The 70,888-nt window shown below is 50.4% G+C and overlaps 1 protein-coding gene across 6 annotated transcripts; it reads right to left on the bottom strand.

Annotated features, from left to right (window-relative positions):
- Positions 1 to 26,697: 26,697 nt before the first annotated feature.
- AKAP1 (A-kinase anchoring protein 1) lies at positions 26,698 to 58,561 on the bottom strand. 6 transcript variants are annotated; one of them, XM_039241141.1, is made up of 12 exons: positions 46,197 to 46,375; positions 44,821 to 44,890; positions 38,016 to 39,642; positions 35,437 to 35,570; positions 33,757 to 33,883; positions 33,079 to 33,206; positions 31,180 to 31,357; positions 29,674 to 29,824; positions 29,142 to 29,209; positions 27,705 to 27,778; positions 27,414 to 27,476; positions 26,698 to 26,876 (listed from the first exon to the last, which is right to left on the bottom strand). In XM_039241141.1, the coding sequence occupies exons 3-12, from the start codon at positions 39,616 to 39,618 to the stop codon at positions 26,802 to 26,804; spliced, it is 2,601 nt and encodes an 866-aa protein (XP_039097072.1). In that variant the 5' UTR covers positions 39,619 to 39,642; positions 44,821 to 44,890; positions 46,197 to 46,375; the 3' UTR covers positions 26,698 to 26,801. The 6 variants fall into 6 exon arrangements, with proteins under 6 accessions (XP_039097072.1, XP_039097071.1, XP_039097070.1 ...); XM_039241140.1 differs by lacking the exons at positions 44,821 to 44,890; positions 46,197 to 46,375 and adding an exon at positions 58,498 to 58,561; XM_039241139.1 differs by lacking the exons at positions 44,821 to 44,890; positions 46,197 to 46,375 and adding an exon at positions 51,541 to 51,730.
- Between the last annotated feature and the right edge of the window lie 12,327 nt (positions 58,562 to 70,888).

Here is a 70,888-nt window from a genome sequence, read left to right as displayed (position 1 = left end):
CTTATGTCTTACCTTCCTCATCGGCCCATCTGTTGCCTCTTGGGATAAGCTTTCTTGGCTCCCATGGCTTCAGTCCTCACCCTTGAACTTGGGAATAACAGCAAAGCCCAACCACGCCCACTCCCGGCCTTGGCCTGCTGTGGCTGCTGGCTCAGCTGTTCCTGGGAAGTGGGGGCCATGGCCCCCTGCCTCAGAGCCTCCGTGGCCTGCGTGGTTCAAGAGGAACTTCTGGGAGGAGCAGGCTAGGCAGCAGGAGGGGGTGAAGACCCTGACACCGAAGCTGTTCCCCTTCGCTGGGTCAGTGGTAGGGGGCTCCACTGGGCTGTTGCCCTCCCACGTGAGTGAGCCCCACACAGGGCTGGCACCTGGCTCCTCCCACCCACCCGAGGAGACAAATAGAGGGACAATCATCTTTGAAACTGGAAAGCGTGGGGCGCCTGGGTGGCTTAGTCGGTTAAGCGTCCGACTTTCGCTTGGGTCATGATCCTGCGGTTCATGGGTTCGAGCCCCGCATCGGGCTCTGTGCTCACTGCCAGCTCAGAGCCTGGAGCCTGTTTCAGAGTCTGTGAATCCCTCTCTCTCTGACCCTCCCCTGCTCGCTCTCTCTCGCTCTCTCTCTCTCTCTCTCTCTCTTAGAAATAAATAAAACATTAAAAATTAAAAAAAAAAAAAGAAACTGGAAAGCGTTTCAAACACTTTCTATCACTTTACTGTGTTAGCTCCTTTCACAGACTCTAAGATAATCACACCTGGCAGAAATGACCGGCTGCTCCATGGGTGTGGGGCAGGGAGGGGGTGGGAGTGGGAGGTAGGGTAGAACAGGAGCCCACCCCCCACCCCGCACACCACCCTGATGACTCTAGACCCCTCCTAACCCAACCTAGCTGAAAGTCAGGGTCAGGGGCCTTGCCCACATCAGGCCACTGCAAACCAAAGCAAGACATTGACCTTTCCATAGTGCGCATTTGATAGCACTGAAGCTGGGGTGAGCGGGAGGGGGCAGGGGCCCCGAGTGGGGCCAGGCATCACCTGTTTTAAGCACGTTCCAACTATAAAAACTTACAGGGATGTCTGGGTCTCAGTCGGTTAAGCATCCAACTTCAGCTCAGGTCATGATCTCATGGTCTGTGGGTTCGAGCCCTGCGTTGAGCTATGTGCTGACAGCTCAGAGCCTGGAGAGCCTGCTTCAGATTCTGTGTCTCCTTCTCTCTGCCCCTCCCCTGCTCACTCTCTGTCTCTCTCTGTCTCTCAAAAATAAATAAAAATGTTTTTAAAAAATTAAATAATAAAGACATATATATATGTATAACTTACCAGTTTACATACAAGAAAAGATAGGGTCACATTTTCCAATAGCCTCCCCCAAAGACCTCCTTTTAGGTCCTTTTTTTTTTTTTTTTTTTAAAGTCAGGTCTCCTGGTAAATAATGTACTTCAATTTACAAGGCATCCTCTTGTGCTTAGTCTTTTAGAAAGAGTGATGCCTGTTCCGGGAAGTAGCGTCCCCATGCACACGTGTGCACATGTGTGTGCACACCAGCCTGCACGTGCATGCGTAAAGCTTATAGTAACACAGGCTCCACTTTTCGCTTCCCTGTCGTGCTGGGCAGTCTGGTTCCAGTCCTGCGGTGGCACTCACTAGCTAGGTGACCCTGCATGAGTTCCTTGTCTCTCTGCTCTGCCTTTTTTCCTCTTGTACGCAGAGTGGTGAAGATGAGCGATAATGAATATTAACGAGGTGCCTGACACAGGGTAACAGTTTAATAATAGCAAATTTGCAAGGTTGTTAGAACGGCCAGAGTGAATGTACGTAGTGTGTAGGAGCTGCCCCAAAAATGTCCCCTGAGAGGAGCTGAGGACCCTGAGTTAGACACTGAGACTCCGGAGTGAGAAGCTGAAACTCGGAGTCTTTCCCCTACCCCCTCCGACCTGGCTCTCTCTTTGTTTGGCTGTCTTTTTCATGACCTCTTTGACAGAATGGTGGAATGGGGAGTTTCCCCCACGCACACCATTGCTCGGTGGCCAAAGGATGGTGACCGAAGGCTGAGGTACGGCAGTGTAATGGTTAATGTCATGTGTCAACCCAATGGGGCTGAGGGATGCCCAGATAGCCCACTACGTCTGGGTGTGTCCATGAGGGTGTTTCTGGAAGAGATGTAGCATTTGCAGCAGTAGGCTGAGTAAGGATCACCCGCTCCATTACAGGCGGGCATCATCCAAACCACTGGTGGCCAATAAAACAAGTCCGAGGAAGAGTGGATTTGCTCTCTTCACCTGAGCTAGGACACCTGTCTGCTGCCCTCAGACATGGGCTTTGGTCCTTGGGCCTCCAGACCCTCCAAATATCACATTCACAGGGTAACGCTAGAAGAGCCAAAGGAAGATGACAGGCATCCTCCATCTTCAGATGTATATTCCATATGCCCACGCACTGCAGGGAGAGTGAGAACTGGTACATCCGCTTCAGAAAACTGTAGGGCAGAGCCTTCCAAAGCTGGACATGAGCACACCCGATCCAAGGGAAGTGAGGACGTACAGGCAACAAAAAGATGAGCGTGCGAATATCGTCTCGGTCTGTTCCAGCTGCCACAACAGAAGCACCAGAGACTGAGTGGGTTATAAACAGTAGAAATTTATTTCTGACTGTTCTGGAGGCTGGGAAGACCAATGTGAAGGTGCTGGCAGATTCTGTGCCTGGTGAGAACCTGTCTCCTAGTTCATAGATGGCCGTCTTCTCACGATGTCCTCACACAGTGGAGGGGACAAGGGAGCCCTCTAGGGCCTCTTTTATAAGGGTGCTCATCCCATTCATGAGGGCTCCAGCGTCATGACCTAACCTCATCCCGAAAGCCCTCCCCCCAATGCCATCACAGAGGGGGTTAGGTTTCAACATAGAATTCTGGGGGGACACATTCAGTCTCTTGTAAATGTTCCAAACAGTTTCTTCATAATAGCCCCAAACTGGAAATAAGCCAAATGCTCATCAGAGAGAATGAGTAAATGAATGGCACATATTCATACAGTAGAATTCTACGCAACAAGAAAAAGAGTGAACCATTGCTACATGCAAAGCCATGGATGATTTGGGACATTACGTTTGGTGAAAGAAGACAGACTCAAAAAAGTATACACTGTATTATTCCATTTGTATGAAATTCAAGAGCAGTCGGGGCAGGTGGGTGGCTCAGTCAGTTAAGCATCCAACTTCAGCTCAGGTCATGATCTCACAGTTCATGGGCTCAAGGCCTGCATTGGACTCTGTGCTGACAGCTGGGAGCCTGGAGCCTGCTACAGACTCTGTGTCTCCCTCTCTCTGTGCCCCTCCTCCACTCTCAAAAATAAATAAGCATTAAAAAGACAACAGAAGAGGCAAAACCAACCTCTGGTGATAGAAGTCGTTAACAGTGGTTACCTCTTGGGGGTGTTGACTTCAAAGGGGCATGTGAGGACCTTCCGAGTGCTATGCCTGTCCTGATCTGGGTGGTGGTACAGGGTTGTGGACACATGTGAAAAATCATCAAGCCGTACCTGTGACTAGTACACTTTACACATACTTTACTGTATGTGTGTCAGATCTCAATAAAAATGAAAAAAAAAGATTATATTCTTTTACCAGATTCCACTGTGTGTGTGAACTACAAATGAATGAATCAATCCAGTTACTGTCTTGGTAAAGCACACTTATTTTTCATGCGAATGGCCTTAATTTTAAACATGTACGCATTCAAAATACACCATGATTTTTGCCACCTGTTTTGACATTGCTTCGTTGTTTAATAAACCAAAGTTGAAAGAACAGCAGCAAAGGTCTGACCCTCTCGCAGCTTTTGGGAGGCCCCATCATGGACACAACCACAGGACGAGTAAAGTCTGTCTGAGCCCCCAATACACAGCCTGGAGACGCATGGGGTTTGGCCAAGTGCCCACACGGAGGCACCGATGAGGTAGGCGGAAGGCCTCAGGGTGTCCATCTGGGCACTGAGCACTTTCTGGGAGGCTTCGCAAAGCCCAATCTGTGCTGGTCCTTCCTACAGCTTTCAGGGCACCCTAAGCCATGCCTCTGTGAGAACACAGCCTGGGAAAGAGGCCCAGGGGCCAGAAAATGCCAGTAAACTGCCCCCAAGCAGGTAGTCCAGGTTGACTTCCTGGGCGTGTTTTGCTTGCCATCACTCAGGACCCCACAATCGGTGAATATGCTCTGTCACTGTCTTAAAATTCTTTTTTTTTTTTTTCAAATTTGAGAGAGAGAAAATGAACATGAGCCAGGCAAAGGGAAAGGGACAGAGAGAGGGAGCGAATCTCAAGCAGGTTCTATGCCCAGCGTGGAACCCAACAGAGCTCGATCCCATGACTGCAAGATCATGACCTGAGCTGAGATCAACAGTCAGATGCTCAACCAACTGAGCCACCCGGGTGCCCCTTGAAACTCTTAATAATTGTCAGACAAGGGGCCCTGCATCGTCATCCCCCTGCAGCCCTGTTCGACGGCCAGTCCTAGAAGTAACAGAGTCTGGTGCTAACAACCCAGTGCCCAGCATTAGGGTCCAGTCCCCACTCTGCCCCTTGCTGGCTGGGGTCCCTGGACCATGCTGCTTAACATTTGTGCCTCGGCTCCTCGTCTGTAATGTGGGGGTAACGTCAAGACTCCTTCAGGAGGTGTTAGGGGAATTAAATCAGCCTGCAGCAGCGGGCTGGCACATTACAAGTGCTTAGTAAAGAGATGTGATTGGCGTTAAGATGATTGAGGGCCGATTATTGAGGCTGCGGTCTTGCCTGGACCTGCCTCAGAAATGCCTTTTCTAAAGGCAGGAGCCAAAGAAAGAAGCTTTGGGATTAACTCTTCCAAAATAGCAAATGTTCTCTCTTCGGTATTAGGTCTAACACCAGCTGCATTATTACACCCCAGGAGAAATGTGTCCTCATCAAGTCACAAAAGCCTGGTTTCAACCCGCAGAGAGAGCAAAAAATAGTCTGAAATCCTGAAAAAGCCAATAGCATCAGGTACATGCTATCCAGTCCATCTTTGATTTGGGGGCTCACTGAAGCATGGCTGACGTGTGGTTATCTCCGGTCCTATGCGCCGCTTCTGTAAATAGACTTTTGTTTAAAAAAAAAAATTGACTGACTTGGAAAAAAGCGAAAGAAACACAAGGAGCAGCAAGAATACTTTTTCTCTATATCCTTCCCCAGGAAATTGACAGGTCTGAGAACTCAGAGGATGCTGGCCGTTCACATTAATTAACCTCTTGTAGCCTCCTTTCTGCCTCCTACACGGAAGTCTACAGCGGAGATTAGGAATGCAGATGCCCGAGTCAGGCTCCGGGGGGCATCTTCAACACCATCACTCATCAGCTGTGTGGCCTGTGACCAGTCACCGGGCCTCTCTGTGCTTCTGCCTCCCCATCTGTGAACAGGGATAAAAATAGTAATTACCTCCTGGGGTCCTTGTAAGGATGAAGCAAGATAATACATGTAAAGTATACAGAATGGTGCCTGGCACATGGCAAGTTAGCTGCAGGGCATGGGCGCAAAGCCCCCGGCCACTGTCAGGCAGAATCCTAGGAGAAGTAGCAGGGGTCCCCGTTATTGTGATTTAGGCTGCCCCGGGCCTTGGTCATATGGCTGCAGATCCCTTCTGAGGAAGCCTCCAGAAGTTAGGAGACCCATGAGGAACACAAGTGATTGTTGAAGACCTGGGGAAAACCTCAACCTGAGATCTCAACCTTTCGAGGGCAGCGGCCATGGAACTCAGAGGTATCTTCATACCAGAGCAGAAAAAGCAGACCTTAGAAGTCAGCAAGTCCACATCCCTCATCTATATAGGAGGCCCAGGGAAGGCACGTGACCTGCCCAAGGTCACATAGCAAACTCGGGGCTCAGCCAGGAGGACAGCTCGGGGTTTATGACTTGCCCCAGCCCTGCCCTGCTCGCTCCTGCCTCCAGCTCCCTCTGCCAGTGCTCTCGGCTGTCTGCACAGTCTTCCCCACCCCTCCTCCGTCTCTCGGGTGGGCATTTTGTCAGGCCGTGGGCTCATCTCATTCTTGGCCACATCCTGCCGAAGACCCATTTTTCTTACTGAATCAGGCCGCCATTAGGTCCTGAAAGCCCCATAAGTCTTCTATGGATGAGCAGATCCCTTAATCTATTATTCCACAGTCCTATTTATATATATTTATCCATATGGCTATATAAATAGGGCTTTGAGACATATACGTGGCAGGTTATTGCTGTGACATAGTTGTTCTCCCCAAGAGGAAAACAAAAATGATGTATAGCTGAGGCTCCTTTCCACGCAGAAAGCTCCTGTCTGATTTATTAAGAGTTAGGTCGCAGCCACATGCTCTGAAGGTAGAGAATCTATTGCAAAGTTATCTGAGAACAGGACACTCCGCTCCACATGCTGAAAGGCACGCTAGGGTGTGTCAGGAGCTCCAAGCGTCTTAGAGCAATTGTTCACAGACCCCAGCCACGTACCGGGCTATTGCCTAGGATTCCTTTGGTGGTGAGTTGAAGCAAAAAAGGGGGAGTTTGTTATAAGGAGACTGGGTGTCTCTGGGAACTCGGAAAGGAATGTGCCTGGGTGTGAGAACGGGCCGAGCTGGGGAGATGTATATCACATGCCTCTCTCCCTCTCCCTTCTCCTGTCTCTGCCTCACCTCTCTCCCTCCAGACTGACATCCTCCATATGGAAGAAAACATGGCGGCCAACAGCTCCCACAGTTTCGTCCTATGGCCTCCACTGACTTTGTGCTTTCTCTGGTCCCAAGTATAAGACCCCAAGAACATTGACTGGAGCTGCTGTTCCCTGCTTGGTCCCCGGGTCATACACGGGGTGCTGAGAGCCCAGAGCAACTGCTGCAGGCATCATATGGACAGACTGGGTGTGACAAGGGGCTGTTCTCAGATGAAAGTGGGGGAACTTTGCGAGGAGAAGCCGGCCGACGAAGCAACCATATTGAGTCCATTCACTGAGTGGGCCCAGAAAGGCACTTGACCTCCCTGTGCTCCAGCCCCCTTACATGTTAAGTCAGGATAACGGTGTACCCCGTAAAGGCAGAGATCTGTGGCTGTTTTGTTCCCTGATGCCTCTCCAGTGCCTAATCCATGCCTGGAACATGGTCATGTTCAATAAATACTTATTGAATAAATAAATGAGTGATAACTCCCTGGCAGGATTAATTGAGATAATAATAGGTGCTAACACCGAGAGAGCACTTACGTGCCAGGAACTGGTCTGGGCATATAATTGAATATCTGAAGTGCGCTTGGGATAGTGCGTGGTGCATGCGCGTTCACGTAAGAAGAAACTACTTGCCGCAGGTCATGCAGCTGGGAAGCAGGGCTCTGAAGCCGTCTGCTCCCCTTCCCTTCCCTGATACGCTCTGGTCCAGCCGTGGGTCAAGAGATGAAGGGAGTGCGAATAAAGCTGGCATACGGAGTGTGGGCAAGCTGAACAAATTACGTTGATTGCAGATACACTTATGGCCACTTCAAAATGTATTACATGTTAGAATATTTAATGAAATACAAAGTCCTTGTAAATCATTCATGAACTCACAGTAGCCTAGGATCAGGTAGTGTTTTCTCCGCCACTGACTACTACAGATACCACTGCTTTTATGGGGAAGGTTTGGACATTTTAATTTTGAGTACAGACATTCTGATGAGGAGAGCTCTGAGCTCAGCCTGCCTCCTCGTGTCGCAGATGCGAAAAGTCCAGCTGGGATGGGGTGGGGGTGGCAGGAAGTGACTCAGCCAGGGGCACACAGTGACTTAGGAGGGGTTGGCACAAGAACACAGTCCCAGGGGGGCGCCTGGGTGGCTTAGTCGGTTGAGCGTCCGACTTTCGCTTAGGTCATGATCTCGCGGTTCGTGGGTTCGAGCCCCGCATCGGGCTCTGTGCTGCCAGCTCAGAGCCTGGAGCCTGTTTCAGTCTGTGACTCCCTCTCTCTCTGACCCTCCCCTGCTCACGCTGTCTCTCTCTCTCTCTCTGTCTCTCTGTCTCTCTCCTAGAAATAAATAAAAAACATTAAAAAAAAAAAAAAGAACATAGTCCCAGGACCATCAAGGTTTCCCGAAGGCAAGGGTATCACACACCAGCGGGGTGGAAGGGGATGCCACCTCCTTCTGCTCTGGCAAACCGAGTACCAGTGAGCATGAGGGTCTGCAGGGAGTCACGCTGATAAGCACTTGGAGAGCCACCTGGCATTGTAGGTACGAACACTCTATGACCAGCACCTGCAGCTGATGGCCCTGGGGAAGTTCTAGACACGTGAATAAGGAGATACGTTCAAGATACTTCACTGGAGCTTTTTTTTTTTTCAATGTTTTATTTATTTCTAGGAGAGAGAGAGAGAGACAGCGTGAGCAGGGGAGGGTCAGAGGGAGAAGGAGACACAGACTCTGAAACAGGCTCCAGGCTCTGAGCTGGCAGTCAGCACAGAGCCCGACGCGGGGCTCGAACCCACGAACCGCGAGATCATGACCCAAGCGAAAGTCGGACGCTTAACCGACTAAGCCACCCAGGCGCCCCTTCACTGGAGCTTTAAACAATGGAAATTAACATAAATGATCATCAAGAGGAGAACGGCCAGGGGCGCCTGGGTGGCTCAGTCAGTTAAGCATTGGACTTTGGCTCAGGTCATGATCTCACCCTTGGTGAGTTCGAGCCCCGCGTCAGGCTCTGTGCTGACAGCTCAGAGCCTGGATCCCGCTTCAGATTCTGTCTCCCTCTCCCTCTTCCCTTCTCCTGCTCACACTCTGTGTCTCTCTCTCTCAAATAAATAAATATTAAACTTTTTTTGAAAAGCAAAAAAATAAAATTTTTTTAAAAAGAGAAGAAAGGACAGGCTGAAGTATTCAAGGACTTCCTATGCAGCAGTTTTTAGAAAGAATAATCCAGTTACATCCATTCATAGAAATAAACCTTGTGGCTGGAAGTATGACAACCTGGGCTAGTCCTGGGGTTGCAAACCCCTAGTCCCTTCTCCTGGCCAGACCTCGGTTTCTTCACCTGCAAAATGGGAATTTGTAATTCAGCCGGTGTTTTTCAAACTGCCTGGCAAAGCCATAGAGGTGCTTCCTGGGTTCTGCAAACATCTTTCTTTCTTTTTTTTTTTTTTAATGTTTTATTTATTTCTTAGGAGAGAGAGAGAGAGACAGCGTGAGCAGGGGAGGGTCAGAGAGAGAGGGAGTCACAGACCGAAACAGGCTCCAGGCTCTGAGCTGTCAGTCAGCACAGAGCCCGACGCGGGGCTCGAACCCACGAACCGCGAGATCATGACCTAAGCGAAAGTCGGACGCTTAACCGACTAAGCCACCCAGGCGCCCCTGCAAACATCTTTCAAAAATAGTTTTAACTTTTAAAAAACTGTAGGGACAGCACACACACTCCAGCGTGCTTCGTATAAAACATTAACCCATTCGAGACTGGCACCCCACCGATGCCACACGTATTCTACAGAACTCAGAACGAGCTCTCTGCCTTCTCAGTTTAATTAGAGCACATCCTGAGACCGCAAGGCAAGCAGCTGTCAAAATCTGTTGCCATTTTCAATCGCTTAGCTGAGTCGAGATTGCTTTCAATATTGTGCAACCAAAGCAAAACATAGGGATGATTTGTATGTTTTGCGAGATGATCGTTGTTGCCCGTAATGTCAAATGTGTCGATTTTGTTTACTTGTTAAGTTTTCTGTGCTAATGCAATAAACATTTTTAAGTAAACTTCCCTTTTTTTTGGTAGTTTTAGAGTCACACGAATGTTGTAAAGAGAGTCTCCCGGGCTCCTGAATCCCCTCCACCCAGTTTCAGTTTCTCCTAAGATTTGCTCTCATGTGTGATGTACGCTTGTTGAAACGGAGGCACCCACATACTTAGCAAAAGAGGTGTCACTGGTTTGTCTACTAATGTCCTTTTGCTGTTCCAGGATCCAGTCAACCCAGGATACCACCCTGCAATTAGTCCAACTTCCATTTTCCTCAATCCCAGTTTCCTCATTTTATAAATAAATGTTATAAATGCAAACCCGCAGGTTTATAGTGACAAAATGCCACTTGTATCTATTTTGCAGACTGAAATGGTAGGAAGGTTTGTGGGGGGTGGGGAAGGAAGGAAACAAAGCTCGTAGAGACTCCGCAGGGACCGACAGCCCAGTCTGTTGTGCAGAGCAGGTCTGTTAGGACTCGCTGAGGAGAGCCAGGTGCCCTCAGCTCTCAGCGTGGAAGTTTCACGCCCGTCTTGGGTTGAAATTGCATCTGACTGTTCACCCTGGGGGTGGGGGTAGGGGATGCTCTTCTTCAAGGAAATGAACCTGAGCCAGGCGTTCATTTCTACATTCTTTCTTTCGAGCTGCTGCATGCCAGCAGTACTCTAGGAGCCGGGAACACCAGTGAATAAAGTGGACAAATTCCTGCCTTCACGGAGCTTATATTCTGGCAGAGGAGACAATGACAAACGGAGAGAGAAGTAAACTGTACGGTGTGTTACGGGCGCCTGAGTGGCTCAGTCAGTTAAGCATCTGACTTTGGCTCAGGTCATGCATGATCTCATGGTTTGTGAGTTCGAGCCCTGCACCAGGCTCTGTGCTGACAGCTCAGAGCCTGGAGACTGCTTCGGATTCTGTGTCTCCCTCTTTCTCTGCCCCTCCCCTGCTCGTGCTCGCTCGCTCTCTCTCTCTCTCTCTCTCTCTCAAATAAATAAAAGTTCAAAAAAAATTTTTTTTAACTATATGGTGTGTTAGATGGTGGTGCCTAGAGAAAAAACAAGACAGGGAAGGGGGGAAATGAAAGGCCACAGGGAAAGCAAGTGCAAAGGCCCTGAGGCAGAAACACACCTGTGTGTTTGAGGAGCTGTGCAGGGGACTGAATAAGAGGGAGAGACCAGTCAGGAGGCTGGATGGAACATGAAGACCTGCCCAGGGCAGGGAAAGCCCAAAGCTTTTCAGAAATAGCTGGAGACCCTGGGGGGACAGCAAGGAGGCCCTGGCTCAGCAGCAGGGGCTGTGCATTCGTGTGTGAGCTTTTGCAGGAGTCTGACCAGTGTGCACCTCTGGGGAGGCCTGAACTAGGCCCTGCAAGAGCTGAGAGGCACAATTCTGTCTGGCGTGGAACAAACAGGTAGAGCAGGGCCAGCCTGGACGCTGTGCTCGGCGGCCTCCAGGACGGCTCCTGAACCACTCACTGAGAAGCCACGGATACAAGGACCAGCGTTAGCCTGCGCCCCACACCCAGGGCCCAGGCTGCCCTGAGGATGAGCCAATGAAGGCAGAGTCGGGGTGGGGGGGAACATGTCCCCTGGTGCTGGTGGCAGCAGGTCCTGAACTTACCAACCCCCAGAGAAATGACCCCTGCAGCCCTTGGTGCCCTTAAGGAATGAGGAAAACCCTGGTAAGAGACAGTCCCTGCAGCTCATGGCATGGGGAGGGTGAAGATGAGAGCCAAATGTCCTTGCACACGTGGCTGGACAGAAAAAGCGCGGTACATCCATTCAGTGGAACGCAGCAAAACGAGGCGAGAGGCGCCGACGCCCGCGCCAACAGGGATGAGCCTCCGACATGAGGCTGAACCAAAGAAGGCAGGTGGAGGAGTACGTATTGCGTAATTCCAGTCACATGAAACCGCGGAAAACACAAACTAATCTCCAGTGACATTTGGCCGAGTATGGGCTGCCTGGGGACGGGGTGCGGGTAGGACAGAGGGACTCGAGCAAACGTCTGGGGGTGACGGATACGCTCATTGTCTTGTCTGCGGCAGAGCGTCCACGGGTGCATCCACGTCAAATCTTACCAAGTTGCGTGCTTTAAATACGTGCAACTTACCATACACCGACGATACAGCAATAAAGTTGAAAAATGTAAATGGACTAAAAACACTCCAAATAAGAGCTAGAGATTGTCACAGTGGGAAAAATAGAAGACTTTGTCTGGTGTCCCAAGATTTTATGTCTACACTATTTTGTGGATATACTTAAATTATACACACTTAAAACATGCTTACGTGTTCTATAGTTTATGTATATCATGATTATAAACATGATTATCATACTATAATGTGTACTTCTATATGTGCCATATGTGTATCATGTGAACATATTTAGCTTTTATGTCTTTTACATTTTATCTCTTTTATGTGGTTCTTTTTTTTATTTTTTTAATGTTTATTTTATTTTTGAGAGAGAGAGAGAGAAAGCATGAGCAGGGAGGCACAGAGACACAGAATCTGAAGCAGGCTCCAGGCTCTGAGCTGTCAGCACAGAGCTCGACGTGGGGCTTGAACTTACAAACTTGAGATCATGACCTGAGCCGAAGTCGGACACTTAACCGACTGAGCCACCCAGGCGCCTATAAAAGACAATTCTAACAAACTTTATGGTGGCTCTATTGGAAAAGGTAAAAGGAAGTAATAATGTGTTAATTACTTGGGCGCTTTACAAATTATTTTCACAATTAAATAAAGTTTTCCAGTTAGGATACTTTTCTTTTAAATTTTTTAGTGTTTTATTTATTTTTGAGAGAGAGAGCAAGAGGGAGGAAGAGAGAGAGAGTTTATTTTTTAACGAGAGAGACAGAGCACAAGCAGGGGAGAGGCAGAGAGAGAGGCAGACACACAATCCAAAGCAGGCTCCAGGATTTGAGCTGCCAGCACAGAGCCCAACGTGGGGCTCGAACTCACAAACTGTGAGATCATGACCTGAGTGGAAGTCGGACACTTAACCAACTGAGCCACCTAGGCGCCCCTTCTTTTGTGATTCTATACATTTATGAATATATCTATACCTACTATATATAATGTGTTCATGTCGTATATGATGTATAATCTTGCACGTGTACATTTTATATATATATATATAGTGTGTGTGTGTGTGTGTGTGTGTGTGTGTGTGTATTTGCATAGAGAATCCCAGATGGCAGCTGCAGTCTCGTGGCTCCGTAAGGGGTAACATTGATCTGACTGCCCGGTTCCACAGATTCCCTAAGATTTCTCCCAATTCCCAGCAGCTTGAAGTTCTGGACGGCCAGCCACCCCCAGCTCTTGCCCTTGGCTCTACCCCCTGGCTGTGGCTTTCCCTGCACCCTGCCGTTAGTTCACAAACGAGACACAACACCTCCTCCCTCCACACACCCTAAGCAGCTCATATACAAGGCTGATGCCTAAGAACCGAATTTTCCATGAAGACTAAGGGATGACACGGCACTTCATGGCAAACAGCTTAAAATGACAGGGTATCATTCTTCAGGCTGTCCTGGTTGAGAAGGTGATGGGGGGGGTGAATTCCCCTCAGCCACCCCAACCCAGCCCTCCCCCGCCCCTCCATCCCTCTCTCCCCTTTGCACTCTCCCTGTTCATCCTGCCTGCCCATACTCAAATCGCCGGGCGGAACCAAAGACCACAGAGAGGTAGCCGTGGCCACTGACAGCTATTTGTCCCGCCTCTACTATGTAGACAGGGTTTTAAGTCCCCGTGGGAATGTATCCACACGCTAACCCAAAAAGCAGTCCCTGAGATTGGCAAGCCACCGCTCTTGGAGTCCCTTCTCCCCTGCTCACGGCCACATGCCCGGGAGCCGGGGGCTCCGCATCCCTGCCTTGCCCCTTCACGCTCTGAAGGGTCTTTCCTTCCTGTCCTAAACTGGGGCTCAGTGTCCCCAATCTCTCCCTCTGGGGGCTGCGTAAGTAGCAAGCCAGTCAGTACAGAGGCTGAATAAACAGTGGGTAGAAATTAACCTGATCGTTCAGGGAGAAGAACAAAGACTTTTGACTTGAGCTGGGGAGGGAATCCTAATTGCGGGGGGGAGGGGAGGGGGGGTGGCTGCAGGGCACACAAGGCGAGGGGTGTTGACAGGGGCCGAGATGCTGCTTCGTAAGCAGAAGGGCAAGCATCCTAAGGGAATGAAGGCAACACCGATGGAAAGGGGAATTTAGGCTGAAGCGGAGAGGTGGGCGAGGGCTCTCGGGGGCGGCCAGCTGGGGACACGTGCCTCTCCCCACAGCCCAGCTGGAAGGAAAGGACTTTTGGGGACAGGTGCCTGGGGGCAGGCTGTATATAATTATGGCCTGGGGATCCCTGCTGCCGTAATTACAGCTAAGGAGGCATCCCATGGCGGTTCCGGGGGATGAGCAGAGAGGAGACGGGTCGTCGGTGTGGGGTCGTCGGTGTGGAGGGAATGATGGGCCTCCTGGACCCAGAAAGAGGAGGTGGACCCCATCCTGCAAGAGCCCATAGAAGCAAGGATGCCTGGCCTGACAGACTTCTCTAGATCTTACCCTCACGCCTACCCTGTGCAGTGAGCCCAAGGCACAAATAATAACCAAATATTTATCAAGTGCATCCTAGATGCCAGGAAATTCACACTGTTTGAGGTGACCCTAGTTTACAGATGAGCAAACTGAGGCCCAGAGAGGTTAAGTAACTTCCCTGAGATCACACAGCTCTTAGCCAGTATGCCAGCCCCCTGGGCATCCATACAGGCTTTGAAACTGGGAGGTTTGGGTCTCGGTGGCACACACCCGTGGTCAGATACCTCATGTTCCAGGGCCTCAAACCCAGCAGGATACGTCTTTTGTGCCGAATGCCCTCGCACGGGAACTGCCAGACCCAGCCTGGGTCCACCTGAGGCAGGACCGGTGCCACCTGTCCACACCTCCCCGCCACGGGCATGAGCGGCCTGCTCATCGCTCTGCGCGCGTTTTCTCATTTAGCCTCCTCCTCCCCTCCTCCCCCACCTGCAGGCAGCTCTACCCGCAGGCAGGGGACCAGGCAGGGGGCATAAGGAAGGGCTCCCAACTCTGAGGCTTGAGCACCAAGAACCAGGACAAGGCAAGAGCCTTGGAATTCCCCTCTGGGCATTGCATCCTGTTAAGGGAGGTGGTGTCTGCCTGAAGGCAAACGCACTCAATCATTATACATTCAACCAACATTTCTGAGGGCCTCTGATGTTCTGCTTCCTGGTTCACCTGCTGGAGTCACAGAAATAAAAGATGGCGCGCGGTGCTCTCAGGGGACTCCACCACCAGGAGGGGATGTCGCCCCGGAGAAGGGTGTGCTCTGGGGAGGAGGGAGCCTGCATCCTGCAAGTGGGAGGCTGGGGGCGAGGGCTGGGGACTACTTCCTGGAAGAGGAAGCCTCCGCCTATTAGAAGAAGGAGAGACCCAGCAGGGGACACAGCCCTTGCAGAGGCTCAGAGGGCAGAGAGGTAGAACCTTCCAGAGTTTGGAACAGCAGTTGCTGAAAGCTGAGGGTGGCAGTGAGCCGGAGTCTCTGCAGACCCATGGGCTCTGGAAGCCTTTCTGGGCGGCATCAGGGGCCTCCCCTGAGGACGGTGGGATTGGCGGGTGCTCCTGTCCAGCCTGGAAATGGGACTTCCTCCCGGAAGTGTTTCTTTCCCTGAGAGAAATGGAAGACACCCTCTAGGCCCTCTGACTGGGTCTACCCAGGCTCCTCCACCAGGATCCAAACATGGGCCCCCACACCTTCCAGGGGGTGACCATGCCAAGGCACTTCGGACACCCCGGAAAACCACAGGACGGACACACGGTGTCCCTGTTGGCGAGTTGCACCGTGTTCTATACGTGCTCAGGTCCGGGTGTCTGTCATAAATATTCATGGCTGGAAAACCAAGGCGACTGTCGCTCCAGGCTCTGGAAGAAACCACCCACCGGAGGGCATCTGGCTTTCGTCTGCCTGCCTTTAAAGCCTGGGTCAAAGCCGAGGAAGGGCTACACCTTCTGAAACCCAGCTCCCTTAATTTGTTTAACAAAAGACATCTCCAAGCTCCGTGGCCTCTTAATTTCCGTAGATGTTAAAGTACAGAGAATTAAAGAATCAATGGACAATTAAGGAGGCACTGGCAGGTTCTGGCCAAGAGCATATTATTTATTTATTCAGCCAGCCATGCTCATTTTTAAAGCGCTAACTTTCCATTTTGTTTCTGACATCAAAAATAAATCAAACTAAACTGTACACGTCATAGCTGAAGAAAAGTATTTGCATGATGCATTGCCCCTTTGAAGGGCCAGGAGCCACCTGCAAAAGAAATTTTTGTCTGCGTCGAGAAAAAAGAAAAGATATAAATTCATTCTGGCACTTAACTCCCCTTAGGATACAGACGGGATTGAAAAGATAGAAATAAGATTTTAATTCACTAGTGGTTTTTTTCCACCAAGTCCAGAGCTTCTTTTTGAGTTCTGAGCGTCCATTTTCCTGGACTGTCTCAGAAGGGCTGGAAGGCTTTTAGTCCATTAGCACAGTGGGGCTTGGGTGAAATTTCAGAACGGGCAGAGGTAAAGAGCCATGACATAGCCTGGCCTCTGGGTTTCTGCTCCTGGATCTGACCCTCCATCTACAGTGGGGGTTACCCAATGCCCTCCATACCATCCACCCAACTGACACCATTTGACACGCTGTACCTAAAAATAAACACAAATTTGCTATTCTTGTCCCTTAACTGCTCCCTGATTCGCACAAGGCCTGTCGGAATTTGGACAATTTGGGGTTGTTTCTGTGCTGGTCGCCTTCACTCTCCGCCTCCCGCTGCACCCTCCACCCCCAATCTCAGTGCTAGCCCCTCTCGGTAAGCCCCCAATCCCACCTCCTACTTGCATCCACCCAAGCTACCCCAAGGTCGATCCTAGGACAGGGATTTCAAACCTAAATGTGCAATCAGAACCACCTGGACGGCATGTTTTAACACGTTCTGGGGGCGCCTGGGTGGCTCAGTCGGTTAAGCGTCCGACTTCGGCTCAGGTCATGATCTCGCGGTTGGTGAGTTCGAGCCCCGTGTCCGGCTCCGTGATGACAGCTAAGAGCCTGGAGCCTGCTTTGGATTCAGTGTCTCCCTTTCTCTTTCTGCCCCTCCCCCTCTTGCAGTCTGTCTCTCTCTCAAAAATAAACATTTATAACACACACAGAGTTTCTGATTCAGTGGGTCTGAGGTAGAACTTGCATTTCTGGTAAGTTCTCAGAATGAGATAACCGCTGTTCTAAGACAGCCAGTGGAGGCAGGTAGAGGGAGGGCATCTTTCCAGAAACTTGTGCTGTGGCGCCATCTAGTGGTCCAAGGCCGCAGTGGCAGCAATCCGTGCGGGGCACATTGGGAGACCCTTTCCCACACACCTCCAGAACTTCATGGCTTGAGTAGAGTGTATTCACTCTTCTTACCTCTACATTTTTGGTAAGCTTTTTATTGAAATGAAATTGTTTCCTTTCATCCTCTGAACAAACTCCGGGCAGAACTGAGATTGAAGTCTTTTGAGACCAGAAATGTCACGGTGCAAACGGACCTTCGCGCGTGTCCTCTAAATACTAACCAAAGGAGGGGCAGCTCTGACGCAGTGGCAGACAACACACCAGCCACCGAGGTCCCACAACACTTGAACTCTAATTTAACCCAAAACTTGGTCCTGAGCACTCCAGGCAGCCAAGTCAAGAAGGTAGGAAATAAAAAGTGTTTCATCTCTTCCCCATCTGAAACCAAGCAGCATACTTTTAAGAGGAAAATCGAGGGCATCTGTGGTTTAGTCGGTTAAGCGTCCAACTCTTGATTTTGGCTCAGGTCATGATCTTACGGGCCCTGAGTTCAGGCCGCAAGTCAGGCTTCGTGCTGACAGCACAGAGCCTACTTGAGATCTTTCTCTCTCTCCCTCTCTCTGCCCCTCCACCTGCTCTCTCTCAAAATAAATAATTTTTTTAGTGTTTACTTTTGAGAGAGACAGAGCATGAGTAGGGGAAGGATAGAGAGAGAGGGACACACAGAATCTGAAGCAGACTCCAGGCTCTGAGCTGACAGAGACTGATGTGGGGCCCGAACCCATAAACCATGAGATTATGACCTGAGCTGAAGTCAGATGCCTAACTGACTGAGCCACCTAGGTGCCCAGCAATGTATGTTTTTAACAAGCACTCCAGGTAAATGAAGCAAAGAGCCTGAGCCCCAACTTGAGAAACATTATCTGAAAGAGCGTGACTTCCTCTAACAGTGTTCCTCTACACAGTGCTGTCCCCACAAATGACAGGGGCCACATGTGATGCAGACATGTCCACCAGCCACCTTTTATTTTTATTTTTTAATTTTTTAATGTTTATTTATTTTTGAGAGAGACAGAGTGTGAGTGGGGGAGGGGCAGAGAGAGAAGGAGACAAAATCCAAAGCAGGCTCCAGGCTGTCAGCACAGAGCCTGACGCGGGGCTCGAACTCATAAACTGTGAGATCATGACCTGAGCCAAAGTCCTAAGCTTAACTGACTGAGCCACCCAGGTGCCCCATCAGCCACCCTTTCAAAAGCAGAAACACTGGAGTACTTGTTCTCTGTCTCTGTCTCTCTCAAAAATAAACATTAAAAAAATTTTAAAGCAGAAACGTGTGACTGATCATATCTTATTTAACCCACTATAACCACAATCTTTCATTCTTTTCCTGTAATCATGCTTTTTCTCACAAAGCATATAGTTAAGGTTTACAACACACCTCCATGCTTCAAGGGCTCGAGAGCCGCGTGTGGCCGTAGCTGTCATGTTGGCGGCACAGTTCTCGATGCATGGAAACTGTGAGCAGACAGAGACGTTCTATTCTCTGTATGCAGGCGTCAGTGACTTGAATGCCTTCCACCAGGCCCTTGCTAAGTGCTTCCCATGCTTTATGCCGGCTTTTGATGCCAGCCCTCCATCAGTGCTCTCGAGGTGGCTCTGGGAATTGGGCGCTACCACCACCACAGCCACATGTCCAGAGGGCCCAGAGGATGCCCTGGGGGAGAGTGAGCAAGAGGAGGGTCTAGGGAGAGATATTGGGGTGAGGCTGGAATCCGCCCACAGGGATGCAGTGGATTCGGAGATGGGGTGGGATTGGCCTGGAACCACGCATCTGGTTAGACAGGGCTCAAGCAGCAGAAGCGAATGGGGGATTTCTGGGAAGGCCACTGGGAAAAGCAAGAAGGAAACACTCGGAAGGGCAGCTCTGTTTTAAGAGCTCAGAGTGATCTCCCTGGAGCAGAACTCTCAGCTCCAGCAGCACATCGGAGCCACCTGGTGAGATGCTTTTTTTTTTTTTAATGTTTTATTTATTTCTAGGAGAGAGAGAGAGACAGCGTGAGCAGGGGAGGGTCAGAGAGAGAAGGAGTCACAGACTGAAACAGGCTCCAGGCTCTGAGCTGGCAGTCAGCACAGAGCCCAATGCGGGGCTCGAACCCACGAACCGCGAGATCATGACCTAAGCGAAAGTCGGACGCTTAACCGACTAAGCCACCCAGGCGCCCCTGAGATGCTTTTTTTTAAAAGATTTTATTTTTTTAAATTACTTATTTAAGTAATCTTTACACCCAGCATGGGGCTCAAACTCGGGACCCTGAGATCAAGAGTCATCTCTACCGCTGAGCTGGTCAGGTCCCCCCCGGTGAGCTTTTGGAAATCTCAGTGTGCAAATAACTACCGAAGCTAAACATATTCCAACCCTCCCTGCCCCTCCCCTGCCCCCCACCCCCCACCGCCGGCCTTGCAGGCCCAAAAGAAATGAATATATACGTCCACCAAAAACCCAAGAATGAATCATAGCCGCTCTATTCATTACAGTCCCAAAGGGAAACCTACATGAACATTAATGAAAGAATGGGTAAAAAAGTGGTATATTCATGCAGGAGACACACCCACAGGGCGAGGGGAAGCATGATGCAAGGTTCGTACAAAGTTCTAGAACAGGCAAAACCAATCTTACGGTGGTCAAAGAATAATGGTTACCTGGTGAGAGGTCACTGGCCAGAAAAGGGCCCAAGGGAACCTCCTGGAATTCTGGAAATGTTCCCCTGTCTTCACCTGACTACGGTGACCCAGGTGTGTCTTACATAAAAACACATTGTGTTCTACACTCGAGAACTGTGCGCTTTATGTATTTTAATGCATGTGTCATACTCCAAAAGTAGTAATTAAAAAACAAAAATGTATCTCAGTGCCCAGGCTGCAGCCCGAACGAATTAAATCTGCACCCCTGAGACTGGGTCCTGGGCACTGGTAGTTTTCGAAGGGATTCCGATATGCAGCCAGGGCGGGGCACTGTGCCATAGAGCTGCACTTCTCACACCTGCATGGGTGCAGAAGTCACCGGGGAGTCTTACTAAAACGAAGCTGTGGGTTCGGCAGGGTGGGGACTTGAGGCTCTGCTCCCCGGCGCAGCCACACCCTGGGACTGTGGACCCCACTTTGCTTCCCAGACAGGGTCTTCCTGGACTCCGCTGGGTTCTGTGCTGGACCACCCCCCTGGGAACAAGGCTTCTCCCAGGGCGGAGGACACAGGACACGGAGCTGCCTGACAGAACCTGAGGGACCTGAAGATTGTGTCCTTCTCTCAGTCTAAAGAGTTTGTGGTTGGAAAAGAGGCAGGAAATACCAAGGCTGCATTTAAGTTTGATTAGACAGGGGGGAGTAAGCAGGAGTGTTTGCAGGGGGGAGGTGGGCAAACTCCTTCCGCAAAGCACTAGGTGGTTTTGACCTCGCAGGTCGCACAGTCTCCACGCAGGTACTCAAGCTGGTGGTTGTGGCACGTTAGACGGCGTGATAACAAATGCCCGTGGCGGGGTGGCTCTAAAGCTGCACTTACAAACACAGGTCTGGTCTGTGACCTGAGGCTGACACCGTGCTATCATTTTGTGTGTGTGAGGGATGGACCCGCTGGTAGAAAACTTGAGAAATGAAGAATCATCTCCCCCCGAGAGGAAACACGGGTGATGTGGGGAACGGGGCAAGAAGACAGCCTTTCACTGGTTATCCTTAGAAATCTCTGGAATCACGTACCGTGTGTATCACCTGTTCAGAAAAAAATGAAAACACAAGAAGATAGGACTCCGACACATGACATATTTGCAGACCGCCTCCTGTGACGACATGCTTTCTCTTTTCCCACCTCTTTCTCCAAGTGTCCGTGAGCCAGCTACAGGACAGCCCCTGCCTCAGTGGGGGGGGATGGCCTCGCTGTGTCACCTCCTGCGAGGAGCCCTCCCAGACACACGGCAATGCCAGCCTCACTCATCATTCCTTTCACCAGGAAGAGAAGCAGAGGCATCGCACACAGGTATGAGCAGAGTCTGGGAGGCCCGGGTCCCAGTCCTGGCCCTGCTGATTGGAAGCCCGGTCCCCACCTCCCCAGAGGTTGCCAGGGTGCCATGAGGAGGTGAGGGAAGGCACCTGCACAGGAAAGCACCGTCTGTGTCGAGGTTGCCGAGCCCACCTTCCCACAGAGATGTTTCCTAATGGGTCAGTTTGGGATTCACCCTTGCAGCCCCCAGCAGGTTGCTTGGCATGCAGCAGGTACTCAATGGAGGCCCCTAACAGGATGCAGGGTATACAGCAGGCACTCTCCATGGAGGCCCCTAGCAAGATGCTCGGCATACAGCAGGCACTCAATGGAGAAAAAGGGATCAGTGAGAGCAGGCAGAGCTCCTGCCTGTCACGAAGTAAAGGGAGCTGGAGAAAGGCACGAAATCCATCCCAGGTTGAGGTAGGAGGTGTCTGCCTTCCAGCGCCTCCCAGGGCTTCTCAAATGGCGTCTGTCCCACCAGATGTCAGCTGGGCCTATTTCTAGCAACAAACAGCCAAGATCTCACCTAGGTAATTTGCTTTGTAAAAATACAAAGTAAGCCAGCCTCATTAACAAGAATCTTCAGGAAGCCTCTTATTTACAGAACAGATTGGTCTAAGGCAACGCTGGCAAGTGCCTCTGTGTTCATCTGATTTACCTCCACGTCTCACAGATGGGGGAGTCCGGGGCAGAGAGAGCAAGGAACTTGCCCCCAGCCCCATGGTGGGGGGAGGGCGCGGCCTCTGAGTCCTCAGAGGAAACGTCAGGGACCCAGAGCGAGGGACCATCCATCAGGACAGGCTAGAACAGACTGCGGATAACACAACAACCTTGACCTCAGCGACTTAGGCCAGACTTGCTTCACATACCGACATCCACCGGGAGGTTGGCTGCAGGTCTGTTGTGCACGTCTTCACACCGGCTCCCTGGAGTGTGGACTAGGCCGGGGGAGAGAACACGTGGGTCTGCGTGGGCCACACGCCGCCCCTGGTCGGCTCACTGACTGTGCCCGAGCTCAGGAGCACAGGACACACGGTCCCACTCCAGGGAGGGGCGGAGGGCAGAATTTTTGGCAAGGAGACATTCACTCCAGCAGGGACGCCTGGCCTAAGGACTGCTGGTGTTGTCAGGAGAAAAAGATAGAATTGTTCAGACATACAAGGTGTTCTGAAAACCAAAACCAAAAAAAGTCAAAGTAATACTCCAGACAGAAGGGAATCAGAATCAAGAACTCAAGAACAGGTGCATAAGAATGAGCCATAAAGCTAGTGAAACAAAGTTGGGCCAAAACGTTTCCTGGCAAAGTGACTGAACTTTGAGGTCACCATTCCAAAACTCTTGAGACAGAGGCCTGTGTGAAATTCTGACCTGGGTTCTAGAGGATTCTAACAAAACCCAGGACACAGAAAGTGTGGACAGGCACACTTGTAGGAAGAAGGGCAGAAATCTCTCTGCTGAGTTTCTTCTTATCTAGGGAGAAAGGAGGCCTTAATCGTGTGAAATTCAGAGAAATATAAATTCAGTGTTACTGACGAATTACTCCTATCTACTGATAACATAGGAACAAGATGTTAAAATGCTAATTTTACTACAGGGATAAATTCGATTCAAGCGAGAGAGGAAAGCAAAAAAATAAATAAAAATTAGAAAACATAATAGAAATGAACTAAATGGCAAGTTATATTGCGACAGTGACCACAATGAACAAGTCAGATTCACCTACTGACTTCATAGATTTCCCTAAAAAAAAAAAAAATTCCAGCAGTGTGTTTACGAGCCATCCACCCACCTGCTGAAATGACAGAAAAAGACACAAAATTTAAAACAAAAAGCACCAAGCCGAATAAATACCAAAGATATTTTACACGGATAGAAAATACCATCCATAAGCTTCTTCAAACTAAGTAACGTAATGTTACTTACAGGGTACCAGTTTCCAGCTAAGAAAAACAGGAAAACAAGACAATACCAGAACCCTCTCCTTTACTTTTTTTTCTTGGAAATGGAAAGTACAGAGATACACACAAAACAAAAAGTTGGAAGGAGAAGATAAAAAAACACAACAGATACGAAGAATTTACAAGCTCGATTTAATATAGGACGTAAAACTTTATACCAAACCAACGACATGCATTTTTTGTCCAAATGTCAGTAAAACGTTCACCCTGATTGCCTCCCCAAAAAAACCATTCTGAAGTTCACCTGGAAAAATATAGGTGCAAAAGAACCTAGAACGTTTTGAATAAGGACAAACACAAGGCAGTTAGTAGTAGAGTGATGATCGTTGGGATGGTCTAGGACCCAACCCACAGCCTCCTGTGGCTACTGAGCAAGCACCTGAGTTGTGCTTAGTCTGAAAAGACAGGCTGGAAGCCTAATACACACACTGGACTCCAAAGACTTAGCATGAAAACACTAAAATCTCGATATTTCTAATGTGCATTACATGTGGAAATGCTGGGTTAAGCAAACTATTAAAATTAATTTCACCTTTTTTTTTTTTTTTTTTATTGATCTCCTAGAGATCTTTCAATTACCCACATGGCTCACGTGTTTCTCTTGGACACAGCTGATCTACAAATAATCCAGTTTTCCTATTCTCTGTCCATACAGGACATTTTCCGGTGGAGAGTTCTTTCCTTTTCGGATCATCAAAGATTCAAAATGTTCACTCTGGCCTCAATGCTGCATGTAATTCCTGACTTTATTTACGTTTCCTAAATTTTAATTTCTCATACAAGCCAAACGACTGAGTGAGTACCTCCTATTGTGGTGTTTTCCCATCCTTAAGTTGCAAAACTTGTCTGCGGGCTGAGGATTTAGCGAGTGTAGCCTTTATGTGTGGATGTGGCACAAAGCACAATTCATCCTCACGCAGTCTCAGAGCTGGGGCTTGGGGGGACAGCCTGGCTCAAGGTCTCCCACTGCAAACCGCTTTCTCAAGTCACCATCTATGTCCAGGCTCAGTCCCCACCTCACTGGGGGGGTCTCGAGGACCAAGTATTCCTTGCCAAATAGTATGGCGTCTGCCCAGTAAGCTCTCCATCACTCCTGTGATAGCTAATGGCATGCGTGAGGGTGCACGGGGTGCAGCGGCAACCCCAGAACTCATACTGACACCCCACTAGGATCAGCCACCCCTAGCAGGGCCCCAAGGGTCAGAGGGGTAGCGGCTGTAATAAACACCAGTGGTGACAACTGGCCTCTCCCCCACCCCCCCCAGAGCAGGCTACCCAGTCTTCCTCTAGCACTCATACGTAAGCTGTCCCCTGGATTCAAATTCAAAGAACATGTCTAGGGGCACTGGGTGGCTCAGTCAGTTGAGCATCTGACTGGCTCAGGTCACGATCTCACAGTTTGGGAGTTCAAGCCCCGCAGCAGGCTTGCTGCTGTCAGTGTAGAGTCTACTTTGTCTACTTCTGTCTCCCTCTCTGCCCCTTCCCCACTTGTATTCTCTCAAAAATAAATCTTTAAACAAAAATCAAGAACATGTCTAAAATAACACTGGTCCAGAGGGCCAATGTCCCAAATGAGGGAGCAAGGACCTCCCTCAATCCACTCCTCTGTAAGAGCAACAAGATTACCAGCAAAATGGCCAATTTTTTTAGAACTCTGTAATCTGAGAAGGGTTTATTCGAAAAGTACATGCCTGTCACCACCCTCCAAACTCACTTTTCCTCGCATAGACCAAAACTTCCTTAAACAGACCCATCCCCGAAGGCTAAGACTGTAAGACCTGAGTGGCCCACCTCCTCATCCCCACTGTACCACCTCCCCGTCCTGGGGGCCTTGCTCAAGGGATTCCTGCCCCATCACCTGTCGGGCCAACCTGTCCCACTGGAAGCCTCCATCTTGTCTGGACCATCCTGGCTTTGTCTCCTTTGCCCGCCACCCTCTCCCCACCTCCAGGCACCAGAACTATGGGGTTCCCTCCAGTCAAACCCCTCAATGGCTCCCAAAGCTGAAGGTCAAATCTATACACCAGGCTTTGTGACTGTCCCCAAACTAGCTGAAGGCTCCCCCACACTGGTTTCTGCTCCAGAAGTAAACTGTATAGAAAAAGTGGAGACTGGGTGTGACCCAAGTTGGCCAACGTTACAACCAATTACCTGAGACTTAGGACTACCAGCAGCAGAGACCGAATGAGAGCTCACCCTGGGCCATGGCCGTGATTTTACATTTACTTCATTGCCTTGAGGTGGGTCCCAGCAGCTGATCCCATGGATGAGGAAAACAGGCTGCCAAGCATGCACTACCCACAGCCGGGGAGAGTGGCCGCAGCTCCATGGGAGGATGCCTTCTGGATGAAAGAGCCCTGTGCAGCCTCAGCTCTCCAGACAGCCCCGAAGGGCCCAAAAGGTACGAGCCACAGGCCTGGGCCTACTTTTGCCTTAAGAGGAGGGGCGTTTAGATCAAAACTGCATTCCGCTCTCCGCGCATAGGTGGCTCCACTGCACCACTGCAGTGCATTAAATAACTGCAACCCTCTACTGAGAATCCCCAAAGAATTGTGGAAGCCGGTGCCTTAAACTCAGGCTTGGCTACCTGAGACACTCACGAAGGGAAGCCAAGGGAAGCGTGGCTGCCACCTTGTGGGGCAAGGAGAGGAAAAAGCTGGATGGAAATTTCTGGCTAACCCAGGTCCTAAGAGCCCTGGGTCTCCTTTAGATGGGCCGCTCCAGCCCACTATACACAACCACCCCGCCCCTTCTCAGCCCGAAGAAATGGACTCAAAGCTACAGTGTATACAATTCAAGATTTATATAAGTTTAAGTTACTTTCTTAAATCGCACAAAGCTAAAGTCAGTCTAAAAAAGAATCAAAACACACCACTTAAGGTAATTCAATGTTTTTTTCTTTTCTTTTCTTTTTTTTTTTTTTTTTTAACAAATTTGTACAGAAAGGAAAAAAAAAAGCCCCGATCACAATCTATGGCACACAGCCACCCTGTCCGGCACCCAGGAAGCCGCCAGACGTGCTGGCCCGGACGGGCGGGCGGGCGGCCGGAGTCCGCAGAAGGACCTTCTGCTCACAGACGACATGGGTGTGGAAAAACCTTGAGTTCCCTTTGTTCTCCAGTGTATCTTATACAAAATATTACATTTTTTAAACATATATTTACAGAGTTTGCACAAATAGAAAATGGTTACAAATTATGACCAGGCTTGGCAAGATAACAGCTCCCCTCCCCCACCCCGGGGACCAAGGCCAGAGGTATGATTGCTTCATATTTACATATGCATTAAAAAGTCTGCCTTCTGAGAGACCTAGATGAAGTTTATAAAAACTGGTTAAACACCATAAATTCATTTACGTCAGCTATACAAGTAATCAATACCCACCAGTGATTTCACGTCTTGCTCCCTGAAGAAAGATCATGAAGTAAAAGAAGCCCTCTGAAGCAAACAGGGTGGCCGGTGGCCTGTGGCCGTGGTGGTCTGGTCCTGCCGAGGGAGGCAGGGGGGACGGCGGAATGCAGGCGGTGAGGACAGCCTGGCTGCCACCCTTTCTACTTCGGCTTTTGTTTGTTTGTTTTTAAAGGCTTGGAACCACGTTCAGCCGAGCAGCGTGTTCAACGCCATCCTATGGCTTTGAGAGCGCCCTCGGTCCCTTGTCTGAGAGACGCGTCACAAGAAAAGAGAACTTTCCGGGGAAGATGACGTTTGTTATTCTGATGTAAAGTCTTTGCCTTAGCGCCCAGCCCAACATCAACAGTGCAAGAGACTCAGGAGGCGGTGGGAACGGGTGTCAGAGGCTCGCATAGTAGCTGTCTACCCACTGGGCAAGTCCTCGCTCCACCAGCGACCGGTTTATCAACACCGCCTGAAAAACAAAGTTCCCCTGAGAGCTCTGCCCACCGCCCCCAGGGCCCTTTCTCAAGCCAGCGGGGGTTTTCCCTCACAGTCCCAGGCGACCACTGGGCACGACAGGCCCGAGAGTAACAAGGGGGCGAGACCCTTCTAGGCCAACAAGGACATTTACTTAATGTCCTGTCGAGGACGACAGGCTTTTCAATACACTAATAAAATTGCAGTTTTAATACCATGAAACGCAGTGGAAAACCCAATGGACAGAAGGTTCAGAAAGGTCTGGATGAGGTTCAGGAAGGGTCGCGGACATTTTGTTGTAGGGCCTGTCTATGTGCGGCAGGACTCCGAGCGGCCGTCCCTGGCCGCCACCTGCTAGATGACATCACCACCCCCAACTGTGGCCACAAAATCTCTCCCGACATCCTAGGGTCCCCGAGGGTGGCACTGGCCTAGACTTTCTGACTATCTCCAGAGGAGGCCACAGCAGGATCGGCCCCAAATCAAGCCATGACGGCTGGCCAGCAGCTTGAAGGAAAAGAACAGAACTTACTTCGTTTCCAACCACACTCCATAGCTGAATCAGAGGAAGGCCAGTCGGACTGTAACTTGTCACCTAGAAAAACAGAAAAAAAAGCAAGTGTGTTTAAAAGCTACTACCCCCACGCACCTTTCCATGAGGCAGGGTCCAAGTCACAAAGGAGAAAGGAATTCAAAGGTCAGTTCCCAGGAACCCAAGATCGTGGATGAGAGAGGCCAGGAGGCACTGGAGCCCCAGCCAGGCAGGCAGCAACTTACAGGGACCCCAGGCGGCTCGAGCCCCGCCCCCCACCCGCCCACACACCTGAGCTAGCAGCGCTGTGTTTCCTGTCATCTCGCTCATGGCTGCATCGGCCTCAGGTGAGAAGTGCTCATCATCTTTAGAGGGAAAGAGAAAAGCAGCATGTAGGCCTTCACCGGGGCAAAGCACTCCAGTGACTTACAGCTTCCAGGGCTTTTCTAAGACGCCTCAGATGCTGCCGGGCACGGGAGACCCGCATCTGGAAGAGCCACCTATGACAGGAGCAAGGCCAGGCCTCCGCTGCGTTCCAAGGGCACATGCACGGTGTCTCTGCTACCTGCCACCCACTGCAGGCGGGGCCCCAGGGACAGAAACTCCGCCTTCAGTGGGGACACTGCCGCCGCCACCACCACCCGTCTGGGTGCTGAGCGGGCGAGAACGTTATAGATCTTCTTCCACTGAAGGAGCAACACCCTATGAAGGCGATGTTATCCCCACTTTCCAGGTGGGAACAGAGAGACTAAGGTGGTGGCTGCAGGTCCACCAGCTCCCGGAGTGCTGAAGGTAGGCCTCAGATCTAAGCAGCAGGCCACAGAGGCAGCCCTCGTTGTCAGATTATAAAGTTATGTACGAGGACACAGCCAAGGCAAGAGGCGGTAAGTTCAGAAGGTGCGGAATGCCCCATGACGGAGGGGCGTGTCAGCTGGGCGGGACTGCGGAGATGATGTCAGAAATGGAGACGAACGCTGGACAGAGCAGCGAAGGAAAGGAGACAGAGGCCCTTGTCCAGCACGCTGGCTGACAGGCCTCTGGAGGGACTGTAGTGCCTCGAATGTACTTCACTGCTTTGGACAAGAACAAGATTAGAAGAGTGTGGGATAATCAGACCGGTTGTTTCCTACAAATAGGAAATGTGCTGGTCATCGACAGCTACAACTTGACCACTGTCCACACAGCACTTCCTGGGTTCATGTAATTTCCTCAGCTGCCCTGAAGGACAGGTACTATCTCATTTTCTAGAGGGTTAAAAAAAAAAAAAAATGGCAAGGCTAACTAACTTGCCCAGGGCCACTCTGCTAGGCCCCTACCCTCGGGGATGCGGTTAGTCTAAGATCCCACACAGCTCAGTGGTCCCGCAGGGCCCAGCCAACCAGTGCTGTGCCCTCAGTGCCTGCCCTCCACCACACATGCTAGGACTCTGGGTCTCAACTATGTTCTGTAAGGTGCCTATGTTTACAACCTCCTAAGTCAGAGGCCTGGGTAAAGTCCACAACGGTGGTTCTGAAAAGGGGGTTCAGGGTCAGCGGCAGCAGCATCACCTGAGTACTTGTTAGAGATGCACATCCTTGGGCCTTGGCCAGACCTATTCCTCAATCAGGAACTCCATCAGAGGCCATGATCTGTATTAGCATAAGCCCTCCCGGTGCAAAGGAATGTGCTCAAAGGGAAAGACCTACTCTCAACAATTGTTCCCACCAAGCCGGAGGCCCCGTCCGTTACCTGACAAGGGCATCACGCTGTCCAGAAGGACCTCTGCTCCCTGGAATGGCAGGGTCACAAAGTCAGACCTAGAAAGGTAAGGAAAACATTGTTTATGAACCTGAAGGCTGACTCCACTTCAGGCCAATACTGATCTTCTGCTTAGTGGTATTAGCCCCCTGCGACCCAGGACAAAGTGAAGCAGAGGCCTCTACGATGGGCAGGAGGCTGCGGCCTCAGGCACACCTGGACGAAGGCCACCACCCTGCTGCAGCCCAACCTCAGAGGGACTGCTCGCATCCAACTCCCAAAGAGAAGCTGCTTCACTTCTGCCCCATGATGCTCAGGGGGACCTCCTCCCCAGGACAGGCCTTTCTAGCTCAGTTTGACTGAGGCAAGCAGTGCAGTCAGTTATCATCAGACCTGCCAAACCAGAGCAGGCCGCAGGAGGGTCAGCCTCCGTCCCAGGCTTGGTACAGCTGCGCAGTTCTGCAGAGATCACACAGCCTCTGACGTGCATGTCATGTGCTCGTCTGAGGGAGTGTGGACCCACCGTATCTGCCGGAGCGTGTCCACTTTCACTCTCTTATATCCACCATAGTCCACGTAGCGAATCTCCACCTCATTGCTCTCCTCGTAGGAGGCCACCACTTGGGCTCTCCACCAGGCGCCGTCCAGGCCGGGGGCAGCGCAGATGACCGTGACTGCGGGGCATGAAGAGAGCATGTGGACAATCCTGGCATAGGACAGGGCACCAAGGGTCACCCTGGTCAGTGCTACCCACCTCCCCATATTACTTCTCCGAGTCCTATGTCCCCACGGGGCAGAAGAATGGCAAGAAGCCCCCACAGCCTCCCTGGAGCCCGAGACTGGCCAAGGGAAGGACCTAGATGTGGGAAATCTGGCCTCCCACATATGCCACCCAAAGAGCTCTCCTGCAGACCAAAACGCATTCTTCCAGAGCCTGAGATAAGGACTGGCCAGAAGAAACCAAGTAAAACCTAAAACTCAGGGAATGGGGATTTACATTCTTAAGGGAACGTCCCAGAAAGAATCAAGAACCTCTAAATGCGGCAGGTCTCACTGGCCTGGTGTTTAGGGCCTGTTCTGGCCCGTGATGACTCAGAAGTTGATCAGAAGGGGACCTGCAGGCTGAAGTCCACTTCTTCTAGCCTTTGCTTCAGGAAGGTGCTCAGAGCACACGTGTCCCTGGCAGCCAGCAGTCACCAACCCCGGCCTGTAGCAGCAGGGCCAGAACAGACGGAACCGCAGGCTGCACACTGAGTCCTGACCTTGACCCTTAAAGGGAACCCCTGGTATAGTCACTTAGATCCCAGTCTGGTCTTCACTACTGGATTGAGGCAACAGTAGAGACTCTGGGGAAAATTAAATCCCTTATTTCTGTGACCTAGGTGACTTCACGGGTGTCTCTAATGCCTTGAAGCCCCTCAGGGTGCTCTGAGTTAGGAGTCCCTGACAGCAACAGGTGAAGGGATGTTCTGGCTTGGGTTCTTGCCAACACGGGCAACAACAGTGACAAAGGAGAGACTCAAGACTACAAGTTGAGTTTAGACCCCAGTTCTTGCTCAAGTGTTACCAGGGCGAGTCATTCGACTTCAGAGGCTCAGTTTTCTCACCTGTCAAATGGAGATGAGACAACCCACCATGGAGGCCTCTTGCTCACCAGGAGCTTCTAGGAGATCTACCATCTGGATCAGGTACTTAACACAGAACAACCCACCCCTGATTCCTGGGACAGGCTGGCATCAGCCCCGTTCAGCAGATACATGGCAGAGCTAGAACTCGTGTGTTAAAACTCTACTCCAACCACACAGGCCCGTCGGCCAGTGGGAAGGCCACTTCCATCGGGCTAGCTAATAAGCCAGCCCGCAGTGACTCCATGCTGTTGGCAAGCCCTCAGGGATGCTGTTCCCATGAAGGATCCCAGAACAGCCTCCTCCTGGGTCAAGACCAAGGGCAGAACAGGCCACCCCCAAAACCTATCCCCATGGCCTGGCCGGAGCCCAGGGCTCACCGTTGACCCCAAGGCAGCACTTACTTTCCACTGGGGTGGGCAAGGTGGGGATTCCGGGCTGGGAGTAGCATAGGTACATCTGCTGGTCCAGGCTCCGCAGTGCATGGAAGGTAGGGTGCGTGTGCTGCTGCACAAACAAGTGCCCAGCGTTGACCTGGTTGACCACGATCACCTCCACGGTCACGCCATCGGGGAGCATGAGCTGTGGAGGAGAAGGGGCAGCAGGCGCTGCAGCAATCCTCCTGGGGTTTGGGGTAGAAGCCCTGAGGCCCCAGGGCAAGTCTCTGAACTGGCAAGTCTTTGAAAAGGGCTTAGCAACCCAAAGCAACATGGCACCCAAATGGCAGGAGGTCAAGGAAAACTACGTCAGCTGTGGAAAGTGGGACACCTTGTCCTGCGATGCCGACAGTAACCACTAGAGGCGGCCTCGCCTCAGGGCTGGGTGGGAGGAGGCAGCCTAGCTGTAGTGCAGGGGCCGGGGCAGGCTCCAGGTGTCAGAGCCTCCGCTCCCCTCACCACGCTTGAGGAGACTGGAGCACCAGCGAAGGCAAGGGGATGAGGCGCTACTGAGAACAAGCTACCAGGGCACAGAGGTGGGCAGGCCCTCAGGCGCCTCGGCCAGCATACGTGGGCCTGCGGAGGACCCCAGGAGCGTCCCGTTTGACAGCATGTCTCTCTGTTTTCCTGCCAGCAAAGACCCACAGTCTGAGTCCTACAGTCTCTTCCTCTATGCTCTCCACAGACACCCTCCCAACTCGTTCCCACTGCAAGCTGGAACGCAGATGAGCCCAGCGGCCAGGCCCCACAGTATAGGCCCTCGCAGAGGCTAAGATCAGTCTCAAAGACTTGGCCCTGGACACTAGTTTTCCTGATGCCAAGTTACAGGCAACATCTAGGTAGCCTGGACACAGAAAGATGTCTAGTCTGTCTTCCAGTCAGGTGGCCAGGCCTCTAGCTAAGAGTTCCGACTTCCCTACCTCCCCGCGAGTGCTGCGGGCTGAAAGACATCCAGGCTCTCCTCTTCACACAGAGCACAGTGGAGGAGGCCCTAACAACTGCTCAGTTATTTAAATTTTAAAGTGGGGCTGGTCCGAGTCTGCTGGGGAAAACTCCTGACTCATTATTAGTAAAGGACAGAGAGGGGCCAACCCACTCCCAAATACCCACAGGAAAATAACAGCACCTCCATCCCCTCCACCCACGGCATGGGGGTCTTTGGACCGGCTAGGAGAAGTCAACCATCACAAACAAAACCTAGGGAGGCCATTTTCTTGCAGCAGCACATTCAGCCCATGTGTGAAATGCAGTAGTCGTTTGGCCTACAGAGCCCTACAATTCTTCTACCAGTGAGATGAGGCTCGACAGAGCTGGAGGCACGTTGGAGGATCCGAGTGACAGGCCCCAGGATCCCCCCAGCCTCCAGCACACAGAGGCCCTAAGACGTCAGCTTCCCTCCTGCCAAACTCTAGGGTCAACCTTCGAAGAGTCTCCAGGATCCCACAGCCTGGTGGGGAGAATTTCTTCTCCTTTATAATCTAGGTCCCTCCCATGAGAAGGAAGGGAAAGGGAATCCTTCACCAGGGCCACCACTAGGCCCGGCTCAACTTGGAGCAAGGAACACAAGGACCCATTACAAGCCCAGCCAAGCCCACAATGGTGGGTCCCACCCCAGTCCTCAGAGAGGTTAGGCTGTGACTCTGCACACAGCACCAGCTTAAGGACATGCACGCCAGCCGGGGGCACCCCATCTCCTGTGTACACTAGAATCCTTTCTAGGCAAATGCCTTAAAAATACAACAGGTGCCAGCACAGCAGAGCTCAAGGAGAACCAGCCCTCCAACTGGGGATGGAGGCACGTCTGGCTTGGTAGCAGTTGAGGTGAAAAAGAGGCAAGAGGAGCTGGTCCCCCAGGTGCATGCTCACCCAGGAAGTCATCGGAAGAGAAGGCAGGGCCAGGGACGGCAGTGGGGGAGCATAGATGTTGGTGAGGTTCAGTTCTTTGAACTTCTTTCCGATCAGGTTCAGCGCCTTGTCTACATGATGCTGGGAGCCTAGATGGGGGTAAGAGGAGAGCCACCGTGGGTAGGACAAACCACCAAACAAACTCACTCACACACACAGCCCGCTCCACAAGACTTTCCTAGAGCTCAAGTAAATCTTGAAGGTGCCAAACAGCTAAGTTCTGCCTTAAGAAGGAAAGCATCTACAGAGGCTTGAAACCCACTGACCTTTCAAATGGCACCTCTGCCACTGTATCCATGCTTTGAATGCAACAGGAGGCTAGCAGATGGGAAAGGCCAGCCCTCACTGACGGGAGGGGAATCCCGTTCTGCTCTGTGAGGGAGGCGCATGACGCAGGGCACTATAAAGCCAGGGCCCCCAGCCTCCCCGTCGAGTGCTCGCACCTCTCCTGGCAGAAGATCTAGGGGAGGGAGCAGAGGCCCCTTCCAGCACCTAAGCTGGAGAGGAGGGCTGAAGATCACCTGGGATGACCAGGGCTCTCCATTTGGAGCCGGAGATTCCAAAAGGGGAAGAACTAGGACTCAAATCCTTTACGCTTCAGGCAAGAAAACTAAAGGCAGGGTGGCAGCTGCCACTGACCTTCTATGTGGCAGATCTGGATGTTCTGGGTATAAGGCAGTGTTGAGATGTAGATCTTGGCACCAGACGTCTGCTTCAAAAAACTCACGTACCGCCCCTGCTTGCCAATTAGCCGACCAACTAAGTGCTGAGAGAGACAAAGAGACAACTGGGGGTGTTAATGGGGTGTTAATTCCCAACGGTCCCAAAGACCTACTTTTGTTTTACACAGGGTCAAGTTCAAACAGAGTAACGGTCAATATGCCAGCACTCATTTGCCAGGCACTGCTCTAAGCACTTACCTGTGAAACAGACCCCTTTATCACTGTTTTATAAATTAACAAGCTCAGAGAGGCTAAGTAACTCACCCACTATCACACAGCTACTAAGCAGCTGCACTACACAGTCTGGCCCCAGGACCTAGCAGGTCCCACTTCTTTGCCCGACAACCTGGCCCACATTCAGAAAGCTGCTAGGCCAGCATATTCTCCTCCCAAATCTACACTAGGAGAGGTTTCACCACAACAAGGGCTGATTTACGACTCCTCTGACCTCTTCAAGTCTATCTGGCTTCAAAGATAGAGGCTCCATTTGAAAGTTAAAGTCTAAAGAGCCCGTGGGCTTCTGCTGCCAAATGATAGCAGGCTGGAGCCTCCGGAGTAAGAGGCCTGCAGAAACGCCCCACGTGCCAAGAGTTCAAGGAAGACAGAAGCAGCCAAACTTAGCCATGATGTAAGGCAAGCTCGGAGACGATCCCAGACGACCCCACCCCAGCGGAGCCGCAAGGGACATGGTCGCTCCGCATGCAGAGCCGCCCAGAGGTGGGGGGGGGGCGGGGAGGGCCTTTGCCACCACCAAAGAAGAGGGCAGCATTGCTATCAGGGTCACGGCGGGAGAAAACACCGCGGGAGCCAGCACCCTGGGGTCAAAGCAGCCCGCCTGACCCAGAGTTCAAGCCAAGCCAAGTCTCCACAGCGGCAGGGAGCTAAGTGCCTGGGAGAATTCAGCTGGCCAATTATTTCTGAGTCCCGGCAATAAGCATCACGATCGAGCTAATAAATCGTAAGTTAGAACAGCAAGAAGCTAGAAACCACTTAAGCACCCTGGATTTGCGGACCGGTGAAGTAAATTGACATTCACACAATGAATAATGCAGTTAAAATTATATTTTCAAAGAATAACACAGGAAAATTAAATTGTTAAATATTTAAAAGCATTAATTAAAGCAACATAATCTCAGTTTTGTTTAAAAACCACAGGGTGCAAGACAAGAGGGAAATAAAAGTCTTCATAGTCACTCTCGGGGGTGAGATCAGAACGGCTTGTTATTTTCTTCATACATTTCTATACTTTTCAAGCGCTCTGAAATATGGATTTACGCTGTGCTCAATTATCAAATCTACTCTGTGCTGGAGAGCTTGAGCAGAGCACAGTAGAGGGATTCCCGCCTGGCCCATGTCCTCGGGCTGGCTTTTATTGGCATCTCGGAACAGTGCTGAGCCCCTGAACACACAGGGCAGCCCCAGAGAAGTGAGCAGCCTGTGAGTCTGGAGCGGACAAGAACAGCATTCCGACCCCCGGAAAACTCTCTGAAGCTTGGCAGAGGGTGCTCTCCTTTTCCCTTCCAGCCTCTGGCTCACTCAGGGGCTGCTTCTGGGTTACTGTGCCTCCCCCTCATCCCAGTGACCCTGCAGCCCTTACCTTTGGCACCTCGATCTCCCAGATGATGAGATCGACCTTCTTAGGACTGGAGCCTGCCTGGGCGCTCTGGAAACCATCAGTCTTCCTGGGGCCACAGCAACCGTCCACTGAGTCCATGCTGTTCCTGTCCGATCCTGCAGGGGAGAAAGTGGCACACACAGACGCCGGCTAAGGGAAGTCCGCACCTGCATTCCCAGGAGCCCCCCACCCCACGCCCCCTCCTCAAGCTTGGCGGGTGACTGTCACCCGCCGTCTGGAAGGCTCTGGACGACCCCAATGAAAGGAGGACTGGGGGTGTAGAGACGCCTAATTTTAGCTTGCTGCTCATAGCCCCGCTAGCTGAAGCGGTAGCCACGCCCAGCCACAGCTGCGGGCGCAGAGACAAGCGGTGAGCTGGGAAGGGGGGGTCCACAGGGCGGGGGGCCAGCCGGCGGGTCTGCATGGTCCCAGGCGCCGGGTATCAGGTGCCGGCCTCCGAGGAGACCGACCAGTCACAACCGGCCCATGTCTTCTGACCATGCCAGCCCCTCAGACCACGGGACCCTAAGGCCCCCAAGGTCTCAGGCCTGGGCTCAAGGGCCATGACCTTCAGTCAAGCAGAGCTAGAAAGACTGCACCCTGGCTGGCCTGAGGGCCCCATTCTTATCCTCTACCACCTGGGCCCTACTGGAAGTAGATGGAGGAGGGGCAACTCTCCTTTCCCTCTGCTTGGGCCTAACTTGGGCAACTCTGAATGCTCTTCTGGGCTCATGGTGGGTCTGGTCAAAAGACTGAAGTTCATGCCCCAGACAACAGAACAGGAAGCATGACCCTGAGATCAATGCCGTCTGCTCCACTCTTGTTCAAGAATGTGCCGGGAGGCCATCCCAGAAAAATGGGTCCAGGCCAGCTTAAGAGAAAGGACTCTGGCTTAAATATGGACGACTTAACTGCCAGAAATAGATCGCTCCTGAGAGTCTACTAATTAGGTTATTCTCCACATGGTTTCTCCAAACTCTGGACATAATCCTTTGCCAAGCAATGCACGTACTGTCTGGATGCAGAGTAAGGCTTAAAAGAGACTCCATTCCCAGCTAAGGAAGAGTCACCTTCAAAGTGGCCTCATCCTTCAACATCAGGGGCCCTAGCCTCTCCTGGACAAAACAGGACTGGCTGATACTCGCCACCCCAGCGACCCGCAGAGGTGGCTCAGACCACACAGACCTCTAGCAGGCTGTGCTCACAGGCCAGCCCCCCTCAGCCTCAACTTCCTCACGCACAGGGAGGGCCACGCACTAAGATGCAGGCATGGGGGAGGCGGGAGCCTGTGCTGTGCACAACCGAGTGCCAGGAGAGCGCTACTGCCAGGCTCCCAGCCACTGTCCTCGCCCCCCACCCCCCACCCACTGCCATGTTCCATCACCGCTTTCTCTTCCATGAGGCCTAAACGCGAGGCCTTCACTATGCCGGAGTAGCTGCCACCATCAATCTAAAGGTGGCATAACATGGCTAATGGGCCTGTTAATTCAGCTGAGGGCCAGCAGATAAAGGGAAACTCCTCTATTCTTAAAAAAATGTTTGTTTACCCATTTTAAGATCTTTTTGATTAAAAAACAAGCAAACAAAAGAACATTTTAACAGCATTCAAGTTAGGATGCATCTTAACGGTCTCTGGCCTTCTACACTCATCATCACCATGATGAGTTTTTTTTTCCTTTAGAGGCACATAAATCAATAGTGTCTGAAAGGGGACAAAATGTGCTGTGATGAAAGTACTGCTGGAAGTAGCAAGATTCCCAGTAAAGACCCCCAACCTTCCTGGAGCAGAGATGGTAGGGACTGGCTCCAAGGCCAGCAAATCAGACCCCCACAGGAGTCCATGGCCTCTTTCCCTGAGATAAATGAAAATACCCCAGGGTAGCTGTAAAACCAGGGTCAGGAGCTGCTGACCTGTCAGTTAGCGGTCTGAACTGTCTACGCGGGGGTCAGCATTCGAAAAACCCAGTGGACACTTGGTTACCAAAGTGCCCCTCTTTCCCGGGGGTGGAACAGCAGCCGCACGGAAAGGAAACGGCGGAGGGCTCTCTGCGGAGGAATAGTGGTGACAGTGAGGCAGGAAAGCAAGAGCCTCCCGTGAGAGCCGAGCTGGGGCCGCTCTCTGGGCACTTACCCGGTAAGAGCTTCTGGAGAAGGAAGGCGGGTGAAGACATGGGAACAAGCACATGATTAAAAGGAAATCAATCATTCAAAAAAAAAAAAAAAAAAGCTAACACCCATCTTGGTACTTTGGAATTAAGCTAGGGAGGCCTCTACATCACAGAAACCTTTAAGAGGTCAGGTTAAAAGAGGCTGATCAGCAAACCCAACTCTGAGCTGGCTCCTTCAGGACTAGGGGGAGTCCCTGGCTGGGGAACCAAGCTCCCAAGGTGCTGGGGGGCTCAGGGCAGCCCAACCTTCTGCAGGCCAGCTGGCTCAAGGTTGGAGCGCATTCTTACTGCAGCAGCAGCAGCAGAGGGGGAGGCAGACCAGCAGCCTTTGCCAGCCAAGCGGAGGCCCTGCCACCCCGTCCTCCAGGTGAGGCGCGCCCAAGACCCTCCTACCTCCCGAGTGATCTGCTTCCGCATCCGCGGTCCATCCGTCCTCATTGCCCAAGTCTGACAGCTCCCCCTTCAGCACCCCATTGCTGAAGGGCACAGTACTTTCTGGCAGCAGTGGGATGACGGCCTTGTCCCTGGGGCTTGAGGTGGCGTCCGTACACGAGTCTTCAAGCCCCGAAGTAGTGCTGAGGGAATCTGAGCGCTGCTCGGAGACCACTGAGGGGACATCCTGGCTGCTGTCAGAGGTGCAGGTGGCATATCCCGCATCTTCCACCAGGACGCGTGCCTCATTTAGCAGCTCTCCCTGGGGTGCAGGGGGCGGTGGGCCGGGGGCCAGGGAGATGTGGTGTGCAGAGTTCTTTGGCTTCCTGTCCTTGCTGGGGCTGGACAGAGGGCTGCTCAGGCAGCTGGCGTAGGTCTTTGGTGGCGGCAGGTCCTCCGCAGGCGGGCCTGGCGAGGGGGCAGCAGCGTCTGGCACACCCGAGGCCGCCTCCGCCACCACAGAGGCTGGAGCGAGCCTGTCAGCATCTGGCCCCAGGGCGGTTTCCCGGCAAGCTGGCATGCAGCTCTCCTCCTGCCGCCCGTGGCGCTGAGTGGCCGAGGCCGGACACTGCCGGCCTATGATCCTGCCCACGGTGGTGGCCAGCACCTCTTCGGTCGCCTCCGAGATCACCTTGGAGACGATCTGGTAGGCAGCCTGCTCCATCTCCTCAGCGTGCTCCGCGGCACCCTCGTGGCCCAGCTCTCCTGGGCAGGGCGCCTCACAGGCAGTGCCGCTGCCCCGAGGCACTGACGGCTCGGAGACCTCCGTCAGCTCCACGTGGGCCGACTCCCTGTGGCTGCTCAGTGGTGTCCCCGCGGCCCCCTCCTCGGCCTGCAGCGGGAGGCCCGTCCCCTTCTCCCCGGCGCCTCCCAAGGGAGCAAGGCCAGGCACCTTGTCGGTCTGCGATTCAGAGCCCTGCTCCTGGGACAACACACGCCCTTCTGGCACGTTTTCTCCTGACACCGCGTCGCCAGTGCCTTCCGCCCCACCGGTCTCTCTTGGCTTCTCTCTGGGGGTTGCAGCCTGGCCCTGCCGGCCCTGCCCTGGCGGCCCACTGAATGGGGACTCTGGCTTGCACACCTCGGCTGCTTCGTGGGGGAAAGGAACACCCCTTGGGGTCGGAAGAGGACACTCGGGAGGAATGGACTTGGCTTCATCACCCGTCAGGACTAATTCCACCTTTGTACTGTCATCTCTGCGTGTTCCTGGCCGAAATCTCACATCTGTGCTGTTAGGAAGGCTGCCTGAGGACTCTGACCTGCGACAGGCTGGATGTGCCCGCAGCAAGGCCGGGGGCTCGGCGGGGGGCTTGCTCACCGGCCACAGCTCTGTTTCCGCTGGCGGTACAGCGCTGGGGGACGTGGAAGCTACTCTGGGACAGGAGTCCTCCATGGGGAGTGGCTCTGTGATGGAGTGGCCAGCCCTCAGCTCCACAGCGCTGGCCTCTACCTGTCTGTCCTGGCCGCTGACATGCTTTTTACGAGAGAAAAACCACCACCAGCCGAGAAGTGCTAGCATTCCAGGCAACGCCAAGGGGAAGAGTGAACGGAACTGGATGGCCATCCTGGAGGCCTGAAGAAATGATACCTGCAGATGAGGAGAGAGGGATGCGATGAGAGCCAGGCAGGGGGATCCTGACACCACTGCACAGGAAACACAATCAACTGTTCTCTCACCCTTTCCCTGCCTCCTCCAGCTCGCACCCTATGTGGGATCCACCGGAGGGGGTTGGGCAGGGAGAGACGCCCCTGTCTGCTCCCTCCTCCATATCGCACTCCCTTGAAACAAGACGAGCCTTGCCTTGGACCCAAATCCCTTCCTTCATCACTTCTCAATGCCAAATTCTATGCTCCCCCAAGGGGATACTGTGTTTAATGTTTCAGTTCTCTGAACTCCCAGAACACTTATCTATTCGGATGATATTGGAATATTTTTAAATGCCTGTGAAATCCACATGTCCCTCACAGGCACCCACAAAATCATGAGTTAACGAAACCATTACACAGCAAGAGAGCAGGAGCAAAGGATGAATATGATCTCAAAAGGATGAGGGGTGCTCCAGGGTAAGAGACCAGCAAAACATACAGAGGCGTGGAGACACAGGTCATGCTTGAAGAATCAAGTTGTTTAGTGGCCTCGATGAGGGTTCTGGGGCCTCACAGTGGAGTCTGGACTTTATCCTGTGGGCAACAGAGAACCAGCAGAGGTCTGCAAAGCACATACACCAAACTGTGTTACCAGGTGATTCTGGGAGGAGGATGAACAGCGTATCAAGTGACAGAAACCTGGAGACCTGAGTCCATTGGATCCAGGCCCAGAGAAATGATAACGGCCTAGATAGAAGGAGGTGGTGGATATGTAAAGGATACAGGAGCCTCGGTTTTCTTCACCGTAAGATGGGGATACATTTTATAAAGGATGGCTGATATGAGGATTAGCTATGTATTAAGGGCTACGCAAAGCAGGGTTAGCTCTCTTTAGAGGTATATGACAGACTTATTCCAGAATGCTTGTAATTCAGTACCTCCCATGCCAGTAAATTTCATTCTGTCTGCAAAAATCATACGTCGTCTTAAAACCAAATCTCCTCCCTTGACATGGTGAATTATACCTTAATTTGGGGTTAAGCTTTGTTGTAGAGATAAATGTAAACGTTTCAACAACTCTTCCTGGTTTAATGATGTTAATGGTCTTTGGCAAAACCAGAGCACATAGTTCCCAGGTGGTTCTAAAGTTCAGTGGAGGCTGGGAGCCACTGCTGGAGGACCTGACTTCTCCAAGTGCGGTCTATAGGCCAGACGCACAGAGCACCACCTGGGAGCCTGCTAGAAACACAGCCCCAGCTCAGGCCTGAATCACTAGCTGCATTTTTAACAAGACCCCCAGGGGATTCACAAACACATTAGAGTTTGTGAAGAAACACTGGGAAACACCTTCAGCCCCAAAGTGAGGGGGTAGGGAAAACCATAAACCTTGCTAATATTTGAAAGTGAATCCATAAGATTGGAAAACACAAAGCAGAAGCTAAGCAGTGGCCACACTCAGAAGACCCCATGAATCCCTCTAAGCAGAAACTTCAATGATGCTCATACAGCTTCACATTCAAACACAGAACCTCACTAGATGCTATCCCTTGCATCACTTAGTCTTCAACCACCTGGTTTGGAATGTATTGCCATCATCAAGGTTAAAATAGCTCAGTGTAGGGGTGCCTGGCTGGCTCAGTTGGTGGAGCATGCTACTCTTGATCTCAGGGCTGTGAGATCGAGCCCCATGTAGAGTGTAGAGATTAAATAAATAAAAACTTAGGGGCTCAACTGGTTAAGCGGCTGACTCTGGTTTTCAGCTCAGGTCATGATCTCACAGTTGGGGAGTTTGAGCCCTCCATCGGACTCTGTGCTGACAGCTCAGAGCCTTGAGGCTATTTCAGATTCTGTCTCCATCTCTCTCTCTGCCCCTCCCCTGCTCAAGCACTGTCTCTCTGTAAAATGTAAATAACATTAAAAAAAAAGGTTATGACCATACCTCCTATGACCTATGACACCTGCGATATATTTTTTTTAAGTTTATTTATTTTTGAGAGAGACCGTGTGTGTGAGCATGCAGGCAGAGAGAGGGGAAGAGAGAATCCCAAGCAGGCTCTGCGCTGTCAGCACGGAGCCTGACACGGGGCTCAATCTCTCACATCGTGAGATCAGGACCTGAGCCAAAATCAAGAATCAGATGTTTAACCAACTGAGCCACCTAGGTGCCCCCTGCAATTTTCTCTTTAAAAAAAAAAAGAGAATAAAAACAGCTCTGCACAGAGGTCTATATTCTGCTCACTGGGGCATCCCCATACGGGGAAACACTGCTAAACGCACTGCAGAATCCATGGGCATGCCAGTGACAGAGAAGGGATCCCGCATATGGACATGGAGAAACCGCTGTGGCACAGAAGCCAAAACCGGGGTACCACCATGTGGGTGCCATCTGCACCTGTATAACCCTTTAGGCAAACCAGGAAAGACACACGCCAAGCCTCTCGGCTGGAGGAGAGGCAAAGGTTTTGCACACTGATCCTGCATCCTACAACCTTATCAATCTCTTATTAGTTCCAATAGTTTTTCGTTTTTTTCCTTACCTGCCAATATACTCTTTACTTCTTCCTTCCGAGGAGAGAGATTTTGAAATTTCTCTCAGTGGTTCTCCAACTTAGTGGCCCATTAGGATCACTTGGGAAGCTTTTAAAATTCCCAGGCCAAGATCGCACCCCAATCAGAATATCTGAGGTGAGACCAGGGCACCAGGTGTTGTTGTTTTAACCCAGGTGATTCCAATGTACACTCAAGTCAGAGAACCACTGTTCTGGAGCATTGTGCACACTCCTGAAAAAGTGGCAAATTACACACAGGCTATTTGTTTTGTATTCAATGTCTTCCATATAAAAATAAGTAAAATCTGAGAAGGAATAGAGGGTATGGGGGCAAGATACTCTCAGGATAAGGCAGGATGCTTACCACATGGCCTACTGTCAGACCAGTCCCACCCAATAGGTCACATGCCACAGGAAGTGTGGCTGGGGTGTGAACCCAGGTTCTCTTCTTGGTAGTCAATTTAGATTTGGATTCCTGAACTAGATAATCCCATTTCAACAGGGTTTATAGTTGTGATTCCCACAGTTGTGGTTCTTCTACCAATTCTCTGACCTCAGGAACAAGATTCCATGGAACAGGGTAGAGACGAAGATAAAGAATCCTAAGACTTAACCACCCACAGAGGGCAGTCTCCCTGTTTTACAGATCAAGGGCCCAAGGCCAAACTCAACACAGGCATGTGTGTAAGGAGGGAGTTGCTAACCAAGATACAAACTGCCTCTCAAAGCAGCTGGGAGGGGCGCCTGGGTGGCTTAGTTAAGCGTCTGACTCTTGATTTCAGCTCAGGGCACGGTCTCACAGTTCATGGGATTGAGCCCTGAGTCAGCAGAGCCTGCTTGGCATTCTCTCTCTCTCTGCCCCACATCCTGCTCATGTGCTTGCATGTGCTCTCTCTGAGAGAAGCCCCCTGCCCTTTAGTACTAGAAGTTGATCCCAGGGTCCAGCAGCTGACCCCCACCCCACCTCCGGAGGTCCCAGGGACTGGCTGTAAGGCAGAGGCCCTCGTTCAAGCATACCGTCTCAGCCTGCCTCTGGCCTGGCACCCTAGTTGATCCACATCACCACCCACACCCTGGCCCCCCCATGTCACTGTCCCTTCTGTTCCCAGTCCTGGCTTACACTAAACACAGAGACAGTCGCCTGGGGACACAACACTGCTCTGCAGCTTGCCAGGACATCTCTACCGCTGACACACCTAGCCCTCCCTGTCCCACTGTTCCACCGACAGGGGCCGAGACCCCAAGCCACCATCCACAGCTCCCCCCAGACAGTCAACTATCACTATTCAACTGATCACAGCTCAGGAAAGTTTCTGCACCATTTCCAAGCGAGATGCCTCCTGCTGTTGTGTCAGGAGGACTCCCCTGAAGGTGTTTAACACTGGTCCCCTGAGGCCATGTCACACAATCCATGAATATTGAATACCCCACCTGCATCCCCAGCGTCCACCACTACCTCCCCCTCCCCATCGGACCCAGTATCCCTGCTCCTCCAGGAAAAGCTCTTCTCTCCACGAAGACCTCCAAGGACAGGCCCTGCCCAACTGCAGTGCTCGGACAACTTGAGAAAAGAGGTGGGATATCCCCAGACAGGAGAAGGCACACCTTGTTTATCTTTCCCTTGCCACCAGGGTACTGTGATTACAGACTTTCACCATCTCCACCAAGACAGAGCCACCCCACCCAGAGGAGCCTAGCTGGGACTCACTGAAGGCGCCTCACAGAGAGTGCCAGGTGACCAAAGCCCTCACTTCCCACCAGGCAAAAGAAGTTCTCATTTCCTTCGGCCCTTCACAGACTCTTCTGTGAGCCAATCTCACCTCAAACGGTTTCTTGTGAATCAGGACGATGCCATTTTCCCTGCTTTACACAGTCGGATAGGCCTAGACAGGTGCTGGAAGACACACCAACTGCGCCTGAACTCCAGACAGGGCCGCCTCCACGTGTGCACACACACATATGCCCACACGCACAAGTGTGCACACTTCAGCCTTGCAAGGCTCTCTGCTACCCTTCCTTTTCTGGGAATGGACTCTTGAGTTGCTCTCTTTGCCCTAGTTTGATTTTGTTGTTTTCTGTAAAAAAGCTGAACTTCTCAAGACATAAGTGGCATTTAACACTGCAGGTCTAAAAGCCTTCGCACTCACAAGCTAACTGCAGGCAGCCTTCTCCCCGCAAGGCCTCCCCCTCCAGAGGCCCCAGACACTCGGGCAAGCCAGAGGAAAGCCTTGCAGAAGGATGCAGAGCTGTGCACGGGGTGGTGGGGAGGAGAGGTGGCTATTTTGAATCTGCTAGAATTAAATAGCTGCCTGCTTATTTTTAGCAGGTCCATTTGCCCGGGAATAGATGCACGCTGGCAGCTTGCCCAGTGGTCACACAGAGCTGAAGGCGCACATGTCGCGGCCCTACAAGGCCTTAGCATTCACCTGCTCTGGCCAGGTTCTAAAAGGATTCCTTTCCTGGGGCGTCTAGCTGGCTTAGTTGGTAGAGGATGCAACTCTTCGTCCCAGGGTTGAGTTCAAGCCCCACACTGGGTTGTGGAGATTACTTAAAAATAAAAATTAAAAAATCTTTAAAACGATGCCTTTCCTTTCTCCCAGAAGAACCTGCAGCTTCTTGGAAAAGCTTACCTCTGAAAAAGTAATGGCCTCACTCCCAGCACCGATGACCAACTCGGTTACTGCAGTCTAGAGCCTTCTGCTAAACAAGAAAACAAATTTCTGGGAAGAGTACAAACAATGTTGGTCCCAGTGACTAAGCCCATCTGGCTACAGTTATTGTGTAAAGAAGAGCTATGTGTAATTAATTGATGGGAAGGTTGATCATAGAAACAAGCACTTAGGAGCCAAGTGGCTATCAGGTCTAGACTGGAACTTGGGCCTGGCCAGTGAAGCTGCATCCACTCCACCTTCTGAGCTGACTGTTATAGACCCCCTGGGTTGAAATGTGAACATTTCTGTTATTCCAGGGTTATATGTTCACATTACCAAAGACGGTCCCCCACCTCTAGAACGCCTAGCACAGCACATTGTTGCTGAGGGGCTTTTCCCCCTTGAAGTGGGGGGAGGGTCTTAAAAGGACAGGGAGTAGCTACATGATCCTGAACCTGAAGCCCAGCACCTGCTGCCACTGCATTCTGAGCACAAGGGCAGGTTGTGGGCCAGGTCAAGGTCAAGGCCCCACCTCCCAGCCCATTCCCCAGTTTGTTGTAGGAAGACCACACACACAGAGGTCTTTGTAAGACCACCAAGAGGGGCTCCTGATTTTTATAGCATGCATTTACCTAAGTCCTTACCAGGTTGAGGTTATATACTTACATTCACATAATAAGTCACACATAAATATGTTTAAGTTGCTGCAAGAAAAAGCTTCTGTCCACCAGCAGCTCACAATGCATATTGAAGAATTTCTGTCTCTCTCTCTCACACACACACACACACACACACACACCCTGCACGTTCTGAGCCCAATTTCAGAAGTGGGCAAACAGAACCCAAAGAAGGCTATCCCAAAGGCAACCAGAATTTTCTAAGGCTGCAACAGTGCATTAATGACATAAATTAAGATTCTAAACCCACGATGCCTCTGGGGGTGGAAAGGAACAGCAAGTCCCAGAGAGAGCAGAAGTCCTGGAAGCTGGAGCAAAGAGCTGGTAGAGATCAGACAAAAGGAGGCTGACCTTTACTGTCAAGGCAATGGGAACAAGTTGCAGCAGCTGCAACATGGCCAAAGCAGAGCAGGTCACAAAAGGCAAAGGCCTGGGCAATCCCCAAGTGACAACTACAGTCCAGTGCTGGCAGCTACTTTGTCACATGGGGCTGAGCACTTGAAATATGGTCAACATAATGAACTGAATTTTAAATTTTACTTAATATTAACTTCAGCTTAAATAGCCACATACAGGTAGCCAGTAGCTGCCTACAGGATGCGCAGTCCTACAGGGTATTCCCAGAATCCCCGAAGCAAACACAAGAGCTGGATAAATGCTGTGACAGCCAATGCCTACCTTGATGGGCAGTGTCTGGTGCTGCCGCTGAAGGTTGGGGGGTGGTGGTAGGCTGGGCCACTCGCCCTCAGCAGCATGGCTGGGGCCCAGAGGTCAGAGTGCCGGGGCCATGCCTCAGGGATGTTGATCTCAGCCCAGCCCTGATGTTCAAAGGGTTGTTACCTTGGTCCGTAGGGGCCTGTGTGAGCTGTGACTCATGTTGGCACCCTAAAGATTGCAAATTAGCTCACAGTGGGGCTCTGAGGTCCTGCCCTGCGCTGTCCCCCACACCCTTCATTGTGATGGCCCCACAGAGCAGCCAGGTGAGCCACTGTGGCCAGACCAACCCCACTCCCTGTTCTAGGTAGACCAGCTGTCCAAAAGTCATGGGCCACTTCCCGGGCTGCCCTCCAGGAAACTGGAGGCTTATTAGCCCAGTCCCATCTGGGCGGGAGAACCTGCTCAGTGAAGCCTTCTCCAGCTGGGTCTCCGGGTCTCTGGGTCTCTGGGTCTCTGGGTCTGGAGACCCAGAGCCAAATCTCACTGGCACCAGGTAAGAGCCAGGAATGAAAAATCCTATCTCCGGATATCATCTCAGATTAAGAGCTGGTCAATTACAAATTAAAGAAACTCCCAATTTGAAAAACTTGGTTAAAAAACCCAAAAAACTATGAACTCCACACAAAAGTGAAAGGCCCAGTCTCCCTCCTGCTGCTGACCAAACACACCTGACAGGTCCAGTCCCATTAGACTCCAAATGATAAGGGGGCGGGGGGGGGGGGCGGGAGTATTTTCTACAAAGGTCTTCACATTGCTTCATGTGGGAAGAATGTGGTTTTCAAAAACTTTAATAACGACTATGCTACGTCCACCCTGCCCCTCGTCCCCAGCTCTTGGCAACCAGCTTGCCTTACCAGAAACTTCTGACATTTCTGAGGACAGTGATAAAGGAGGTGCCAGGGAAGTGTTCCTGGGTACCCAGAACTGCTGCCCGTGACCACAGAACCCTACCCAAGACTGCCCAGAAGGTATGAAGCTGTGCTCTGACAACAAGCTGACTCAAAACAGCTAACAGAAATGGCATGCCTTCAAAAGGAAAAGGGACACTTAGAAGGCTCAGTCGGTTAAGCAACCAGCCTCGACTCAGGTCATGATCTTGCGGTTTGGGAGTTCGAACCCCACGTCGGGCTCTGTGCTGACAGCTTGGAGCCTGGAGCCTGCTTCAGGTTGTCTCCCTCTGTCTAACCCTCTCAGCTTATGCGCGCACGCTTGCTCTCTCTCTCTCTCAAAAATAAACAAAATATTTTAAAAACTTAAAAAAAAAAAAAAGGAACACAAAAGATGGTGTGAGGCCTTTCACACCAGTGCCTCAGTCAGGTAGGCAGAGCAACAGGTAAGACACAGATTTTCCAAACGGCAGACAGTAGAATACGACCAACTCAGAAATCATATAAAGGCCTAAGGGCATTTCTATTCAACAAGGATTTACAGGCAGCCACAAGGTACAAAGCGCAGTGGGATACAGAAATGAAACCGAAATGAATCAGACAAATGCACTTTTGAGGCATTTTCAAGTCTTTCACAGTTTCTTTTGAGAAAAGAAAAAACAAAACAAAACAAAACAGTAACCTTCTTCTTCAATGGGCCTGTTGCTGCTACACTCTGCCACTAACCAAGTGACGACCTTAGTCCAAGGGTCAGGCAAGTATCCTGGCTGGGCGACAAACAGGAATCAGGCTGCCAGTTCCCACAGATTGGAATGCTCTGATATCCTGGGGTGGGAGATGACAGGTTAGAAGCCTGAATGCCAGCGCTGTGAGAGCCCAGGGGGCCTCGGTTGTCCCATTCAGTACGCCAACTTTCATTCAATACCCATTTTCATCATTACATGATGCCCAAATCCAGAACCCCTTCTGGCTGCATTCTTCTATGGAATAGATCTGCTGCTGGCATGGGGGAAGGGGTCTGGGCGCCGTGCAGTCTTTGCAGACTTTCTACCAACTATCGCATCTCCAGCCACACCCCAAATCCATGCCTTCTAAGGGACTTGTGCATCAACCAGCTTCCTCCTTGCCGGCTGCCTACTCTCCCCCACTTTTCCTCAGCAAGCTACTGAAAGACAAGGGAGTAAATCAAGAAAGGAGGGGGCACCCACCCGCAAAGCAACACAACCAAAGGGAAGAATGGATTCCCAGGATAAAGGGGAAGCAGAGCCGGGGACAGGTGCTTCCCAGGAGCAACACTAACCAGTGGAGAACCTGGTATGCTGAAGCTCGAAGAGGTGCTCTGGCAGCAAGGGCCAAGGCCCTTGAAGGGTCAGAGAACTGGGGAGACAAAAAATGAAGCTCAAGAAACACAGCAAATTACAAGGGCCAGGGAGGACACAAGAAAGGAAATATGAACACCAAGAACTTCGCTGTCATAAGCAATACTTGTGTCATAATGTACACTCTGAATGGACACTTGACTAGAAGTTGTGCTACCTCTATACCAAGACGAGGAGAGAAAAAAAGTGCAGGAATGAGCCAAGTCCTTGCCTTCCAGAGTAGAAAACCAAGTCAAATAATATTTTTAAAAATGGAAGGAAGGAAGGGAGGGAGGGAGGGAGGGAAAGGAAAGGAAAAGGACACCATTTAGAAATACAGACGTAAATGGTGGGGAAGACAGCTAGAAGAATCGAGGGCCGCTGCCTCTGGACAAGAGGGCAGGTCAGGAAGCACTTGGGGCAAAGGGCTGCTCTTTCAAACCTTGTGTAGAGTTAAAAGTCAGATCTTTCTACAAGTAATGCCTTGATAACACAAAAAATACATTCTTCACTGTTAGAGAGCAAGGGATGCTGTATTACCACAGAGCTTTAGGATTCTTGTTAAGCAGCAGAACAAATGTGCAGGGTCAACTCATCTATGTATAAACTTATAATGCTTTGATTTGCCCATACTTGATACCCATTCTGCTTCAGAGACCCCTAACGGCCCTGCTGACATAACAGGGGTAACAACGACTGACGACAACTGACAACTGACGACAACTGACGACAACTGACAGTAAGCCTCTCCCCCTCCACCCCCCGTCCCCCCGCCCCACGGCATCTGCTCTCCCCACCCAACTGAGGTCTAGCAGGCAGCAGGCAGCAAGACCCCTCAGGGCTGGTCAACCGTTCATTCATTTTTGGGGAGGGAGAGGGAGAGAGAGCGAGAGCGAGAGCGCGAGCGAGCGCATGCAGATGGGCAGGGTGGGGTGGGGGGGTGGAGTAAATCACTAGCAGGCTCCCTGATATCAGCGCAGAGCCTGACACAGGTCTTGATCTCACCAACTGTGAGATCCTGACTTGAGCTGAAATCAAGAGTCTGATGCTTAACCAACTGAGCCACCCAGGTGACCCAGGGCTAACCATTTAATGAAGATTTTAATTCCTACCATAAGCCAAGTTCCATAGGAGAGGGGGCAGGGGGAGGTGGTGGAAAGAGCCCTCAGAAAGCAAAGGTGGAAGGAGAGGCAAGGAGTCACATTTCAGATAAGACACTACAAAGATGCAGCAACCCAATGGGATAAAACTGCAGCATCTCTCAAGGGCATCAGAGAAGGGACCCCAAGCATCCCCTGTACATAATGAATTAACGTATGCATCTGGAAGGGGACTAGCTGGGAGACAGTTGAGAAAGTCATGTTCTGTGTTCTGTAGTTTATATAAGGGACCCAGGTTGAGAAAGGCTGGGTGAAATGTACCTGAAAGAGAGGGAGCTCTAAGCAGAAGGGTCAGGGCATGCCTCTCCGAAGAGGTAGCAAGGGTGCTGGAACAGCAAGGGGGCAGCCGTGCCAAGGTCTGGGAGGACAAAAAGGAGAGGCAGAGAAAGTTCCAGGCAGGGAGAACATGTGCCAGAGTACTAAGGCAGGAACAAACCTGGCTGACTCAAGTAACAGCAAGAAGGGAAGGTGAAGATGAGGTCAGAGGGCTGCTACCAGAGAAATCGCTCTCTGCCATCACTGAGCAGAAGCTGTGCCGAAGGTCAAGAACCTGGAGGAAACCGGCGTGCTGAACTTTCTCTAGAGAGGGGAACCAGCTCGCCCAGGGAGCCAAGGAGCAGTAACTTCTTTTGTTTTTTCTTTTTGAGTGATGCAGTTTTGAATTTTATTTTTAAAATTGTATTTACTTAAGTAATCTCTACATCCAACATGGGGCTCAAACTCACAACCTCAAGATCCAGAGTCACACTCCCTTCCAGTTGAGCCATCCAGGTGCCCCTGTAGTTTCTTAATAAATAGAAGCGGATCCTCAAATCTATTTCAGAGACAGGGTGCCTCTGTGGCTGGCAGCACAGAGGTACACACTGCGTGAGTCCAGTAGGGGCTCACTTTCTATCGGAGTTCTCAGCTAATGCATCTGCCAGGAAGCCCTGAGGTCACACCACTCATTAGCCTGAGAGCCACCGCTAGGCCCAGACTCTCCCCCTGCGCACCCGCCCCCCCCTCCCCCAAAGAATCTGTTCCAAGAAGGCAGTCCAGCCCCCCGGGAGCAGATGGGAATGGATGCGTGCACACACCCTTGCCACTTCTTTGAATCAGACTTTGCAAAAACAACCTCGGTCTCCAGCCAACATAAACCATAGGCAACAGAGGACCTTATACGGCTAGAAGCTTTCTTAATCGGAAAAAGATAGATGGGCTGGAGTTGGCAGCTCCATGTTAGAGGAAAAGAGGAATAGAAAAAGAAGAAAAGACAAAATGGTGGTGAGGAGCAGAACTTCTTCATCAAACTCCTTTTCCCTCTCTCTCCGGCTTCAACAGCTCCCCAGTAAGAATTCCTAGTGAGGGGCACGGCTCTGCTGCCTTGCACGTTCTGTTTTGGTTTTTAAGCCAGAGGACACCAGTAATCAGGCTGCGAGCTGAACCACAGTTTTATAGAGTTTAGTGTCTGTGTGGAGGCCTGTTCTTGGGTCGGGTGACTTCCCATGAAAATGGCATAATGTCATTTCCAGAGAAATTGGCCATTGGAGCAACAAGGAATCCTAAAACCAGGGAGCTCTCTGGCTCCTGGGCTGTCTGTGTCACAGGCCCGCCTGGCCCAGCATCTGCCAGAGATCCGAACAGAAAAGGGAGCCCCCCAGGCCTGTTAGGCAGCCACTGGCCCATGCACAGTCACGACAGTTTCTAGAGTGACTTTATTCTCCTTCCTCCCCTGACTGGGAGACAGCAGCAGCGTCCGCACCAGTACCTGCCTGTATGCTGAAGCCAAAGCCACATGCACTTGGCCTTCCCAAAGGATGCCACCTGCTAAAAATAGCAGGACAGCACAAGCTTGGCTGGTGGGCCTCACCAAAGTCAAAGGACAAAGCAAAGAGGTTATTCTAGCACAGCCTTTTCTCACCAGAGCCCAGGCACATCAGGGAGCAGCAAGTCACTCCAGCTTCTTCCTCTTGGGAGGGACATGAGGAAAGGACGAGAAGGCGGTCCATGAAAGACAGATGTCCACTGAGCCAGGCCGAGGCTGGAGGAGCAGGGGTGGGTGTGCTGAGGACTGGGCTCGAGCCGACCTGTGGCTTCCTCCAACACAGACAGACCAGGCTACACCCAGGTGACAGCCTGCTGAGGGCCAGGGAATGGGTCTCATGACCTCCACGTGAGGTCTGACAGGCCACATTATTAGCCAAGGAATGAGTGACTTCAAGGTTGTCTTTTCAACCAGGTGACTGAACTACACGGTAGCCTTCGGAGCAGCCTTCCAGGCCCTCAGGCCCAGCGGCCCAGCCTACAAGGCTGTCTTAGTCATTATTTGTGCAGCTCTAAGGCACTGACTGGACGGTTGCATAATTCATAGCTAAAACATGACTTTGGAAAGACGAAGTAGGATCCTGAACTTGCTTCCCATAAAATAAAAATATCTTGTAAAATGGATTGTGAATATCTCCTTCATAGGGCTGTAACAAGACAGACCGGACTCAAAACACCGAACAGCCTGACTCCGTTTGTGGGATGAAGGATTTTAATCTTTTAAAAACCCAGCTTCATTTTCTGGATGATGATGGAAGGAGTCACAGGGCCTCGAAGCATGGACTGAAGAGAGAAGCCTGATCATGTCCAAACAGTGTCCAGGGATCAGCTTAGCTTTTTCAGGGCCTCAGTTTCCTCACACACAAACCAGAAGTACTTAACCTCATAGGGTTGAGATAAAATAAAAAGGAAATATACTTGACTCTTGAACACAGGTTTGAACAGCATGCATCCACTAGCATACCGATTTTTGGATACAGTACAGCACTGTTTTCTCTTATTATTTTCTTAATAACATTTTCTCTTTTCTGGCTTTATTGTAAAAATATAGTATATAATACGTATTACAAAATACATGTTCACTGACTACCTATGTTCCCGTAAGGTTTCCAGTAGACAGTAGGTTATTATTAGTAGTTCTGTTTCTGGGGAGTGAAAAATTATACATGGATTTTAAAAAATTTTTAACGTGTATTTATTTTTGTGAGAGAGACAGAGACAGGCAGAGTGTGAGCAGGGGAGGGTCAGAGAGAGAGAGACAGAATTCAAAGCAGGTTCCAGGCTCTGAGCTAGCTGTCAGCACAGAGCCTGATGTGGGAGCTTGAACTTACGAGCTGGGAGATCATGACCTGAGCCAAAGTCAGACACTTAACCGACTGAGCCACCCAGGCCACCCCTACATGGATTTTTTTTCACTGTCCATTGGTCCCCCTAATCCCCATGTTGTTCAAGGGTCAACTATAATTTGAAAAACACCCTACTAAGACGCCAGGTATACAGTAGGTACTCAATAAGTACCTGTTATGCACTCTATGCTTTCTGGCTGGCTCCAAAAAAAGAGAGCTCTCACATCATATGCCAAAGGTCAGTCTAGCAGGGTTCAAACTAAGCATGCCCAGGACTAGATGAGGGGGTATCTGGAAATAAAGCTGACTCCCCAGAGCTAGCCCCATGCCAACACTTCAGGACCCCCACCACGTCCCAACTCTCCCCAGTGCCCTCTGTAAAAACAGGCCCCCTAATACACAGACAGACTGGAGGGGCAGACTGAAAAGGGTGTTTGTGTCTGCAAATCTGGTTCAGCACTGGTCACACAGTGGGAGCCTCAGGTCATCAGGTGGGTGAAGGACCAAGTAGCAAATCTGCTGACTTCTGAAGAACAAGGACAGTGAGCACAGGCCTCAGACAACCAGCAGGGACCTTCCTGATAATAAGTTCTCAAACCAAAAGGGCTTTCTGAGGGCTTAGCAGCTGTCCCTCCTGCTTCATGCTCCCATCTCTAGAACTGTTTCATAACTGACCACTGCCCTCCCAACTGGCAGACTTGCTTCTTTTTTTTTTAACGTTTATTCATTTTTGAGAGAGAGCGAGAGCATGAGAGCGTGCACTCATGAGTGGGGGAGGGGCGAGAGACGGAGACACAGGATCCGAAGCAGGCTTCAGGCTCTGAGCTGTCAGCACAGAGCCAGACACAGGGCTGGAACTCACAAACCATGAGATCATGACCTGAAGTTGGACAGTTAACCAACTGAGCCACCCAGGCACCCCCAGAACTTGCTTCTTAACATGCCATGGAGAGAGCTGACAAATAATTTGTCACCAAAGCTGTTGGATTTGTGGACTACAGAGGACTAAGACCAAACACATGATACTTTATACGGTGAGCCAATTAAGCTTTTAGAGGTGGCCAAAGCGAAGACCAGTGCTGTCCTCCAGAAACTTCTGTGATGGTGAAAATGTTCTAGGCCTGCACTGGCCAGTACTGGCCACATGAGGCTACTGAGCACTTGAAAGGAGACTAACATCACATTTTTAATGGAATGGATTCTTAAATGTTATTTAATGCTTAAAAGTTTAAATTGAACCAGACACACATGACTAGTAGCTACTGTATAGGGCAAGGCAGCTTCTAGACCCTCCCCCACAAGGATAAATTTAGGAGATGAGAATAGAGATATAATAAAAAATAATAATAATAAGGGGCACCTGGCTGGCTCAAAGGAGTGTGCGGCTCCAGATGTCAGGGCTGTGAATTCGAGCAGGGTGTAGCAACTACTTAATAAATAAAAACTTAAAAAAATATATTTAGCACAGTAGCACCTTAGATCTAAAAAGTACTTGAGATGCACTTAAAACAATAGACTGTGGCATTCTTTTTAGGCTTTGACTTACACTATCCACGGAGCCATGCATCCTAGCCCAAACCCCTCCTCCCCCCCCATACACAATCCTGCAGGCACCCCCTCCTTGCAGCAGCCCAGAGACACTCTAGATGATCCCCAGGCCCCAGAAAGGTCTAGGACCACTGCTGGGCTTCAGTCCTGAAAGCTGCACCCAGTCCTCACCCCCAAGCCCAGGGCTCCTGTCAGCTAAAACCAGTGGAGAAACAAGCCTCGTGAACCCTTAGCACTGCACATCACTTCCAGAACTCACCTGGGACCCTGCTGTGTTCCTCAATGCATGGGCTTCCATAAGTCCCAGCTAAGTGAAGGCAGCCAGCCAGTATTACCAGATGGGCAGAGAATGTTTACTATCAACTCCTACAAACTACCAAACCGAGCCGCAGAAATAACCAAATGGCCAGGTTTCAGACTGAACCATTTAGAACCATTTAGTAAGAGGAAAAGAAAATTAAGGAAAAGGACTCCTTGAACGCTACTTATACTGAGAGCCAGTCTTCAAAATGCTACATGATAACATACACTTCTTTGCTGCAACAATCTGCTTAGAAAGCAACAGAAAGGTTAGGAGAAAAGCCCATGGATTTGACTATTCCTTGGTTCTTCTCACAAAACCCTTCCAGAGAACCTAATTTAAGTGCAAACCCACACTTGTCAGTTTCTCTACCCCTCAATTTGTATTTTTATTAGCCATTGAAACAACCCTGATTGACCTCCAGCTTTACCCTCCTCAATTGTACTCAGAGGTGTGAGGATTAAAGGATTAGAGAGGTGTTTTCGTGTGACTCTTCCAGCACAGACAGTAATGGTCAAAGAAAAGGCATCCTTTAAATTATAGTTCCCACATTCCCACTAGCTACCTCTCCAGCCAGTCTGTCCCTACTCAAAATATTGTCAATGTTCCTGTTTTCCAAAGCCCAAATTTAAAATCAGTATTGGAGCCAGCAGCAGGTCTGCTCTGTGGAGTGCCACATACAATGGGTACTTAAAGTTAAATGATCATAAAGGTGAAACCTGCATGAGGCATTACACCAGAAAGGGTTGTGGAGAAAAGAACTCGCTTTAGGAAGCAAAATTAAAGATTAAAATACATCCCACACAGATTAGCAACTCCAATAGCAGGACATGATTTCAATGGGACAAGGGGCTCAGAGGCCCCCTGCCTCCCCAGAGCAGAGGAAAACAGAATGGCACGCAGAAGGTATGAGCTCATACACAAAAATGCTGACTTCCTCACAAGAGCACAACAGACCAAGCTACAGAGAGGTCCTCTCTTCGAGACTCACAGGGAAGATTAGGAAGGAGTGGCCTGGGGACAATGGGCTAGAAGGCACCAGCTAGCTGGCCAGGCACAGGGGGATTCTGCTCCTCAAAACCCTGAAACCTGCACTTGACCAAGTCATGTCCCAGGCTAGAGCCAGGTAGCACGGTATCAGGAAACCAATTTGGTTTCCTTCCAACCAAGTTTTAGGATGGGGGGGGGAGAAATGGTGATTTAATAAAATCCAAATCACCCAAGTGATTCAAAAGATTTTAACATTAATCTCACAGATTCTTTTGGAGGGAAATAAACAACACTTAAACGACCCTCATGAACCAGGCACAGGGCCCAGTCCCAAATAGTATCTCAGTCTGTCTTGAGGATGAGAGGGAACACTGTGAAGACTAAAACTAGCCTTCACACACAAACCATGGCCATGGCCAGGCCTGGGTCTGTCTGATGCCCAGGGATAATCTGGATCACCAGTTAAAGTGAAACAAGCTGCTTTAAAATATTGATGCTTGGCAACCTTACACTGGAGATAGATCCACTTGACACCTGGGCAGGCCACTTTGACAGCAGACACCTACAGTCACCCAGCAGTGACCAAATGTGAACGTACTTCCCAGAAATAGCTGGGAGGAAGGCTCCAGAGATTCAGAGACATCTCATTCAAGGGCTTAGATGGGATCAGTTCCCAGCAAATTTTGGGCCATCACCTAGCCATGGGCATAACAATGGAGCCTGTTTAATTCAGATAGGCACTGAAGCTTCAGAGATTTGCAAATCTGTAGGATCAAAAAGACCACCTCTACCTAGACCCATACTTCTGAGAATATACCCAGGAATTAGGACCCAGAACCCACAAAACTAGTTAAGAGGTGAAAGAGGTTAAAGTTCAACACAAGTCAAAACCCTCCACAAAGATAACTTCTCATTTCCAGTGCTCAGAAAGCCGTTATTTATTTATTTATTTATTTATTTATTTACTTTGTAATCTCAACACCTAACATGGGGTTTGAACTCACCACCCTGAGATCAAGAGTCGCATGCTCTATGGACTGAACCAGCCAGACACCCCTCAGAAAGTTTTAAATAATCAGCAGGTGAACCACTGGAATGTCAGGAACAGAGAAATCAGATAACTAGCAGATCTTACTCATGCTCTATTCCTTTCAAAGCTGCTCTGTGCCTTTAAGAGCAAAGGGGATGGGTGGTGCTTACTAAGAGTCCAAGCTTTGCTTTCTGAATAGAGTTGAAAAAAAAAAAAACTAATTTGGGAAGGACTTGGTTACAAGAGCAAAATAAGGTTACTAGTTGCCAGAATTAATAGCTTTTCGTGAATGGGGTTCCTTGATCAGTAATTGTCACAAAGGGGTTGGGGGCGGGGAGGTGGATAGCAAGCCAACAGATATGACGATACTAGGTGTCCAGCAGCCCAGATTTCCCCGCAGGAGATAAATTTAAACACCAAGTCCCTGCACTTCAGTACGGGAAGGACACCTAGTTTAACCTGATTGCTCTGCCCATACCCTCTCCCCGGCTCCAGCAGCCTACACCGACACCTGGAGAGAAGAGCACCGGGTTTGTGTTAGCGGCGGCCGTGCGGCGGAAAGGCGCCCGCCAACCCGGGCATCTCTGCAGGAGAGGAAGATCTCGAAATGCCCAGGGCTCCCAGCACTCCCGGTTCGGTTCGGCACCGCCCACTACCAACAGCGCCGTTCCTCCCAGAAGCCTCACTAGGAGGGGCACGGGGACCGACTGTACCCTCGGGCACAGAACAGTGCAACCGAAGAGAGAGCCTGCCCCGGGGGCGTTCAGACCACAGCCTCCCCAAGCACATTCGGACCCGTAACCCCGAAACTAGCCTGGTCCCCCCAGACCTCGGGCCTAGCCGGGAAGGGTGCCTGCCGAGCGGGGCACGTGACCCACGCGCCCCCGGGGATGAAGTCAGCGGGCACACAGCGCCGGACAGCCTCCACCTCCCCGGACACCCTTCGAATGGGCCGCAAATGCTAATCCTCTTGAGGGACAACAAGCCTTTGACTTCGGGACCCTAAGTCTGCTCCAACGGTTCCTTCCCCCGAAACAGGGTGTCCCCCGAAACAGGACACCACCGGTGTCCTAGCCCATCGTCCCCGTTCCGCAAACCAAGCCTCTTCCCACTCTCCGGGCTAGATTCCCAACTGGGTTTGCCACCGCCGGGCCTACGCGGGGAGGAACGCAGCGCGATCTAAGGGGGCCCAGAAGTTGGGTAAGGTTCCTGAAGTGACCAATTCAACTCCAGCCTTTCAGGAGGAAGAAAGGGGTGCCCGCGGGCCTCGGGGCACCTCCTCGCCCTTACGAGCACCTGGCCCTGCCCACAACCCGCCCCGCCGCCGCCTTTCCCAGCTCAGACTTGGGTACACACGACCTTTGAAAAGTAAACGCGTGTGGGGTTGGGCGACCTTGGGTGGGACGCGCTCGGGTCTGTCTCCCGGGAGGGTGTGCGCGCTCCGGGAAAGTTCAGCCCGCAGAAGGGTGCCCCGGCGCCGCGTCCGAGCCCACCCACCCAGAGGACGGCGACGCGTGTGGGGGGCAGCACGCGGCCGCAGAGCACCGCGCCAGCCGCGCACACGCGATCTGTCAGCAGGAGCCCGCGGGTAGACAACCCTGGCGGGGGAGGACGAGGGGACGCGCAGGCGACGGCAGGGAAAGAAGGGCCTGCTTGACAGCAGGCGGCGGGCCGGGACCCTCCGCACGCGCGCGGCGTCCGCAGCCCCAGGCCTCCGGGACACCCGGGGCGCGCGTCACACACCGCACCTGCACCCTAGACTCCCCTCCACCCGACGGCGCCGCCCTCGGGGCCCTGGCAGGTGGTCCCCGGTCCAGTCTCCCCGGCGCCCCAACTCACCAGGTCCTCCGCGACAGTCGGGAGGCAGAGTCCTCGCCAGCCGCCGCCGCCCCCCTCCCCCCGGGCCCAGACGCCCAGCCCCGCTGCGCCGCGACCGCTCCCCCACGTGCTTGCCCAGGCCGGAGGAACACAGAGACATTAAATACTGAGGACGCGCAGCTACGTGCCCGCGGCGCGACGCAAAGCCCCGCCCCCCGCCCTCGTGCCCCCGCGCCGCCTCGCTCACCTGCGCGTGCGCGCGCCGCCCGCCGCTCCCGCCGGCGCTTCTCCCAGCTGCGCCAGAAAGGGCGCGGTCTAAAGCGCTCCACCAACATCCCGCAGCCACCGCCCGCATCCCGGCCTAGCTCGGGCTCTCGCGAGATGAGCTGTAATCTCGGAGGGCCTGGGAAAAGGGCCCTGGCTGGAGCTCGGGCTGCGCGGCGGAACCTCAGCGGTCAGCCCCGCGAGGGCACCGCGGAGTCCCCTGCGTCGGCTCGGGGCGGTCTCGAGGCGTCGGTTAGACCATCTACCCGTCTGGTCGTGGAGAGCCCCCTGGAGGGCGGGCCGATGAGGGGCAGGGCTCTCCTTGTTCCCCATAACCGTCGGTACTTTGTAATACATAGTCAGATGGCCATTAATAATTGCTCAGTAATAACTGCATAATGGGGAGTACCTGGCACTACTCAAATGCAACTTTTTTGCCCATTTTTCGCAACTTGGTGATGCTGAACCGAAACGCTTTCCTCTAAATGGGTTTGGTTTTTGGAAGAATTACTACAAAGAGATGGTCACTATGAGTCACTAACTGCCAGGAAACTTGGGAAAATAAATTGCCACCGGACAAGTGGACAAGATGGGGTCGCGGCTGGCCAGGCCTGCTCTCAATCCCAAGACACGGGGACTTTAAGTAAACATTTGGGCAAAATATAGATCATACTAAGAACCAACCAGTAAAATTACTTGGGAAAGGCTTCATCTTCATTGACGATCAAAATTTAAATTTAAGTAACAATGAGATACTATTTACCCATTGAGTTTTAAGTATATGTACGTATATATATACACTTAAGTATATATATATGATTCCCAAATGCATGCTGCCATCAGTGTTATGCAGGAAACAAAGAGAAAGTTGAAACAGGAAAGACATAGCAAGGTTTTATGGTTCCAGAAGGCTTATGGTAAAATTTAAACTGAAACCTTCCAGATAAGAAGGAGCCAGCCTTGCAAATAGTATTTGGGAATAAGGATTGGGAAGTATTCCCAGCAGAAGCAACAACACAGGCAAAAGTAGGAAACAGCTTTCGTTGAATGGAGATCAGTATGGACGGCCTATAGTGGGGGCTGGTCTCAGTGCAGACATAGAGGGAGGAGGGATTTTTGTGGGGAGAGGGTAAGAAAAGTAGCCCAGCTTATAAGTTATAGTAAAGCCTGAGTTCCGTTCTACTCTGCTCAGCCCCCAAGCATGTGTCCACCTCAGCGTCTTTCCACTTGCTGTTCCCTCCAACTGGAATGTTCTGCAGAGCTCCCTCACACACCTCTTACAAGTCCTTTGCTAGATGGTCATCTGCTTAGTCTCAGTAAAACCTTCCCTGGTCTCCCTATTTAAAATTGTAATCACACACACACGCACACTTCCCTGTCCTTCACCTCATCTTTATTTTTCTGCATAGCACTTATCGCTGTCTATATACTATATACTTCATTTATTCACAAGTGGAAACATTACTGAGGGCATGGCCCACGGAGGGCATTCAGTAAAAAGGTATTTAGTGAATGAATGGGAAGCCATTAAAAAAAGGTTAAGTAGAGAGTGCTACAATGTAATTTCTGTTTTTATTTTTATTTATTTATTTATTTATTTATTTATTTATTTATTTTTATTTCTAGGAGAGAGAGAGAGAGACAGCGTGAGCAGGGGAGGGTCAGAGAGTCACAGACTGAAACAGGCTCCAGGCTCCGGGCTGGCAGTCAGCACAGAGCCCGACGCGGGGCTCGAACCCACGAACCGCGAGATCATGACCTAAGCGAAAGTCGGACGCTTAACCGACTAAGCCACCCAGGCGCCCCTATTTCTGTTTTTAAAAGGGAACTGAAGGGGCGACTGGGTGGCAGGGTTGGTTAAGCATCCGACTTCAGCTCAGATCGCGATCTCATGGTTCATGAGTTCGAGGTTCATGAGTTTAAACCCCGCGTCAGGCTCAGTGCTGACAGCTCAGAGCCTGGAGCCTGCTTGGGATTCTTTGTCTCCCTCTCTCTCTGCCCCTCCCCCACTCATCCTCTTGCTCAGGTGTGCGCTCGTGTGTGCTGGCTCTCTCTCAAAATTATAAACATTAAAAAAATTTAAGGGAGCTGAAGGGGCACCGGGGTGACTTGGTCAGTTAAGCATCTGACTCTTGATTCCGGTTCAGGTCATATTCTCATGGTTTATGGGTTTGAGCCTCTCAACTGGCTGACAATGTGGACCCTGTTTGGTTTCTCTCTCTCTGCCCCTCCCCTGCTTGCGCATGAGCTCCTTCTCTCAAAATAAATAAACTTTAAATAAGTAAATACTGCCGTTAAAGGACTAGAAGACCAGTACAGACATAGGGACACCAATAGGGAGGCTGCCCCAGTGGGCGGGTTGAGAAATGGTGCCGGCCTGCTAGGAACCATGGCAGTGGGTATACAGAGACTGCTTTGGATACAATGTATCTTTTGGAAGTAGTAGCAACAAGATTACCTCACTCATGTTATTGGGGGTAAGGAAAAGGGAATGGCGAATGACGCTTCCTCTGGCTTGAGTCACTGTGTGAAATGGGGTACAATTTACTGAGATGAAGGAAGATGGGGGCAGTGAATCACTGGTTACATTTTGGACCCACTGAGTTTATACTGTTTGTGCGATCTTCAAGTGAAAATAAGTAGTTAAGTTGTATATGCAATCTGGAGCTCAGAGAAGTGGTCCAGGTGGGAAAACCAACATGTATTGAAAATCATGTAAAAAGTGGATATTTTAAAGATGCCCTGGTGGTGGTGGAAGGATGGAATGTGTACAGGAAAGAAACTAAGAGAATGACGTCCAGGCAGTTATGTCCTGAAAGCGTTGGAAGGTATAAAACGGGGAGAGGGAGGAAATAGAAGAGGGAGATGAGACTGTGAATGTGTTCATGAGGAGGGACAGAAAAGCAGCGGGAAATGAGATCAATATGTTAGTTCTACCCTATGTGTGGGCACATGAGCAAAGCCTTCCAGAACAGAAGGAATGAAGGAAGAAATGAAGGGTAACTGGAATACTAGGGAAAGTGCAAAATACAAGTCACAGCAGGAAAGCTGAAAACACAGGATTAACTATAATCACAGCCACAGATCAACCCAACAGCTGTGGCTGAGAAGGAGGCGGCCACAAGGTCAGGGCCGTGCACGGGTCACAAGGTGGCCCTAGTATGAAATTAGAAGGTGGAGGAATGAGAAGGGAGGTGACAAAGGAAGGTAATCCTAAAACCTTAGCCCTGAGGGGAAGAGGATGACTCGATCAGACTGAAATTTTAACATCAGCTCAAAATGGGCAAAGTCTGCTTAAGACAGAGATTTAAAGCTAGGATGCATAAAACAGCTTCAAAGGTATTTGCAAGCCCCCTGAAATTGCTCACATGATTTTGTAAGTATCAGGTTTTCCTGTGGAAATAGTTATGGATAGCTTCTATCAGATTCTCTAATCTTGATATTAAAATAATAATAATAATAAAGGGGCACCTGTGTGGCTCAGTCAGTTGAACATCCAGCTTCGGCTCAGGTCATGATCTTACGGTTCGTGGGTTTGAGCCCCCATGTTGGGCTCTGTGCTGATGCCTTGGAGGCTGGAGCCTGCTTCCTATTCTGTGTTTCCCTCTCTCTGCCCTTCCCCTGCTCATGCATTGTCTCTCTCTGTCTCTCGAAAATAAATGTTAAAAAAATAAGAATTAAGAATCCGGTAATGGAGTAAGACAGAAGGTAACACTCTATGTTAAAAAAAAAAAAAAAAAAGGAAGGGCACCTGGGTAGCTCAGTCGGTTAAGCGTCCGACTTCGGCTCAGGTCATGATCTCATGGTTTGCAGGTTCGAGCCCCACGTCAGGTTCTGTGTTGACAGCTAGCTTAGAGCCTGGAGCCCGTTTCAGATCCTGTGTCTCCCTCTCTCTCTGACCCTCCCCTGCTAACGCTGTCTCTCTCTCTCTCTCTCAGAAATAAATAAAAAAACATAAAAAAAAAAAAAGGGAATATGTCAATCAGAAGGAGGAAGTGACAAAACATCCCAAGGAAGCAAAAAAAGCAGGGGAGTGGGTAGTGCCCATTGAAGAGAAAAGGTACCATATCCAATCTAATCAAGACACTGCCCTCTCTGGTAAGTGGAAATGGTCAGATCAGAACCCAATGCTATTATTCATTTAAATCCTATAACTCTGCTCCTCATTCGGATTCCATACCCAGCAAGCAACCCTCTGATAATTCTCTCCCAGGAGATAAGCCATGGCTGCACCTATGGCAGGCGCTGGTCCACCTTACGGGTAGATTTTGGTCATTGCAAATTACATAAATGGCTCTCTTGCTCTTTACATCTCCTATACCTTTGTGAGTATTTGTTGTTTGAGTTGGCTTTCAGTTCTGGGATGTGAACATGGTGGAGTTTCTGAGCCTGACATAAGGCTGAGTAAGGGCTTGGTATAAGACCATGACAACCTTCATCAAAACATCATCAATACATCATCTTGTGAGGCTTTTTTTTAATTTTAATTAGGCTCCACACCCCACATGGGGCTTGAACCCAAGACCCTGAGATCAAGAGTCACATACTCTACGGACTGATGCAGCCCAGCACCCCTGTGAGGCTCTTAAAAGTCAACCAGCTGTCTTCTTTTGGCAGCACATCTACCACCTTCAGGGGGCACATGTTTGAGAGATGCCCTGCCTTTCCTACTGGGAACATCTAGGGAAGGAACTTTCTCACTGCTAACAGGTACGGACTGTCTCCTTTATGAGCAGTCCAGTGAAGGAGTGTCCTTATGCCTTCAGTTTAACTGAATAAACAAGTGGAACTAAACCCCTCCCCTTCTCCACCGGTTCTGCCCCAAGACCATGTGTGTCTACAGAGAAGAGTAAATGATCTACTCCTATAGAAGTCAGTAGAGTTAGGGAATAATAATACTCATAGCTAACACTTAATGAGCACTTTAATGCCCAGCACGGTGCAAAGTACTTTCTCCGAATACTAGATTCTCTTGTTATGACGTTCCCATTCTACAGCCCATACACATAAAAGCAGCATTGGCAAACTTTTAACCTCAGAAATCTAGGGGCGCCTGGGTGGCTCTGTCGGCTGAGCGATCAACTTTGGCTCAGGTCATGATCTCACGGTTCGTGGGTTCAAGCCCCGCATCGGGCTCTGTGCTGACAGCTTGGAGCCTGGTACCTGCTTTGGATTCTGTGTCTCCCTTTCTTTCTGCCCCTCCCCTGCTCACACACTGTCTCTCGCTCTCAAAAGTAAACATAGGGGCGCCTGGGTGGCTTAGTCGGTTAAGCGTCCGACTTTCGCTTAGATCATGATCTCGCGGTTCGTGGGTTCAAGCCCCGCGTCGGGCTCTGTGCTGACTGCTGGCTCAGAGCCTGGAGCCTGTTTCAGAGTCTGTATCTCCCTCTCTCTCTGACCCTCCCCTGCTCACGCTGTCTCTCTCTCTTCTAGAAATAAATAAAAATATTTTTTAAAAAAGTAAACATAAAAAGAAAGAAAGAAATCTGTCTCGGAGCCCACGGATTAACCAACTCACTTCAGCGCTGCTAGCGGCCGACCAAGAGAACCAGCCAGCAGTTTTATATAAGAACATGTCTACTTCATGTTTGAATTGTGCCCCCTTACAAAAAATGTGCCGACGTCCCAACCCCAGCACCTCAGAATGTGACTTTATTTGGAAATAGAGCTGATGTAGATTTAAGTTAAGTTAAGGTCATGCCAGAGTAGATTTGACCTTTAATGCAATAGGACTAGTGTCCTCAAAGAGGACAGCCATGGGAAAATGGGAAACCACGGAGAGAACACCACGTGACAACAGAGGATTGGATTTATGCATCGGGAAGCCAAGGAATGCCGAAGATTGCCAGTGTATCAGAAGTGAAGAGACACTTCTCGAACACCTGGATTTTTTTACTCCTTCCCTGCAGAACCGTAAGACAGCAAATTTCTGTTGTTTTGAGCCACCCAGGCCAGGGTACTTGGTCCCTGCAGTGCTAAGAAACTGATACAGTGCCTTTCTTCCTTGTACGCATGGAAGCCAGGTAGTAAAAGGGAATGTGAAGTCACTCAGCAGGTGATAAAAGGGGGCTGTCCCCTTCCTCCCCTCTGGACCCAAAGTGTCCTGGCTTCCCAGGGCAGAGGCTCCATCCAAGTGGCTATGGTGAAGGGGCCTCAGATGGGCAGTACCTTGGCTCTGGCACCATTGTCGCCACATATTTCTTGGGAATTCTGACATATTTAAGATCTTGATTCTGGGGGCACCTTGGTGGCTCCGTCGGTTAAGCATCTGACTTCGGTTCACGTCATGATCCTGTGGTTCGTGCATTCAGAGACCCGCGTCGGGCTCTGTGCTGACCCCTCGGAGCCTGGAGCCTGGAGCCTGCTTCAGATTCTGTGTCTCCCTCTCTCTCTGCCCCTCCCCCACCCACGCTCTGTCTCTCTCAAAAACAAACATTAAAAAAAAAAATTTTTTTTAAGATCTTGATTCCAGTTCCGCTCAGTGGGCCCCCTGGAGGGATAGGGTTGGCAGTTTCCCAAAGCACCCCCGCCCCCCGCTCCTCTCAGCTTCTCCCAAGGGCAGTTCCATTTGGAGGTGAAGCCCAAGGAAGGTCTGTGAACTACTTCAGACAGGGTGAAGTTGTACCCAAAACCAATTTAGGTCCTTCAACTATAGCCAAGCTCGTGCATATAGAGAAGCAATTAGCTATCGGAGACTGTTACCTACTTCCTTTTATTCCATGGGAGCTACTTCCTTCTGGGCCAACTATTGGAATCCTCCCAGGATCCACCTGACCATGGGCACGGCCGTGTAGGGATGTTTGAATTGCTTGGACTCCATAAGAAAACTGCAGTGAGCCCTCTCTGGTAAGGTTTATAATCTGCTGTGCGGTGTTTGTTTTGTTAATTTGCATTTTTGTACACCATTGCAGCTGGGATTGTCTGAAAACCGCAAGATCTAGAAGTCTCAAATAACTTTGTGGGGGTGGGGATAGGAACTTTAGTGGGAATGAGAGCTTTTGCCAAGGGGACCCACCTCTAGGAATGACAGGGTGGAGCACGTAACAATATGCGAGTTCAAACACTGCACCCAAATATTCCGTTGTACCCAACCTCCACACACCCTCTGCGATTTCTCTGGAACCATTTTCTTGCTCTGTCTATTCTGGAGCCCAGCAAGTTTCTATCTTCTGTACAGTCAGGCACCCCAGTTTCCTACAATATCACGTGCTCTACCCAGAAGTGTCACTAGCCCCCACGGTGGCTTTGTGCAAATTAGGTAACAGGTGTCCTTTCCCCCAGACAGATACAGCTCTCTGCCAGGCTCCATGGTGAGCAGAATGCAATCACACAGCCTAGATTTCAGGCTCCACTTGCCCTTGGACTAGATGCCCTTGTGCAGGACACAAGCTGCACAACCCTCCATGACATTCCTGCAGTTGGGAGTGACTCCTAACAGAGCTAGTGCTGTCTACTATGACACAATCAGCCAGCCAGAGCTCCGGGGGTTCTGCGCACCACACTCTAATGGCTTTATTCATTTAATCCTCAAGGCCAAAGCCTATGCTATTGCCTTGTTCAGCACAGGGGTTTTTTGCTTGTTTATTTTTGTTTGGGATGGGGGGGCGTGGTTAGTTTTTTGTTTTTGTTTTGGAGTTTCTATTTAAGATTTTATTTTTAAGTAATCTCTACACCCCGCATGGAGCTCCAGCTTACATCCCTGAGATCAAGAGTCACATGCTTTACTGACTGAGTCAGGCAGGAGCCCCTAAACACAGGTATTTCAAAAACACTGGCAGACAGTCTCTCTTTTGCTGTCCTGCCCGCTGCTCCCTTGCAGAGTATTCAATAAACTTCTATATCCTTTGCTCTGCCTTGGCTGAATGCTTTCCCCGCCGCACCGCAGGCCTACACCCAATCAAGTCAGTGGCCCTCACCGGGATCTCTGCCGCCCAGGATTCTCCCTCGATTCTCTGAGAATTACTCAGGACTTCTTCTCAGTGGACCCATTCTAGTGCCCCTTGGGGGAACTGACAACCTCTGGGCGAGTTTATTCCTCAGTGAGGACCCAGGGGGAACCAACCAGCCGGACCACCCTGTCCCCCCTTGCCCATCAGAGGGATCCTTCCCTCCCTCTCCTTTCTCTTTTCAGCCCCTCGGCAGCCTAACCCGAGCACTCTCCAGACAACTGAAAGTCTGAGCTGAGCGGATAGGATGGCCCACGTCCTCTCCTCTCCCACTCAGCCCCCCTGAGGCCTCCATTCCTGGTGTGCGGTGCAATGGGCAGCGGCGGCTGGTCCAGGGCAAATCCGCACACGTTGCAGACTCGGTTGAGACCCTTCCCTGAAACCATGGACTCCCGGCCACCTTGCTTGTTTCAGCCCTCACTTTTATCCTTTGTCCCCCCAGGTCTGGCTGCCATCTTGATCTACAGGCAAAATAGGCTGCTATGGGCGTGAGTGAACCCAACAGTTCCATCTACAAAGGATGATTCCAAGGGGTTCCAGCCCATGCCGTCAGAGCATCCCCTCCCCCTAAACCCCATGGACCTGGCCACCAGGGAATTTCCCTCAAATCGCCTCTCAGAATGTTAATCTCATACCATGCTCTGGTCCCTTGCTCCCCAGAACCCCTGATGGACCCACAAGTTTGGGTAGGGAGAGCCTCCCTGCCCAGGGGTGGTATGAAGCACCTACTGAAGATGAGACCTCCACCCACATGTCAAGGATCTGTCATTGTCAACAGACGTAGAGAATGTAGAGGCCACTTTCAGGCAACAGGTTGGACCAGTGGAAACCCGAGTAAGGCAGAAAGGCCCACAGTGACCACTGGGCTGAGTGCAAACAGGCTCATTAGGCGACCGGCCTTAAAATAGCCACAGGCCCTAGCTGGCCAATGGGCTACTTATAACTGAGCACAGGTACCAAAAAAGGGAATTTCCATATGTTCCTCTACCTTCTCACTCACCCCCATCACTATAGCGCCCCCCCCCACCTCCTGTCAGACAGTCTCTGCTGTTCTGCCCATTGCTCCTTTGCAGTCCATTCAATAAACTTCTGTCTCCTTCTAAATAAATACATAAATTCATAAATCAACTAAAAAAACACTTGGAACCTCAAGTAATGACCTAGCCTCTCAGTTTCTTCATCTGTAAAATGAGGGTAATAACAGGCCCTCCTTCATGCGATTTTTGTGAGGTAATCCATATAAAATACTTTGCATAGTGCTGAGCCCAAGAAATAAAAGCTATTATTCCATTTCAAGTGCTTTTATTGAGAGATCAAGAGCAAGTCAAGAGTCATTCAACAAACATGTGTTAGCAATTATTCTGTGCCGGGCTACGCGTAAGGTGTTGTGGTTACCCAGGTGAATACCCCCAATCTGGTAGAGGAGGCAGACATAAACCACATAAAGGCCATATGCAATGGAGTCAGTGCTGTAACAGAACAGAGGTAAGTACAGCAGTGGGATGAAAGGTGGTAAATGTCAGAGAGCTTTATTCTTCCTGCACACGGTATATAAGATAATTGAGCAGTGGCAGAATACTTCTGTTCCCAGTTTTCTTGTAAGGTAATGTCGCTGGTAGATTTGGAGATATTTCTTCCACCTGTTATGGGAACACCCAACAGCAAACCTCTAATATTGCCTGCCCCTCCCTGAAAACCTCAGCAATTATGCCATGGAGTTGGGGCATGGCTTTGCGAATTTGTTCAACCTTTTGGAAAGCAATTTAGTAATCATTAACAGACCCACAGAAAAAACGTTCATATCCTTTGACCCAATAACTAGATTTTCAGAAAAGTATCTCAAGGGAATTCATTTAAAAGGAAAGCAACATACCCATCAAACCCTTCATCGCCATTTTCTCTAGAGCAGTTTAAATAGAGAAACAGGGGTGCCTGGCTGGTTCAGTCAGTGGAGTGTCCAGCACTTGATCTTCAGGTGGTGAGTTCGAGCCCCACATTGGGTATAGAGATCACTTTAAAAAAAAATAGAAAAACTGCTTAAGTGTCCAAGAGGAAGGGAATGGTTAGTTAAATTATGATACAAACAAATACTTTCTGGAATATTATATAAATCCTAAAAATAACAATTCTTACTGCTATATGATAGCACAGAAAATTTTAGAAATAAAATGCTAAGTGACAAATTCAGAAATGTCTCTATGTGAACAAGGACTAGAGCCAGACAGGGAAAAATTTTTTTCATATGTTTGGGAAGTGAGTTTGGAATTGATTTATTTTCTTTAAAGATATTTTTTATTAGGGGTGTCTGCATGGCTTGGTCGGTTAAGCATTTGACTTTGGCTCAGATCATGATCTTGAGATTCGTGAGTTCAAGCCCTGTGTCAGGCTCTGTGCTGACAGCTCGGAGACCGGAGCCTGCTTCAGATTCTGTGTCTCTATCTCTCTCTACCCCTCCAACCCCCACCTCTCTCTCTCTCTCTCTGTCAAAAATAAATAAACATTAAAAATATTTTTTATTAGTTAAAATCAAAATCAGGGGAAAATTTAGGCAAGGCCATAAGGAGAAATGGCTTATTAAAAAAGATATGCCATAAAGTAGATGCGAGAAAATACATTGCAGGGATTTTGAAAGAACAAGTGTTTAATCTTCTCCCTGCAGATACTAGTTCAGAGGGGCTCAGGAAGGGCTCAGCTATTTGTATTTTTTTCAGAGCCCCACAAATGATTTTGATGCACACCAGAGTGAGATCCACTGAGACAGAGACTTACATTATCCTTTCAAAAGATCTAATAAACCCTCTGATCAGAAATAGTAATGCATGGGGCTCCGGGCTTGCTCAGTGCTAGAGCATGTGATTCTTGATCCTGGGATCATGAATTTGAGCCCCACAGCAGGCGTAAAGTTTACTTTAAAAATAATAACACAAGGAAGATTTACATGATGAAAACTCCCCCCCGCCATAAAATATGTTCCTACTTGTGGAATATATTCCCATATATTTAGTTGTACTCTGATAAATTTGTAGCCTCTGTACATAATCCAGAACACAGAAAAGACAGCTTTTGATAAACACACATGGTTCTGGTCAATGTAAGGGGAAAAAACATGGCATAAGAGCTGTCGGCCTGGGGTTTAGCAGGAAGAATCATAGAAGCCGAGAAACATCTCATCTCCACAACAGTCAAAATATATCGACAGAATTTCAAGGACAATCCCCCACTGTGACCAGCCATGGACCTTTCTTAAGGAACAGAAGTAGCGGGTAGTCTCATGAGATTTAATAAGTATATTTTTCTTTCTTTTATAATGCTGGCATTAACCCATATTGAGTTATTGTTAAAGACCGAAGAGTAGAAGCTGAAAAAGCCAAATAGGGCCGTGTTCTACCCAGCCTAACTTCCAGAGAATATAAGCGAACCTGATAGTAGATTCTTTGAGAAAATCCTGGAATTAAGCAACTTTCATGATGACTGTGTTTCCTAAGACCGTTATTTCCCAAAGTGGACTCTGTAAGAAGTAATTCCTCAGAAGATTGGAAGATATTGCTTGGAATGGGGTTTAATGATGAAATAAATTTGAAATATATGATTTAACCAAGTTAGAAAGATTTCTTTGCAGGACTTCTCAGAGAGTTTGTGGATTTCCAAGAAAAGAATACAGTATGAACTATGAAAACCTTATATTGGTGGACGAACACACTTTGCAAAACACTTCCATAGATAATGTTTCCAGTAAGAGTTAAGTAAACGTTGTTAAAGCAAGGAACAGGGTATTATGATCCTAGGTTTATATTATTTCATTTGGATTTTTCACCTAAAGAAAATTAACTTTCATGTGAAAATTAGGAGATAATATATAGAAAATTCAAGAACAAACTGAGGGTGGCTGGAAGGGAGGTGAGCAGGGGATGGGCTGATGGGTGATGGGTATTGAGGAGCGCACTTGTGATGAGCACTGGGTGTTACATGTAAGTAATGAACCACTAAATTCTACTCCTGAAACCAATATTACATTGTTAACTAACTAGAATTTAAATAAACATTTGGAGGAAAGAAAATAGGAAATTCAAGAGCCTCTCCAGATAAACTCTTAGAACTGATGAGAAAGTTCACTAAAGTTTCCAGACGTAAGATCTTTACACCCACCCCAAAATTGCTTTCCTATATACCAGTAGCAAATAATAAGAAAACTTAACTTTAAA

This window comes from Hyaena hyaena, unplaced genomic scaffold (genome assembly GCF_003009895.1).
Source record: "Hyaena hyaena isolate Hyena2069 unplaced genomic scaffold, ASM300989v1 scaffold_189, whole genome shotgun sequence".
Classification (NCBI taxonomy): domain Eukaryota; kingdom Metazoa; phylum Chordata; class Mammalia; order Carnivora; family Hyaenidae; genus Hyaena; species Hyaena hyaena.
The sequence above is the reverse complement of the archived record's forward strand: the minus strand, read 5'-3'. Positions and strand labels throughout refer to the sequence as shown.

Excerpts from the sequence above, each read along its gene's own strand:
- AKAP1 (XM_039241140.1), bottom strand. The coding sequence starts at position 39,618 with ATGGCCATCCAGTTCCGTTCACTCTTCCCCTTGGCGTTGCCTGGAATG. Across the intron at positions 27,779-29,141 it reads CAGCGTGATGCCCTTGTCAG|ATGATGAGCACTTCTCACCT; the intron begins GTAACGGACGGG and ends TTCCCTCTAAAG. Across the intron at positions 27,477-27,704 it reads ACACAGCGCTGCTAGCTCAG|GTGACAAGTTACAGTCCGAC; the intron begins GTGTGTGGGCGG and ends CTGTTTTTCTAG.